At 45.8% G+C, this 72089-nt stretch overlaps 1 long non-coding RNA gene and 1 pseudogene across 1 annotated transcript; both read left to right on the top strand.

Annotated features, from left to right (window-relative positions):
* Positions 1-15307: 15307 nt before the first annotated feature.
* LOC121844407 lies at positions 15308-18033 on the top strand. Its single transcript, XR_006081977.1, has 3 exons — positions 15308-15812; positions 17117-17284; positions 17424-18033. It is a non-coding gene; the product is annotated as an uncharacterized LOC121844407 (long non-coding RNA).
* A 15432-nt stretch (positions 18034-33465) lies between these two features.
* Positions 33466-56149, top strand: LOC121844408 (annotated as a pseudogene).
* Positions 56150-72089: the final 15940 nt, after the last annotated feature.

Below are 72089 nucleotides of genomic sequence, written 5' to 3'. Positions count from 1 at the left end.
CAATGATATATTCTATGATATCCTACAGGAGAAAAAGGTGCTATGCTCAGCCCTGGTCTGTCATCAGAGGTAATGTATCAGCTATATCTGGAGCTAGGACCTTTAGTACCATGCTCAGCCCTGGTCTGTCATCAGAGGTAATGTATCAGCTATATCTGGAGCTAGGACCTTTAGTACCATGCTCAGCCCTGGTCTGTCATCAGAGGTAATGTATCAGCTACATCTGCAGCTAGGACCTTTAGCATCCTGCTCAGCCCTGGTCTGTCATCAGAGGTAATGTATCAGCTATATCTGGAGCTAGGACCTTTAGCACCATGCTCAGCCCTGGTCTGTCATCAGAGGTAATGTATCAGCTACATCTGGAGCTAGGACCTTTAGTACCATGCTCAGCCCTGGTCTGTCATCAGAGGTAATGTATCAGCTATATCTGCTACTAGGTCCTTTAGCATCCTGCTCAGCCCTGGTCTGTCATCAGAGGTAATGTATCAGCTATATCTGGAGCTAGGTCCTTTAGCACCATGCTCAGCCCTGGTCTGTCATCAGAGGTAATGTATCAGCTATATCTGGAGCTAGGTCCTTTAGCACCATGCTCAGCCCTGGTCTGTCATCAGAGGTAATGTATCAGCTATATCTGGAGCTAGGTCCTTTAGCACCATGCTCAGCCCTGGTCTGTCATCAGAGGTAATGTATCAGCTATATCTGGAGCTAGGACCTTTAGCACCATGCTCAGCCCTGGTCTGTCATCAGAGGTAATGTATCAGCTACATCTGCAACTAGAACCTTTAGCACCATGCTCAGCCCTGGTCTGTCATCAGAGGTAATGTATCAGCTACATCTGCAACTAGAACCTTTAGCACCATGCTCAGCCCTGGTCTGTCATCAGAGGTAATGTATCAGCTACATCTGCAGCTAGGACCATGCTCTTGTCTTCTGTCCTCAGCATAGCTTTCAGACTGCTCCAAAACGCATGTCTCTTCCTCTCCAGACCAGCCCCGGGACACTCCAGGTAGCTCTGCTGCCTCAGCATTGTCCGCAGGTTCGGGAACTTCCTAGGCAGAGAGTGTGGAGGGATGGACTCCAAGAGGAGGAAGACCAGGGAGTCCTGCTGTACACTGATTAGAGAGAGAAAGAGACAAATACTTTATGAATCACAAAGGGGAACATTTTGTTCGAGAGAAAACCACTCACTTCCTATCAACCAAACCAAGGTGTTTTACAGATATACGTTTCACAGCGGGTCAAAGTCAATGTCGTTCACTGAAACAAGCAGTCGCTCTCCCAAGCAGAAGGAATTCAAGATGGGTTAGGTTTTCAAAGGTACTTGGCAGTCGATAGATGTCTTGATAAGGTCCAGGATCGGGAGTTGAGGCAACAAGAGATCCATGATGGTTGACAAGCAGTGAGATACATTCAGAACCTTTAGCTTCGTGGTGTGAACAAATGCATCAGGAGATATGAATCTCAGACCCACAGTGAGATGCCTTCAGGAGATATGAATCTCAGACCCACAGTGAGTTTCCTTTAGGAGATATGAACCTCAGACCCACAGTGAGTTGCCTTTAGGAGATATGAATCTCAGACCCACAGTGAGATGCCTTCAGGAGATATGAATCTCAGACCCACAGTGAGATGCCTTCAGGAGATATGAACCTCAGACCCACAGTGAGTTGCCTTTAGGAGATATGAGCCTCAGACCCACAGTGAGATGCCTTCAGGAGATATGAACCTCAGACCCACAGTGAGATGCCTTTAGGAGACAAAGGTGGTTTTAATCCAGTGAGGTCAACATCATCTAGTCTATCGATGGTGTTGTGGGAAAATGTCTAAGTATTGGGGTGTCGTCGGGCAGATTTGGTGGCACGCTGTTGAGATTTCTGATAGGATAAATTCTTTATTCTCTTATCTTGAAGTGACACACACAGGCCCAATCCTCTCTCTCCTCCCTCTGGAAGCACACAGTGAGACTGTCAGGAGGGATGGGATGGCAAAGGGACAAAAGAGTAAAGACATACTGCAAAGAAAGGCCGCTCCGACCTGGTGATGTGGAGAGGATCTGTGTCTGCACCACGCAGTCTCACCGACCTGGTGATGTGGAGAGGATCTGTGTCTGCACCACGCAGTCTCACCGACCTGGTGATGTGGAGAGGATCTGTGTCTGCACCACGCAGTCTCACCGACCTGGTGATGTGGAGAGGATCTGTGTCTGCACCACGCAGTCTCACCGACCTGGTGATGTGGAGAGGATCTGTGTCTGCACCACGTAGTCTCACCGACCTGGATGTGATGTGGAGAGTCTCACCGACCTGGTGATCTGCTGCCACGTAGTCTCACCGACCTGGTGATGTGGAGAGGATCTGTGTCTGCACCACGCAGTCTCACCGACCTGGTGATGTGGAGAGGATCTGTGTCTGCACCACGTAGTCTCACCGACCTGGTGATGTGGAGAGGATCTGTGTCTGCACCACGTAGTCTCACCGACCTGGTGATGTGGAGAGGATCTGTGTCTGCACCACGTAGTCTCACCGACCTGGTGATGTGGAGAGGATCTGTGTCTGCACCACGTAGTCTCACCGACCTGGTGATGTGGAGAGGATCTGTGTCTGCACCACGTAGTCTCACTCCAGGCTCTTGTCATCTCCCGTCTGGACTACTGCAACTCTCCGTTGGCTGGTCTCCCCGCTTGTGCCATCAAACCCCCTGTAACTTATCCAGAACGCTGCAGCCCGCCTGGTTATCAACCCTTCCCAACTTCTCTCATGTCACCCCGCTCCTCCACACACTCCACTGGTTTCCAATCAAAGCTCGCATCCACTACAAGAGACGCAAGAGAGAACCAGATTCATATCTCTGCTACTCACTTCCTATCACCAAAACCAAGGTGCTTTAAAGATATACATTTCTCAGGGTAGCAAAGTCATTGTTGTTCCCCGGAAATGGCATTTACGCTTCCGAGCACAAGGAATTGAAGGTGTGTTAGGTTTTTAATGGGATCTTGGCAATAGATGACTGTCATATATTAGTTGCTTGATAAAGTCCAGGATCTGGAGTTGAGGCAATGACAGATCCAGGATGGTTGACAAGGAGTTGTGAGATACATTTAGGAACTGGAGCCTGACAGTGTGAGCCAACGCATTGGGTCAGTCCAGTAAGGTCCTCATAATCTAATCTATCGATGTTGTTGTGTGAGATGTCTACGTATTGGGTGTCGTCGGGCAGATTTGGTGGAACGCTGCTGAGATTCTGATTCTAAAACATCAGGTTGATTAAGACAGTTAGGTACAGTATAATATAAGGTTGATTAAGACAGTTAGGAACAGTATAATATCAGGTTAATTAAGACAGGTAGGTACAGTATAATATCAGGTTGATTAAGACAGTTAGGTACAGTAAATGAAAGGATTTAAATATATACAGTTATCGATATATATGTATTTATCAAACTATGATTGACATCAATTCATAAGTGGAATGAAAACTAAATAATAAGCATACTGTAGAGATATAAAATTATGGGGAAATAAAATATTTACAGGTTTCTTTATTAAGACAGTTAGGTGCAGTAAATGAAAGGATTTAAATATATACAGTTATCGATATATATGTATTTATCAAACTATGATTGACATCAATTCATAAGTGGAATGAAAACTAAATAATAAGCATACTGTAGAGATATAAAACCAATGGGGCAAATCAATACATTCACCTTTACCTGGCCGTAGTTTCTTTAGGTTCTACATAGACTGGTTCACATTGTGAGTCCTCAGCTCCTATAATCTGTGAGTGGGACATTTCTCCAATAGTCTGTGAGTGGGACATTTCTCCAATAGTCTGTGAGTGGGACATTTCTCCAATAGTCTGTGAGTGGGACATTTCTAAACTATAAGTGTGTATTGTGAGTCTCAGCTCTAATAGTCTGTGAGTTGACATTTCTAAACTATAAGTGTGTATTGTGAGTCCTCAGCTCTGTCTGTGAGTGGGACATTTCTCCAATAGTCTGTGAGTTGGACATTTCTCCAATAGTCTGTGAGTGGGACATTTCTCCAATAGTCTGTGAGTGGGACATTTCTCTAATAGTCTGTGAGTGGGACATTTCTCCAATAGTCTGTGAGTGGGACATTTCTCCAATAGTCTGTGAGTTGGACATTTCTCCAATAGTCTGTGAGTTGGACATTACTAAACTATAAGTGTGTATTGTGAGTCGTCAGCTCTAATAGTCTGTGAGTTAGACATTTCTAAACTATACGTGTGTATTGTGAGTCCTCAGCTCTAATAGTCTGTGAGTGGGACATTTCTCCAATAGTCTGTGAGTTGGACATTACTAAACTATAAGTGTGTATTGTGTTAATGAACTAAAACAAAGAGCCTAGAGACTCAGTTATCTTATCACGTAACACTTCTCCGATCTTGCCAAGACAAGAGGGTACTTCCTGTTGCCAGCTACAACACAAAGTTTGGTGGCCATGACATATTTTCTGCTTTTCTCAAAGATGTAGTAAATTATCTTTGAAAACGTTGGCAGTTTTAAGTTGACACCATTTTATAATGCATGTATTTACAGAATATAATATATATAATAGAGACGCTTTTGCAGTAAAACCCTAATAAATTATTCAAAGTAGAATCAAGGTCATTTTTTAAAAACGTTTTTATTTATTGATAAAATTTGAATATTTTTTATCTTCTGGGGAAATTCCTCTTATATTATTATATTATACATTATATTTTGCCCAAAACAAGATAATATCATCAGGTATCCAGAGATGTTTATCAAATATTCCGACCACTAAGCCCATAACGAAGTAATATCCGAAGAGGAACTGACCCCTAAGGAGATTTATTACAAAATAGCATCACACATTATATTAACAATTCATATTAACATCAACATTTGAGTACATTTGAGTTCACTCGAGTACCAGTAAATCATTGACCGTGAAAATAATTTCATTTTATTTGAAAATTCAAATTAGAAGTTGCATTTCCTGCACATCAGTAAAATACGCAACAACAACAACAACAACAACAGAATCAGTAGAAAAGGTCAAGGTTCATCATCGGGTTGTGTTGGTTTAGGTGTCAACTCCGTCTGCTATCACTCAGGGTCTGGAAGAACTTGCTTTCTGCAAACGACAAGACAAAACACATCGTCTGTTTAAAACATTTTTTTTTAATAAACAACACATTTGTCATAACCTATGAGTGACCCGTCCAAATCGACAACATTATGGAGGACTTGGACCCAGGTTACCTGTCCTCTGTGAGATCCCCTTGAGGTGACACTTGCCAAGGTCCACGTCACAGGTGTAGAGTCCCAGGCATCCTGAACAGTGACCATGAGCACTGCAGCTCCTTGCCTGGATACCACTGCAGCCGTGCTACAGAGACGTTACAAGGTCAATCGGTGACTCACATAAGTAAGATGTGATTCAACGTGTCTGCTGAATGTGGCGTCCTTGGTGGGATCGACGTCACATTATGCAGTGAATTGATGAAGGAAGAAAAATTGGCGCTTCATTTAAAGATCATTTATGACAAGAAATGTTTTTAATGAGTTATAGAATCACAACAACACTCACCGTGTCAGAGTTGAATTGACCGGAGTTGAATTGGCCGAAGCGTGTCTGTTCTCTGTCCCTGCGATTTCTGTTCAACTGTTTTGGCTGAGAAAATGAACCAAATCCCACAAAACCTTGGTTCAGACGGTCCCTATCGATTCGATCGATTACCCCGCCGTGGAACGTAGAATATTCGTCACGGTGTCTCTCTTCGGGGAGAACGGAAGCGTGTTGTCCTCTCGGTGAAACCTCGCCAGTACTCTCCCTGTTACCGATATTACCTGACCAACTCAACTGACCGTCTCTCTTTCCCCGTCTTAGGTTGGACACTCCTGACTCTGCTGAACTCAACACTTGTGTTAAAATCAACAGGAGGAGACACGTCCCAAGAGGAAACATGCTGACAACAACCTAGAAGCTTCGCCTGGGTAAGAAAAGTCTGTATCTATCTCAGGCTTGGGATGCATTTATAAAGGCCATCCTAGACCTAGAACCCCTCCTCTTTAACTCATCTGTGACGTCTCTACATCTCATAGATACCCACTTTAACATTTGAAAAGAAAAAGTAATGCCCCCCCCCCCCTGGGGCTACAAATGTTTAACTAACCGTTTAGTAAAGCTCGATGAGAGCAAATTGTAGTGATGTGATGATTGGTCTACTATTATGAGCTGTCTGCCAATCGCCTACTGCTTTGTCTGGAAGATAATAAGGGGAACTTTTAATGAGTATTTACCTAGTGCTCTGTGTCTCTCTCTCTCTCTCTCTCTCTCTCTCTCTCTCTCTCTCTCTCTCTCTCTCTCTCTCTCTCTCTCTCCCTCTCTCTCTCTGTCTCTCTCTCTGTCTCTCTCGCTCGATTCAATTCAATTCAATTCAATTCAAGGGCTTTATTGGCATGGGAAACATGTGTTAACATTGCCGAAGCAAGTGAGGTAGACAACATACAAAGTGAATATATAAAGTGAAAAACAACAAAAATGAACAGTAAACATTACACATACAGAAGTTTCAAAACAGTAAAGACATTACAAATGTCATATTATATATATATACAGTGTTTTAACAATGTACAAATGGTTAAAGGACACAAGATAAAATAAATAAGCATAAATATGGGTTGTATTTACAATGGTGTTTGTTCTTCACTGGATGCCCTTTTCTCGTGGCAACAGGTCACAAATCTTACTGCTGTGATGGCACACTGTGGAATTTCACCCAGTAGATATGGGAGTTTTTCAAAATTGGATTTGTTTTCGAATTCTTTGTGGATCTGTGTAATCTGAGGGAAATATGTCTCTCTAATATGGTCATACATTGGGCAGGAGGTTAGGAAGTGCAGCTCAGTTTCCACCTCATTTTGTGGGCAGTGAGCACATAGCCTGTCTTCTCTTGAGAGCCATGTCTGCCTACGGCGGCCTTTCTCAATAGCAAGGCTATGCTCACTGAGTCTGTACATAGTCAAAGCTTTCCTTAATTTTGGGTCAGTCACAGTGGTCAGGTATTCTGCCGCTGTGTACTCTCTGTTTAGGGCCAAATAGCAGTCTAGTTTGCTCTGTTTTTTTGTTAATTCTTTCCAATGTGTCAAGTAATTATCTTTTTGTTTTCTCATGATTTGGTTGGGTCTAATTGTGCTGTTGTCCTGGGGCTCTGTAGGGTGTGTTTGTGTTTGTGAACAGAGCCCCAGGACCAGCTTGCTTAGGGGACTCTTCTCCAGGTTCATCTCTCTGTAGGTGATGGCTTTGTTATGGAAGGTTTGTGAATCGCTTCCTTTTAGGTGGTTGTAGAATTTAACGGCTCTTTTCTGGATTTTGATAATTAGTGGGTATCGGCCTAATTCTGCTCTGCATGCATTATTTGGTGTTCTACGTTGTACACGGAGGATATTTTTGCAGAATTCTGCGTGCAGAGTCTCAATTTGGTGTTTGTCCCATTTTGTGAAGTCTTGGTTGGTGAGCGGACCCCAGACCTCACAACCATAAAGGGCAATGGGCTCTATGACTGATTCAAGTATTTTTAGCCAAATCCTAATTGGTATGTTGAAATTTATGTTTCTTTTGATGGCATAGAAGGCCCTTCTTGCCTTGTCTCTCAGATCGTTCACAGCTTTGTGGAAGTTACCTGTGGCGCTGATGTTTAGGCCAAGGTATGTATAGTTTTTTGTGTGCTCTAGGGCAACAGTGTCTAGATGGAATTTGTATTTGTGGTCCTGGTGACTGGACCTTTTTTGGAACACCATTATTTTGGTCTTACTGAGGTTTACTGTCAGGGCACAGGTCTGACAGAATCTGTGCATAAGATCTAGGTGCTGCTGTAGGCCCTCCTTGGTTGGTGACAGAAGAACCAGATCATCAGCAAACAGCAGACATTTGACTTCGGATTCTAGCAGGGGGAGGCCGGGTGCTGCAGACTTTTCTAGTGCCCGCGCCAATCCGTTGATATATATGTTGAAGAGGGTGGGGCTTAAGCTGCATCCCTGTCTAACCTCCTTGTCCCTGTGTGAAGAAATGTGTGTGTTTTTTGCCCATTTTAACCGCACACTTGTTGTTTGTGTACATGGATTTTATAATGTCGTATGTTTTACCCCCAACACCACTTTCCATCAGTTTGTATAGCAGACCCTCATGCCAAATTGAGTCGAAGGCTTTTTTGAAATCAACAAAGCATGAGAAGACTTTGCCTTTGTTTTGGTTTGTTTGGTTGTCAATTAGGGTGTGCAGGGTGAATACATGGTCTGTTGTACGGTAATTTGGTAAAAAGCCAATTTGACATTTGCTCAGTACATTGTTTTCATTGAGGAAATGTACGAGTCTGCTGTTAATAATAATGCAGAGGATTTTCCCAAGGTTACTGTTGACACATATTCCACGGTAGTTATTGGGGTCAAATTTGTCTCCACTTTTGTGGATTGGGGTGATCAGTCCTTGGTTCCAAATATTGGGGAAGATGCCAGAGCTAAGTATGATGTTAAAGAGTTTTAGTATAGCCAATTGGAATTTGTTGTCTGTATATTTGATCATTTCATTGAGGATACCATCAACACCACAGGCCTTTTTGGGTTGGAGGGTTTTTATTTTGTCCTGTAACTCATTCAATGTAATTGGAGAATCCAGTGGGTTCTGGTAGTCTTTAATAGTTGATTCTAAGATCTGTATTTGATCATGTATATGTTTTTGCTCTTTATTCTTTGTTATAGAGCCAAAAAGATTGGAGAAGTGGTTTACCCATACATCTCCATTTTGGATAGATAATTCTTTGTGTTGTTGTTTGTTTAGTGTTTTCCAATTTTCCCAGAAGTGGTTAGAGTCTATGGATTCTTCAATTGCATTGAGCTGATTTCTGACATGCTGTTCCTTCTTTTTACGTAGTGTATTTCTGTATTGTTTTCGTGATCTCTCTGTCTCTCTCTGTCTGTGTCTCTCTCTGTCTGTGTCTCTCTCTGTCTGTGTCTCTCTCTGTCTGTGTCTGTGTCTCTCTCTGTCTGTGTCTGTGTCTCTCTCTGTCTGTGTCTGTGTCTGTGTCTCTCTCTGTCTGTGTCTGTGTCTGTGTCTCTCTCTGTCTGTGTCTGTGTCTGTGTCTGTGTCTCTGTCTGTGTCTGTGTCTGTGTCTGTGTCTGTGTCTGTGTCTGTGTCTGTGTCTGTGTCTGTGTCTGTGTCTGTCTCTCTCTCTCTCTCTCTCTCTCTCTCTCTCTCTCTAGGACCCACCCTATTCCCTATATAGGACACTACATTAGACCAGGACCCACCCTATTCCCTATATAGTACACTACATTAGACCAGGACCCACCCTATTCCCTATATAGTGCACTACATTAGACCAGGACCCACCCTGTTCCCTGTATTGTGCACTACACTCTTAGGGAAAAAAAGGTGCTAAGTAGAACCAAACAGGGTTCTTTGGTTCCCCACAGGGTTCTTAGTCCCCACAGGTTGAACCCTATTTTGGTGTTAGGTAGAACCCTTTGCAGAGGGTTCTGCCAAGCACCCTTTATGTAACCATTTAATAATATAAGCGTTCTTTCTAGAACCCTCTATGAACGGTTCCACCAGCCTTATTAACCTTTTTAAACTGCAATTACGTATGAGAATACATGACATATATCATAAGGTCTTTCTTTGAGGGTCTAATTATACCCTAACACAATGGTGACATATATCATAAGGTCTTTCTTTGAGGGTCTAATTATACCCTAACACAATGGTGTATGGAAACTCCTGGTTTACAGGCCACATCAGGCCTGCAAGTCACATTATTCTGGCTTGCAAAGGGATGCTTAATCACGATTGGAATCTAGTCAGAGTTAGGATATCCAACAAATGGAATTGTTAATCACCCACAACCTGCATTCAGAATAACTGCCAGGGTAGGGGAGATTGAATACTGAGACTACTTCAATCCTTTAAACTGGAACAACTGTCTCAGGAACAGGTGCAACTACTAACAGATTGGATTAGTTAAGAAAAATGTTCTCTATTTATCTTTGTGTGGCATTAAATGAATCAATGAATCAATGTACATTCAAAAACACAGATATTAAATGTTTTTTAAATCATAAAATCACCATGCAACACAGCATGCTGGGAAATATGATATATGGTTCAATGTAGAACCCTTTCCTACATTCCAAAGAACCCTTCTTGCCTTCCAAAGAATCATCAAAGAACCCATTGTCTTCCAAAAGGGGTTCTTCAGATCAAAACGGTTCCTGGTAGAACCCTCATCCCTCCGCAAAGAACCCTTTTGTGGAACCCTTTTTTCTTCTAAGAGTGAGTCCTATTGGGCCCCTGGTCAAAAGTAGTGTACTATATAGGGAATAGGGCTCTGGTCTAAAGTAGTGTACTATATAGGGAATAGGCCCCTGGTCTAAAGTAGTGTTCTATATAGGGAATAGGTCCCTGGTCTAAAATAGTGTTCTATATAGGGAATAGGTCTCTGGTCTAAAATAGTGTTCTATATAGGGAATAGGGCTCTGGTCTAAAATAGTGTACTATATAGGGAATAGGCCCCTGGTCTAAAATAGTGTTCTATATAGGGAATAGGTCTCTGGTCTAAAGTAGTGTACTATATAGGGAATAGGGCTCTGGTCTAAAGTAGTGTACTGTATAGGGAATAGGGCTCTGGTCTAAAGTAGTGTACTATATAGGGAATAGGGCTCTGGTCTAAAGTAGTGTACTATATAGGGAATAGGGCTCTGGTCTAAAGTAGTGTACTATATATAGGAATAGGGCTCTGGTCTAAAGTAGTGTACTATATAGGGAATAGGCCCTGGTCTAAAGTAGTGTACTATATAGGGAATAGGGCTCTGGTCTAATATAGGGGCTCTGGTCTAAAGTAGTGTACTATATAGGGAATAGGGCTCTGGTCTAATGTAGTGTACTCTATAGGGAATAGGGCTCTGGTCGAAAGTAGTGTACTATATAGGGAATAGGGCTCTGGTCTAAAGTAGTGTACTATATAGGGAATAGGGCTCTGGTCAAAAGTAGTGCACTATATAGGGAATAGGGCTCTGGTCAAAAGTAGTGTTCTATATAGGGATTAGGGCTCTGGTCAAAAGTAGTGCACTATATAGGGAATAGGGCTCTGGTCTAAAGTAGTGCACTATATAGGGAATAGGGCTCTGGTCAAAAGTAGTGTTCTATATAGGGAATAGGGCTCTGGTCAAAAGTAGTGTTCTATATAGGGAATAGGGCTCTGGTCAAAAGTAGTGCACTATATAGGGAATAGGGCTCTGGTCTAAAGTAGTGCACTATATAGGGAATAGGGCTCTGGTCAAAAGTAGTGCACTATATAGGGAATAGGGCTCTGGTCAAAAGTAGTGTTCTATATAGGGAATAGGGCTCTGGTCAAAAGTAGTGCACTACAAAAGGTAGTAGGGTGCCATTTATGACTCCAACCTTTTTTTTTATGGGCCTCCAGGCAACTCCTAGCCAAAACACGTCTGCAAAACAGACTCGGTGACGACTGTTGCTGACGTCCAAATTAGTGAGCCGTCACTCAGAGAGTAATGAAGCTTTGCAGTTCTTTTGGAGGGCACTCAGAGTTATTCTGCCACACGGTAAGATGGTATACGGTCACCGTGTCAAAGCAATTCCTTCATAGGATTCTCATTTGACCTTTATTGTACAACTGTATAATGGTATTCTGTCTCAAAGGAAATTCCTCCATAGATGTTTGGGTCAGACACCATTGAATGTCCATTCCAGGTCTAATATTGGAACCACACCTGTGGCACTTACACCTGTGATTATCCAGTTTCCAGGGGTGGCAGTGTGTGTTTGGTCTCCAAGCAATGCTCTGTGGAGTCTAATCTCTCCTCTTAACGGGCCAATTCGGGTGAGGGTGATGACAGGTGAGGGACAGGGAGTGCCACAGGGATCAATGTTGGGGTCAATTCTGTTCTCAGTTCAGTCTTATTTTGACTGAATTATAAAACTGGAGTGATGCAGAATTCTCATTCCTTAATGATGCAGGATTCTCATTCCTTTACGATGCAGGATTCGCATTCCTTTACGATGCAGGATTCTCATTCCTTCATGATGCAGGATTCTCATTCCTTAATGATGCAGAATTCTCATTCCATTACGATGCAGGATTCTCATTCCTTTACGATGCAGGATTCTCATTCCTTTACGATGCAGGATTCTCATTCCTTAATGATGCAGGATTCTCATTCCTTTATGATGCAGGATTCTCATTCCTTTACGATGCAGGATTCTCATTCCTTTACGATGCAGGATTCTCATTCCTTTACGATGCAGGATTCTCATTCCTTTACGATGCAGGATTCTCATTCCTTTACGATGCAGGATTCTCATTCCTTAATGATGCAGGATTCTCATTCCTTTACGATGCAGGATTCTCATTCCTTTACGATGCAGGATTCTCATTCCTTTACGATGCAGGATTCTCATTCCTTTACGATGCAGGATTCTCATTCCTTTACGATGCAGGATCCTCATTCCTTTACGATGCAGTATTCTCATCCTCAGTGACAGCAAGTTGTTGGCTTCTCCAACATGGTCCTGTTGGTGTTTAAAATGGGGCTTGTTTATAGACCTGTTTCTGAAACACGACAGGTGAGAGAGAGTATTTTCCTTCTCTCTCTATCGTTGTCTTTTGTGTTCTCTGTTCTGATCTGCACTGAGACCTCATAATGAAGACAAATCAACCATCCATTTAAACCTAATGAACCACTCCTGTCCCTGGCAGGATAAAGCAGTTTATAAAACATATTTGGGTTGCTGTCTGCTGCACTGCACGGCTGTCTCCACCAACACGCCTCTTCTTCTGTCCTTGTTTGCTGCTCAAAAGCAGAACAACATATTTTATTTATTAATTTATTTCACCTTTATTTAACCAGGTAGGCTTGTTGAGAACACCTTTATTTAACCAGGTAGGCTTGTTGAGAACACCTTTATTTAACCAGGTAGGCTTGTTGAGAACACCTTTATTTAACCAGGTAGGCTAGTTGAGAACACCTTTATTTAACCAGGTAGGCTTGTTGAGAACAAGTTCTCATTTAACCAGGTAGGCTTTCTATTGAGAACAGGATTCTCATTTATTACGATGCAGGATTTTCCAATTCTCATTCAAAGGATTCAGTGCGAGGATTCTCATTCAAACAATTACGATGCAGGAACACAGAGTTACACATGGAATAAACAAACATACAATCAATTCTCACACAGTAGGAAAATAAGAGAGGTAAGGTAATAAATATAGAGAATAGGATTCTCATGCCATTTATGATGCAGGATTCTCATTCCTTTATGATGCAGGATTCTCATTCCATTCCTTTTGCAGGATTCCTTTACGATGCAGGATTCTCATTCCGTTTGCCAGGATTCTCATTCTATTACGATGCAGGATTCTCATTCTATTATTCTCATTCCTGCAGGATTCTCATTCTATTACGATGCAGGATTCTCATTCTATTACGATGCAGGATTCTCATTCCTTTACGATGCAGGATGCTCATTCCTTTACGATGCAGGATTCTCATTCCTTTACAATGCAGGATTCTCATTCTATTACGATGCAGGATTCTCATTCTATTACGATGCAGGATTCTCATTCCTTTACGATGCAGGATTCTCATTCCTTTACGATGCAGGATTCTCATTCCTTTACGATGCAGGATTCTCATTCCTTTACGATGCAGGATTCTCATTCTATTACGATGCAGGATTCTCATTCTATTATGATGCAGGATTCTCATTCTATTATGATGCAGGATTCTCATTCTATTATGATGCAGGATTCTCATTCTATTATGATGCAGGATTCTCATTCTATTATGATGCAGGATTCTCATTCTATTATGATGCAGGATTCTCATTCTATTACGATGCAGGATTCTCATTCTATTACGATGCAGGATTCTCATTCCATTATGATGCAGGATTCTCATTCTATTACGATGCAGGATTCTCATTCTATTATGATGCAGGATTCTCATTCTATTACGATGCAGGATTCTCATTCTATTATGATGCAGGATTCTCATTCTATTATGATGCAGGATTCTCATTCTATTACGATGCAGGATTCTCATTCTATTATGATGCAGGATTCTCATTCTATTACGATGCAGGATTCTCATTCTATTATGATGCAGGATTCTCATTCTATTACGATGCAGGATTCTCATTCTATTATGATGCAGGATTCTCATTCTATTACGATGCAGGATTCTCATTCTATTATGATGCAGGATTCTCAGATACATGATCTACACGTTTCCTTCGTTTCAGACAGCATCAGATACATGGTCTACACGTTTCCTTCGTTTCAGACAGCATCAGATACATGGTCTCCACGTTTCCTTTGTTTCAGACAACATCAGATACATGGGCTACATATTTCCTTTGTTTTAGACAGCATCAGATACATGGGCTACATATTTCCTTCGTTTCAGACAGCATCAGATACATGGGCTACATATTTCCTTTGTTTCAGACAGCATCAGATACATGGGCTACATATTTCCTTCGTTTTAGACAGCATCAGATACATGGGCTACATATTTCCTTCGTTTCAGACAACATCAGATACATGGGCTACATATTTCCCTCCCACGGACGATTTCTCTAGTGAGATTCAGCCATTTGCGAATATTCCGAAAATTATGAAAACACAGAGATGAAAGAGAACATATTTAATATATATATTTTTTTTAATTGGTCAAATATTTGGGGAAGCTTGGCTTCCTTTAGCATCCACTGCTTGCTTTTCCCCATCCGTTTCCATCAATAACACTGTCGTAAGTCTACACAGTTACCTCTGACTGTTTGATGTACGTTGCTTGAATCCCCTAGAGAACAATAAATACAGAAATAGGGCTGAATAGTAACGGATTAAAGGCTTTAGCAGAGTAAAGAGGAACAGAAACGTTGCCTCTTGTGATCTTCACAAGTGTTCCACCACTGCTATAACCCCTCTATATCTCCTCCAGTGAGATCATATCAAGGAGGGTTTGTTTGAAAGCTTCAACATGTTTCCCATTTTGTTAAAAAAATTAGCCTGTTGTTTTTTTTTTTTGTTGGGGGGGTTGGGTGACATCAAAACATTGTGTGTGGTATTGTACACGCTTTCATCACTTCCCTCTCCTCAAACACGAGCTGTGTTCCGTGTTCCAGCCTGGTATCCACGGTGACAGCACATCCTTGTTTACCATGCGTTGCTCATAGAGGAGTTTGCATAAATGTGCTGATGTCATAAAGACATCTGCTACACACACACACACACACACAACACACACACACACACACACACACACAGAACATGGATACACACGGTTTACAGTATAGAATGTCTCTCCAAGGTGACTGAGCCCTCAGGATCAGCGGTCTTGTATGAGGGTGACTAGAGCTGTGTTGACAGACACGTTAATGTACTGAGGTCTGTGGGAATTTCTCCGAGCTGTAAGCCTGACAGAATCATGTTGCCAACACCTTTTATCAAAGGACTGTTAAAGGGGATGTGCGGCTGATTGGGGATTTATAAAGACTTTTCTTCAGCTACTGATCTGTTCGTCTCCGGAGGTCTGCTTATGTCGCTATTCAACAACATCCAATCGACACCTGTCGTCGCTCTGAGGCGTAAGAGTTCAGGGAAGTGTAGATCCTGGAAAATGTCGAGACAATTCCCAGCACCCGCGAGCAGAAAGCATGGCCGTGATCTCCTGCGTCGTCAACCTCCTACCTACCTAACCTCTCACCTGTACCCCGAAGGACAGCTTTTGTCGTGGCAACCAAACGGTAAACAACAGCAAAGTGGGAAACCTGAAGATCACTGCTGTGACAAAGGACGTTCCCCTAACCCATTCTCCCTAACCTATTCTCCCTATCTTATTCCCCCTAACTAATTCTCCTTAACTAGTTCTCCCTAACTTATTCCCCCTAACTAATTCTCCCTAACTTATTCCCCCTAACCTATTCTCCCTAACGTATTCTCCCTAACCTATTCTCCCTAACCTATTCTCCCTAACTAATCCTCCCTAACCTATTCTCCCTAACTAATCCTCCCTAACCTATTCTCCCTAACTTATTCCCCCTAACCTATTCTCCCTAACTTATTCCCCCTAACTTATTCTCCCTAACTTATTCCCCTAACTTATTCCCCCAACCTATTCTCCCTAACTTATTCCCCCTAACTTATTCCCCCTAACTATTCTCCCTAACTAATTCCCCCTAACTTATTCTCCCCCTAACTTATTCCCCTAACTTATTCTCCCTAACTTATTCTCCCTAACTTATTCTCCCTAACTTATTCCCCTAACCTATTCTCCCTAACTTATTCCCCCTAACTTATTCCTCCCAACCTATTCTCCCTAACTTATTCCCCCTCACCTATTCTCCCTAACCTATTCTCCCTAACTAATTCTCCCTAACTTATTCCCCCTAACTTATTCCCCCTCACCTATTCTCCCTCACCTATTCTCCCTAACTAATTTTCCCCAACTTATTCTCCCTAACCTATTCTCCCTAACTAATTCTCCCTAACTTATTCCCCCTAACTTATACCCCTCACCTATTCTCCCTAACCTATTCTCCCTAACTAATTCTCCCCAACTTATTCTCCCTAACTTATTCTCCCTAACCTATTCTCCCTAACTAATTCTCCCTAACTTATTCCCCCTAACTTATACCCCTCACCTATTCTCCCTAACCTATTCTCCCTAACTAATTCTCCCCAACTTATTCTCCCTAATTTATTCTCCCTAACCTATTCTCCCTAACTAATTCTCCCTAACTTATTCCCCCTAACTTATACCCCTCACCTATTCTCCCTAACTTATTCTCCCTAACCTATTCTCCCTAACTAATTCTCCCTAACTTATTCCCCCTAACTTATACCCCTCACCTATTCTCCCTAACTAATTCTCCCCAACTTATTCTCCCTAACTTATTCTCCCTAACTAATTCTCCCTAACTTATTTCCCCTAACTAATTCTCCCTAACCTATTCTCCCTAACTTATTCCCCCTAACTTATTCTTCTGTCATGCTCATACTGTTTCTACCATTGTCTGGGGCCTTTTTTTATTCCAACCGTACTCACCAGAGGAGGCTGCTGAGGGGAGGACGGCTCATAATAACGTCTGGAACGGCGCGCAAGGGATTTGCATCAAACACCTGGAAACCATGGAAACCAATGTGTTTGATGTATCTGATACCATTCCACTGAATTCCGCTCCAGCTCTTACCACGAGCCCATCCTAACCCACCTGAGGTACCTATATCATATACATATATACAATTAAACAGAATGGTGAAGCAGTGACTGTTTCCCTTGTGTCGTCATAACAACTGCATCTGTCAGCCAATCATGATGCTAAGCTCATCCTCTGTTCTCCTGTCTATCTCCATAGCAACCCAACTGGTGTTCTCTGCCTGGCCTGGACCCAGAATACAGTTCTGCCATTCTCCTGACATCCCAGAATACAGTTCTGCCATACTCCTGACATCCCAGAATACAGTTCTGCCATACTCCTGACATCCCAGAATACAGTTCTGCCATACTCCTGACATCCCAGAATACAGTTCTGCCATACTCCTGACATCCCAGAATACAGTTCTGCCATACTCCTGACATCCCAGAATACAGTTCTGCCATACTCCTGACATCCCAGAATACAGTTCTGCCATACTCCTGACATCCCAGAATACAAGACAGACCAAACTGAGGAGAACTTAACCCAGTGTTGCAAAACGGAGAAGACATTCTTTGCTACTGCTGTTTGAGGCCAAAATTAGGTTATAAAAAAGATATTGATCCTCAAACCAGACAGTCACTACGCCTGGGTGGATGGGCAGAAACCTCGACCCAGCAACGTAACAGTATTACTACGGACCGCTCTGTCTCAGGACTAGGCTTATGAACTAACACACACTAACTACCTATTACAGCGGCAGACACACGTCTGAAGTGGATAGTAAGATTACTGTTGATCATGATCATAATAAACAGATTGCAATCAATCCACCATCCTAATTGATCTCTGGTTCACTCCTGATAAACTATTCCATGAGGCTGGCTGTAGGTGTAGAGGAGACAGGGCTGGCTGTATGAGTAGGAGAGACAGGGCTGTCTGTATGAGTAGGAGAGACAGGGCTGTCTGTATGAGTAGGAGAGACAGGGCTGTCTGTATGAGTAGGAGAGACAGGGCTGTCTGTATGAGTAGGAGAGACAGGGCTGGCTGTGTGTGTAGGAGAGACAGGGCTGTCTGTATGAGTAGGAGAGACAGGGCTGTCTGTATGAGTAGGAGAGACAGGGCTGTCTGTATGAGTAGGAGAGACAGGGCTGGCTGTATGAGTAGAGGAGACAGGGCTGGCTGTATGAGTAGGAGAGACAGGGCTGGCTGTATGAGTAGAGGAGACAGGGCTGGCTGTATGTGTAGAGGAGACAGGGCTGGCTGTATGAGTAGAGGAGACAGGGCTGTCTGTATGTATAGAGGAGAGACAGGGCTGTCTGTGTGAGTAGGAGAGACAGGGCTGTCTGTATGAGTAGAGGAGACAGGGCTGGCTGTATGTGTAGGAGAGACTGTATGTGTAGGAGAGACAGGGCTGGCTGTATGAGTAGGAGAGACAGGGCTGGCTGTATGCAGGGCTGTCTGTATGTAGAGGAGACAGGGCTGGCTGTATGAGTAGGAGAGACAGGACTGTCTGTATCAGTAGGAGAGACAGGGCTGGCTGTATGAGTAGAGGAGACAGGGCTGGCTGTATGTGTAGAGGAGACAGGGCTGGCTGTATGTGTAGAGGAGACAGGGCTGGCTGTATGTGTAGAGGAGACAGGGCTGGCTGTATGTGTAGAGGAGACAGGGCTGGCTGTATGTGTAGAGGAGACAGGGCTGGCTGTATGTGTAGAGGAGACAGGGCTGGCTGTATGTGTAGGAGAGACAGGGCTGGCTGTCAATCTGGCAAAGTCATTGCTGCCTGCCTTGAGCTCAGTGTGTGTGTGTGCGTGTGTGTGTGTGTGTTTGCTGGTTGGTGGCTCAGGCTCAGCTTGTAATCATGCTAATCATAGCTAATCAAGAAGCAGTGATAGCCTCTCGCAGGGAGAGCAGCGGCTGTTCTAATTATCTGTGGTACACTAACAAGGTGTCTGTGTCAGAACGAGGCATCGGTAAGTGGCACAGAGAGAGAGAGACATACAGGCACAAGTAGGCATGAGTGGGAAAGGGATGTGGGTGCAGACACACACACGCACGTGCACGCGCACACACACACACACACACACACACACACATTCACCTGTAAAGTCAAAATAAAACACAGAGTTTTAGTGACCTCTAGTGGTGAAATATAAGTTTTACTCCCACCCACACAACAGGTGCAGATTCTCCCTCTCTCTCTCTCTCTCTGTTTCTCACTCTGTTCCTCTCGCTCTCTCTCTCATTCTCTCGCTCTCTCTCGCTCTCTCTCTCTCTCTGTTTCTCACTCTGTTTCTCTCACTCTCTCTCTCTCTCATTCTATCTCTCACTGTTTCTCATCTCTCCCTGTCACTCTCTCTCTCTCTCTCTCTCTGTTTCCTCACTTCCCCCACCCCAACCCTCTTTCCCTAGTCCTCTCTCTTTCAATTAACAGGTTTTTAAGTTCCCTCTCACTGAATATGCATGTTGTTCTGTCCCTCTCACTGAATATGCATGTTGTTCTGTCCCTCTCACTGAATATGCATGTTGTTCTGTCCCTCTCACTGAATATGCATGTTGTTCTGTCCCTCTCACTGAATATGCATGTTGTTCTGTCCCTCTCACTGAATATGCATGTTGTTCTGTCCCTCTCACTGAATATGCATGTTGTTCTGTCCCTCTCACTGAATATGCATGTTGTTCTGTCCCTCTCACTGAATATGCATGTTATTCTGTCCCTCTCACTGAATATGCATGTTGTTCTGTCCCTCTCACTGAATATGCATGTTGTTCTGTCCCTCTCACTGAATATGCATGTTGTTCTGTCCCTCTCACTGTATATGCATGTTGTTCTGTCCCTCTCACTGAATATGCATGTTGTTCTGTCCCTCTCACTGAATTTGCATGTTGTTCTGTCCCTTTCACTGAATATGAATGTTGTTCTGTCCCTCTCACTGAATATGAATGTTGTTCTGTCCCTCTCACTGAATATGAATGTTGTTCTGTCCCTCTCACTGAATATGCATGTTGTTCTGTCCCTCTCACTGAATATGCATGTTGTTCTGTCCCTCTCACTGAATATGAATGTTGTTCTTATATACAGAGCATTCGGGAAAGTATTCAGACCCCTTGACATTTTCCACATTTTGTTACGTTACAGCCTTATTCTAAAATAGACTAAATCATTTTTCCCCTCAGCAATCTACATACATTCTACCATAATGACATCACTCAGCAATCTACACACATTCTACCATAATGACATCACAATACCCCATAATTACAAAGCAAATATTCTGGCAAATTTCTAACAAAGAAAACAGAAATATTAGATTTCCATAAGTATTCAGAGCCTTTACTCAGTACTTTGTTTAAGCACTTTTGGCAGTGATTACAGACTCGAGTCTTCTTGGGTATGACGCTACAAGCTTGGCACACCTGTACTTAGGGAGTTCCTCCCATTGTTCTCTGCAGATCCTCTCAAGCTCTGTCAGGTTGTATGGGGAACGTCGCTGCACAGCTATTTTCAGGTCTCTCCAGAGATGTTCGTCCGGGTTCAAGTCCGGGCTCTGGCTGGGCCACTCGAGGACATTCAGAGACTTGTCCCGAAGCCACTCCTGTGTTGTCTTGGCTGTGTGCTTAGGTTTGTTGTCCTGTTGGAAGGTGAACCTGTGCCCCAGTCTGAGCGTCCTGAGCACTCTGGAGCAGGTTTTCCTCAAGGATCTCTCTGTACTTTGCTCGTTGATCTTTCCCTTGATCCTGACTAGTCTCCCAGTCTTTGTCGCTGAAAAACATCCTCACAGTATAATTCTGCCACCCCCATGCTTCACCGTAGGGATGGTGCCAGGTTTCCCCCAGATGTGACGCTTGGCATTCAGGCCAAAGAGTTTAATTTTGGTTTAATCAGGCCAGAGAATCTTGTTTCTCATGGTCCGAGAGTCCTTTAGGTGCCTTTTGGCAAACTCCAAGAGGGCTGTCATGTGCCTTTCACTGAGGAGTGGCTTTCGTCTGTCGACTCTACCATAGAAGCCTGATTGATGGAGTGCTGCAGAGATGGTTGTCCTTCTAGAAGGTTCTCCCATCTCCACAGAGGAACTCTGGATCTCTGTCAGAGTGACCATCAGGTTCTTGCTCACCTCCCTGACCAAGGCCCTTCTCCCCTGATTGCTCAGTTTGGCTGGGCGGCCAGCTATAGGAAGAGTCTTGGTGGTTCCAAACTTCTTGCACTTAAGAATGATGGGGGCCACTCTGTTTTTGGGGACCTTCAATGCTGCAAACATTTTTTGGGTCCCCTTCCCCAAATCTGTGCCTCGACACAATCCTGTCTCGGAGCTCTACGAACAATTCCTTTAACCTCATTGCTTGGTTTTTGCTCTGACATGCACTGTCAACTATGGGACCTTATATAGACAGGTGTGTGCCTTTCCAAATCATATCCAATCAATTACATTTTTCACAAGTGGAGAAACAGCTCAAGGATCATCAATGGAACTGAACTTAACTGAGTTAAATAAAGGTAAAAAAAAAAAAAAAAAAAAAAAAAAATGGAGTTCAATTTCGAGTCTCATAGCAAAGGTTCTGAATACTTATGTAAATAAGGTAGATATTTTTTTGTATCCTACCCCCTTTTTCTCCCCAATTTTTTCGATCTTGTTTCATCGCTGCAAATCCCCAACGGGCTTGGGAGAGGCGAAGGTCGAGTCACGCGTCCTCGAAACATGACCCGCCAAGCCGCGCTTCTTAACACCCGCCAGTGTCGGAAGTCTGACGACCGAAGTCAGCTTGCAGGCGCCCGGACAAACCCTCCCCTAAACCGGACGACACTGGGCCAATTATGCGCCGCCCTTTGGGACTCCCGGGTTACGGCGGTTTGTTACACAGCCTGGGATCAAACCCCGGGCTGTAGTGCCTTAGACCGCTGTGCCACTCGGGATCAAACCCCAGGCTGTAGTGCCTTAGACCGCTGTGCCATTCGGGATCAAACCCCAGGCTGTAGTGCCTTAGACCGCTGTGCCACTCGGGATCAAACCCCAGGCTGTAGTGCCTTAGACCGCTGTGCCACTCGGGATCAAACCCCAGGCTGTAGTGCCTTAGACCGCTGTGCCACTCGGGATCAAACCCCAGGCTGTAGTGCCTTATCCGCTGTAGTGCCTTAGACACCACTCGGGATCAAACCCCAGGCTGTAGTGCCTTAGGCTGTGCCACTCAAACCCCAGGGATCAAACCCCAGGCTGTAGTGCCTTAGACCGCTGTGCCACTCGGGATCAAACCCCAGGCTGTAGTGCCTTAGACCGCTGTGCCACTCGGGATCAAACCCCAGGCTGTAGTGCCTTAGACCGCTGTGCCACTCGGGATCAAACCCCAGGCTGTAGTGCCTTAGACCGCTGTGCCACTCGGGATCAAACCCCAGGCTGTAGTGCCTTAGACCGCTGTGCCACTCGGGATCAAACCCCAGGCTGTAGTGCCTTAGACCGCTGTGCCACTCGGGATCAAACCCCAGGCTGTAGTGCCTTAGACCGCTGTGCCACTTGGGATCAAACCCCAGGCTGTAGTGCCTTAGACCGCTGTGCCACTCGGGATCAAACCCCAGGCTGTAGTGCCTTAGACCGCTGTGCCATTCGGGATCAAACCCCAGGCTGTAGTGCCTTAGACCGCTGTGCCACTCGGGATCAAACCCCCTGTAGTGCCTTAGACCGCTGTGCCAGGCTGTAGTGCCTTAGACCGCTGTGCCACTCGGGATCAAACCCCAGGCTGTAGTGCCTTAGACCGCTGTGCCATTCGGGATCAAACCCCAGGCTGTAGTGCTTAGACCGCTGTGCCATTCGGGATCAAACCCCAGGCTGTAGTGCCTTAGACCGCTGTGCCATTTGGGATCAAACCCCAGGCTGTAGTGCCTTAGACCGCTGTGCCATTTGGGATCAAACCCCAGGCTGTAGTGCCTTAGACCGCTGTGCCATTTGGGATCAAACCCCAGTGCCTGTAGGCCCCCAGGCTGTAGTGCCTTAGACCGCTGTGCCACTCGGGATCAAACCCCAGGCTGTAGTGCCTTAGACCGCTGTGCCACTCGGGATCAAACCCCAGGCTGTAGTGCCTTAGACCGCTGTGCCATTCGGGATCAAAACCCAGGCTGTAGTGCCTTAGACCGCTGTGCCATTCAGGAGGACCACTGTTTGTATTTTTCATTCATTTGCAAAAAAATGTCTAAAAAACATTATGGGGTATTGTGATGTCATTATGGGGTATTGTGATGTCATTATGGGATATTGTAGATTGATGAGGAACCTGTTTGATTTAATCCATTTTAGAATAAGGCTGGAATTGAACAAAATGTGGAAGAAGGGAAGGGGTCTGAATACTTTCCGAATGCACTGTACATATATATTTATATTCAGGACTCTTGACAGCTCATTAACTTTTGGATGGATGTGTGTATTGTTATCGTGTTGCTAGATATTACTGCACTGCTGCATTTCACCTGCGATAACATCTGCAAATCAGCGTACGAGACCTATAAACTTTGATTTGATTTACTACATGAAGTTCACAGGGGTTGAAGTATTGATGTAGCAGAGGATTGGAAAGGGATGGAAATGGAATGATCTGCCCCCCCCCCCACCCCAGCAGTGACACACACAGACCTGTGAAAATCAATAACTCCTTTGGGAGTAAGTCAATAGGATTTCCTGTTTAGGATGTCTAGACCGACCCAGGGGGAATACACTCTACACATTGTAACACCAGGTAAAAATGTGAGTTAGCAAATAAAAAAGGTGTTTTGGTAAAAAATTTCGATACAGGAGTCTGTCATCATGACATGTGACACTTTGGGGTGGAAACCCTCCCGTCTCAACCAATGAGAAGACTTGAAATAGACAAGATGACCAACACATTGTTCCATTACTTCATGGAGCAAAACAAACGTACCCCCTGCAACTGGACGTGAACATTTTATGAGACTGTTGTTTCCACAAATCAAAGACGAAGACGGTATCGCTGAGGTTGGTTGGCAATTCTCTGTGCTACACCAAACAGTACCTAACCTATAACTCCCAGTATAACCAGGTAGCCTAGTGGCAGGTAGCCTAGTGGTTAGTGCGCAGGGGTGGCAGGTAGCCTAGTGGTTAGAGCGTTGGGCCAGTAACTGAAAGGTTGCTAGATCGAATCCCTGAGCTGACAAGGTAAAACTCTGTTGTTCTGCCCCTGAACAAGGCAGTTAACCCCACTGTTCCTAGGCAGTTAACCCCACTGTTCCTAGGCAGTTAACCCCACTGTTCCTAGGCAGTTAACCCACTGTTCCTGTGAACAAGGCAGTTAACCCCACTGTTCCTAGGCAGTTAACCCCACTGTTCCTAGGCAGTTAACCCACTGTTCCTAGGCAGTTAACCCACTGTTCCTAGGCAGTTAACCCCACTGTTCCTAGGCAGTTAACCCCACTGTTCCTAGGCAGTTAACCCACTGTTCCTAGGCAGTTAACCCCACTGTTCCTAGGCCAGTTAACCCCACTGTTCCTAGGCCAGTTAACCCCACTGTTCCTAGGCAGTTAACCCCACTGTTCCTAGACCAGTTAACCCCACTGTTCCTAGGCAGTTAACCCCACTGTTCCTAGGCAGTTAACCCACTGTTCCTAGACCAGTTAACCCACTGTTCCTAGGCCAGTTAACCCCACTGTTCCTAGGCAGTTAACCCCACTGTTCCTAGACCAGTTAACCCCACTGTTCCTAGGCAGTTAACCCCACTGTTCCTAGGCAGTTAACCCACTCTTCCTAGGCAGTTAACCCACTGTTCCTAGGCAGTTAACCCACTCTTCCTAGGCAGTTAACCCACTGTTCCGAGGCAGTTAACCCACTGTTCCTAGGCAGTTAACCCACTGTTCCTAGGCAGTTAACCCACTGTTCCTAGGCAGTTAACCCACTGTTCCTAGGCAGTTAACCCACTGTTCCTAGGCAGTTAACCCACTGTTCCTAGACCAGTTAACCCACTGTTCCTAGGCAGTTAACCCCACTGTTCCTAGGCAGTTAACCCACTGTTCCTATACCAGTTAACCCCACTGTTCCTAGGCAGTTAACCCACTGTTCCTAGGCAGTTAACCCCACTGTTCCTAGGCAGTTAACCCACTGTTCCTAGGCAGTTAACCCCACTGTTCCTAGGCAGTTAACCCCACTGTTCCTAGGCAGTTAACCCACTGTTCCTATACCAGTTAACCCCACTGTTCCTAGGCAGTTAACCCACTGTTCCTAGGCAGTTAACCCCACTGTTCCTAGACCAGTTAACCCCACTGTTCCTAGGCAGTTAACCCCACTGTTCCTAGGCAGTTAACCCACTCTTCCTAGGCAGTTAACCCACTGTTCCTAGGCAGTTAACCCACTGTTCCTAGGCAGTTAACCCACTCTTCCTAGGCAGTTAACCCACTCTTCCTAGGCAGTTAACCCACTGTTCCTAGGCAGTTAACCCACTGTTCCTAGGCAGTTAACCCACTGTTCCTAGGCAGTTAACCCACTGTTCCTAGGCAGTTAACCCACTGTTCCTAGGCAGTTAACCCACTGTTCCTAGGCAGTTAACCCACTGTTCCTAGGCAGTTAACCCACTGTTCCTAGGCAGTTAACCCACTGTTCCTAGACCAGTTAACCCACTGTTCCTAGGCAGTTAACCCCACTGTTCCTAGGCAGTTAACCCACTGTTCCTATAGGCAGTTAACCCCACTGTTCCTAGGCAGTTAACCCACTGTTCCTAGGCAGTTAACCCCACTGTTCCTAGGCAGTTAACCCACTGTTCCTAGGCAGTTAACCCCACTGTTCCTAGGCAGTTAACCCCACTGTTCCTAGGCAGTTAACCCCACTGTTCCTAGGCAGTTAACCCCACTGTTCCTAGGCAGTTAACCCCACTGTTCCTAGGCCGTCATTGTGAATAAGTATTTGTTCTTAACTGCCTTGCCTAGTTAAACAAAGGTAAATAATAATGGATACCAAAGAAATGTGTTTAACTCACATTATCTGGTGTTAGAATCTGTAGTTAAGAGAATCTATGCATTTGTTCCTGATCTTTCATTCAGAGTAGTTGAGTTGAGCTCCACTTTGTTCTCTGAACACAAATCAAATCAAATCAAATTTTATTTGTCACATACACATGGTTAGCAGATGTTAATGCGAGTGTAGCGAAATGCTTGTGCTTCTAGTTCCGACAATGCAGTAATAACGAACAAGTAATCTAACTAACAATTCCAAAAAAACTACTGTCTTATACACAGTGTAAGGGGATAAAGAATATGTACATAAGGATATATGAATGAGTGATGGTACAGAGCAGCATAGGCAAGATACAGTAGATGATATCGAGTACAGTATATACATATGAGATAAGTAGATAGTGATAACCACAGTAGAGACCAGTTAACCCACTGTTCCTAGACCAGTTAACCCACTGTTCCTAGACCAGTTGGCAGTTAACCCACTGTTCCTAGGCTTAACCCACTGTTCAGGCAGTTAACCCACTGTTCCTAGACCAGTTAACCCACTGTTCCTAGACCAGTTAACCCACTGTTCCTGGACCAGTTAACCCACTGTTCCTAGGCTTAACCCACTGTTCCTAGACCAGTTAACCCCACTGTTCCTAGACCAGTTAACCCCACTGTTCCTAGACCAGTTAACCCACTGTTCCTAACCAGTTAACCCACTGTTCCTAGGCAGTTAACCCACTGTAGGCAGTTAACCCACTGTTCCTAGGCAGTTAACCCACTGTTCCTAGGCAGTTTCCTAGGCAGTTAACCCACTGTTCCTAGACCAGTTAACCCACTGTTCCTAGACCAGTTAACCCACTGTTCCTAGACCAGTTAACCCACTGTTCCTAGACCAGTTAACCCACTGTTCCTAGACCAGTTAACCCACTGTTCCTAGGCAGTTAACCCACTGTTCCTAGGCAGTTAACCCACTGTTCCTAGACCAGTTAACCCACTGTTCCTAGACCAGTTAACCCACTGTTCCTGGACCAGTTAACCCACTGTTCCTAGGCAGTTAACCCACTGTTCCTAGACAGTTAACCCACTGTTCCTAGACCAGTTAACCCCACTGTTCCTAGACCAGTTAACCCACTGTTCCTAGACCAGTTAACCCACTGTTCCTAGGCAGTTAACCCACTGTTCCTAGGCAGTTAACCCACTGTTCCTAGGCAGTTAACCCACTGTTCCTAGGCCAGTTAACCCACTGTTCCTAGGCAGTTAACCCACTGTTCCTAGGCAGTTAACCCACTGTTCCTAGACCAGTTAACCCACTGTTCCTAGACCAGTTAACCCACTGTTCCTAGACCAGTTAACCCCACTGTTCCTAGGCAGTTACCCCACTGTTCCTAGGCCAGTTACTGTTCCTAGGCCAGTTAACCCACTGTTCCTAGGAGTTAACCCACTGTTCCTAGGCTGTTAACCCACTGTTCCTAGACAGTTAACCCCACTGTTCCTAGACCAGTTAACCCACTGTTCCTAGACCAGTTAACCCCACTGTTCCTAGACCAGTTAACCCACTGTTCCTAGACCAGTTAACCCACTGTTCCTAGACCAGTTAACCCACTGTTCCTAGACCAGTTAACCCACTGTTCCTAGGCAGTTAACCCACTGTTCCTAGGCAGTTAACCCCACTGTTCCTAGACCAGTTAACCCACTGTTCCTAGACCAGTTAACCCACTGTTCCTAGACCAGTTAACCCACTGTTCCTAGGCAGTTAACCCACTGTTCCTAGGCAGTTAACCCACTGTTCCTAGACCAGTTAACCCACTGTTCCTGGACCAGTTAACCCACTGTTCCTAGACCAGTTAACCCACTGTTCCTAGGCAGTTAAACTGTTCCTAGGCAGTTAACCCACTGTTCCTAGACCAGTTAACCCACTGTTCCTAGACCAGTTAACCCACTGTTCCTGGACCAGTTAACCCACTGTTCCTAGGCTGTTAACCCACTGTTCCTAGACCAGTTAACCCCACTGTTCCTAGACCAAACCCCACTGTTCCTGACCAGTTAACCCACTGTTCCTAGACCAGTTAACCCACTGTTCCTAGGCAGTTAACCCACTGTTCCTAGGCAGTTAACCCCACTGTTCCTAGACCAGTTAACCCACTGTTCCTAGACCAGTTAACCCACTGTTCCTAGACCAGTTAACCCACTGTTCCTAGGCAGTTAACCCACTGTTCCTAGGCTGTTAACCCACTGTTCCTAGACCAGTTAACCCACTGTTCCTAGACCAGTTAACCCACTGTTCCTAGACCAGTTAACCCACTGTTCCTAGGCAGTTAACCCACTGTTCCTAGGCAGTTAACCCACTGTTCCTAGACCAGTTAACCCACTGTTCCTAGACCAGTTAACCCACTGTTCCTGGACCAGTTAACCCACTGTTCCTAGGCAGTTAACCCACTGTTCCTAGACCAGTTAACCCCACTGTTCCTAGACCAGTTAACCCCACTGTTCCTAGACCAGTTAACCCACTGTTCCTAGACCAGTTAACCCACTGTTCCTAGACCAGTTAGGCAGTTAACCCACTGTTCCTAGGCAGTTAACCCACTGTTCCTAGGCAGTTAACCCACTGTTCCTAGGCAGTTAACCCACTGTTCCTAGGCAGTTAACCCACTGTTCCTAGGCAGTTAACCCACTGTTCCTAGGCAGTTAACCCACTGTTCCTAGACCAGTTAACCCACTGTTCCTAGACCAGTTAACCCACTGTTCCTAGACCAGTTAACCCCACTGTTCCTAGGCAGTTACCCCACTGTTCCTAGGCCAGTTAACCCACTGTTCCTAGACCAGTTAACCCACTGTTCCTAGGCAGTTAACCCACTGTTCCTAGGCCAGTTAACCCACTGTTCCTAGGCCAGTTACCCCACTGTTCCTAGGCCAGTTAACCCACTGTTCCTAGGCAGTTAACCCACTGTTCCTAGGCAGTTAACCCCACTGTTCCTAGACCAGTTAACCCACTGTTCCTAGACCAGTTAACCCCACTGTTCCTAGACCAGTTAACCCACTGTTCCCTAGGCAGTTAACCCACTGTTCCTAGACCAGTTAACCCACTGTTCCTAGACCAGTTAACCCACTGTTCCTAGACCAGTTAACCCACTGTTCCTAGACCAGTTAACCCACTGTTCCTAGGCAGTTAACCCACTGTTCCTAGGCAGTTAACCCACTGTTCCTAGGCAGTTAACCCACTGTTCCTAGAGTTAACCCACTGTTCCTAGACCAGTTAACCCACTGTTCCTAGACCAGTTAACCCCACTGTTCCTAGGCAGTTACCCCACTGTTCCTAGGCCAGTTACCCCACTGTTCCTAGGCCAGTTACCCCACTGTTCCTAGGCCAGTTAACCCACTGTTCCTAGGCAGTTAACCCACTGTTCCTAGGCAGTTAACCCCACTGTTCCTAGACCAGTTAACCCACTGTTCCTAGACCAGTTAACCCCACTGTTCCTAGACAGTTAACCCACTGTTCCTAGACCAGTTAACCCACTGTTCCTAGACCAGTTAACCCACTGTTCCTAGACCAGTTAACCCACTGTTCGGAGACCAGTTAACCCACTGTTCCTAGGCAGTTAACCCACTGTTCCTAGGCAGTTAACCCACTGTTCCTAGACCAGTTAACCCACTGTTCCTGGACCAGTTAACCCACTGTTCCTAGGCAGTTAACCCACTGTTCCTAGACCAGTTAACCCCACTGTTCCTAGACCAGTTAACCCCACTGTTCCTAGACCAGAACCCACTGTTCCTAGACCAGTTAACCCACTGTTCCTAGGCAGTTAACCCACTGTTCCTAGACCAGTTAACCCACTGTTCCTAGACCAGTTAACCCACTGTTCCTAGACCAGTTAACCCACTGTTCCTATGAGTTAACCCACTGTTCCTAGACCCACTGTTCCTAGACCAGTTAACCCCACTGTTCCTAGACCAGTTAACCCCACTGTTCCTAGACCAGTTAACCCACTGTTCCTAGACCAGTTAACCCACTGTTCCTAGACCAGTTAACCCACTGTTCCTAGACCAGTTAACCCACTGTTCCTAGGCAGTTAACCCACTGTTCCTAGGCAGTTAACCCACTGTTCCTAGACCAGTTAACCCCACTGTTCCTAGACCAGTTAACCCCACTGTTCCTAGGCCAGTTAACCCACTGTTCCTAGGCAGTTAACCCACTGTTCCTAGGCAGTTAACCCACTGTTCCTAGACCAGTTAACCCCACTGTTCCTAGACCAGTTAACCCCACTGTTCCTAGACCAGTTAACCCACTGTTCCTAGACCAGTTAACCCACTGTTCCTAGGCAGTTAACCCACTGTTCCTAGGCAGTTAACCCACTGTTCCTAGGCAGTTAACCCACTGTTCCTAGACCAGTTAACCCCACTGTTCCTAGACCAGTTAACCCACTGTTCCTAGGCCAGTTAACCCACTGTTCCTAGGCAGTTAACCCACTGTTCCTAGGCAGTTAACCCCACTGTTCCTAGACCAGTTAACCCACTGTTCCTAGGCCAGTTAACCCACTGTTCCTAGGCCAGTTAACCCACTGTTCCTAGGCAGTTAACCCACTGTTCCTAGGCAGTTAACCCACTGTTCCTAGACCAGTTAACCCACTGTTCCTAGACCAGTTAACCCACTGTTCCTAGACAGTTAACCCCACTGTTCCTAGGCAGTTAACCCACTGTTCCTAGACCAGTTAACCCACTGTTCCTAGACCAGTTAACCCACTGTTCCTAGACCAGTTAACCCACTGTTCCTAGGCAGTTAACCCACTGTTCCTAGGCAGTTAACCCACTGTTCCTAGACCAGTTAACCCACTGTTCCTGGACCAGTTAACCCACTGTTCCTAGGCAGTTAACCCACTGTTCCTAGACCAGTTAACCCCACTGTTCCTAGACCAGTTAACCCCACTGTTCCTAGACCAGTTAACCCACTGTTCCTAGACCAGTTAACCCACTGTTCCTAGGCAGTTAACCCACTGTTCCTAGGCCAGTTAACCCACTGTTCCTAGACCAGTTAACCCACTGTTCCTAGACCAGTTAACCCACTGTTCCTAGGCAGTTAACCCCACTGTTCCTAGACCAGTTAACCCCACTGTTCCTAGACCAGTTAACCCCACTGTTCCTAGACCAGTTAACCCACTGTTCCTAGACCAGTTAACCCACTGTTCCTAGACCAGTTAACCCCACTGTTCCTAGACCAGTTAACCCACTGTTCCTAGGCAGTTAACCCACTGTTCCTAGGCAGTTAACCCACTGTTCCTAGGCAGTTAACCCACTGTTCCTAGGCAGTTAACCCACTGTTCCTAGACCAGTTAACCCACTGTTCCTAGACCAGTTAACCCACTGTTCCTAGACCAGTTAACCCCACTGTTCCTAGGCAGTTAACCCACTGTTCCTAGGCCAGTTACCCCACTGTTCCTAGGCCAGTTACCCCACTGTTCCTAGGCCAGTTAACCCACTGTTCCTAGGCAGTTAACCCACTGTTCCTAGGCAGTTAACCCCACTGTTCCTAGACCAGTTAACCCACTGTTCCTAGACCAGTTAACCCCACTGTTCCTAGACCAGTTAACCCACTGTTCCCTAGGCAGTTAACCCACTGTTCCTAGACCAGTTAACCCACTGTTCCTAGGCAGTTAACCCACTGTTCCTAGGCAGTTAACCCACTGTTCCTAGACCAGTTAACCCACTGTTCCTGGACCAGTTAACCCACTGTTCCTAGGCAGTTAACCCACTGTTCCTAGACCAGTTAACCCCACTGTTCCTAGACCAGTTAACCCACTGTTCCTAGACTAGTTAACCCCACTGTTCCTAGACCAGTTAACCCACTGTTCCTAGGCAGTTAACCCACTGTTCCTAGGCAGTTAACCCACTGTTCCTACTGTTCCTAGACCAGTTAACCCACTGTTCCTAGACCAGTTAACCCACTGTTCCTGGACCCCCACTGTTCCTAGGCAGTTAACCCACTGTTCCTAGACAGTTAACCCACTGTTCCTAGACCAGTTAACCCACTGTTCCTAGACCCACTGTTCCTAGGCAGTTAACCCACTGTTCCTAGACCAGTTAACCCACTGTTCCCCTGATCAGGCAGTTAACCCACTGTTCCTAGACCAGTTAACCCACTGTTCCTAGACCAGTTAACCCACTGTTCCTAGACCAGTTAACCCATTGTTCCTAGACCAGTTAACCCACTGTTCCTAGGCTGTCATTGTAAATAAGAATTTGTTCTTAACTGCCTTGCCTCGTTAAATAAAGGTAAAATAATAATGGATTCTAAAGAAATGTGTTTAACTCACATTATCTGGTGTTAGAATCTGTAGCTAAGGTAATCTATGCATTTGTTCCTGTTCTTTCATTCAGAGTAGTTGAGTTGAGCTCGATGTTGTTCTCTGAACACATAGATAGTGTTACAACTACATCATAATGAATTGTCTACTTCTTAAATGACTTTGTGTAAATTCTGATATGAAAGGGTGATTTACGCAATCGATGTAAAAATGTATTTTTTGATTTTTTGTTTAACTAGACAAGTCGTTTAAGAACAAATTCTTATTTACAATGACAGCCTACCCCGGCCAAACCCTCCACTTACCCGGACGACGCTAGGCCAATTGGCGTCACCCTATGGGACGATCACAGCCGGTTGTAATACAGCCCGGGATCGAACCAAGGTCTGTAGTGACGCCTCTAGCACTGGCGATGCAGTGCCTTAGACCGCTGCACACCTCAGGATGTGATGTTGCATTTGCATAACAGCATATCTGTTCTGTCAGTTTATTATGACCTCATAATGTGAATCAAAGATTTTTTACAACTGACCCAAGATATGCCAGCCTGTCATTTCCGATGGGAACAAATTAGTCATAGTGGGCGGAAGAAGCAAGTAGGGACCAGATCCTAGCTAGCTAGATCCCATTGGTGCATTCTAACATTATTTGCATATTTCCGTTAGGGGACGCCTACGCTCCTAAACAACAACATTTTTTACAAATTTGGCAAAGGGTAAAATCAACAAAAATTTGTCCACTCTGTAACAAATTCTAGTTTGGGGAACAGAACACTGACTGTATTGAGATCAAATTATTCATAGATGAGAATTTGCATAATCTCGGCCAAAATGAATTGCCCTCGATTTTCTCCATTGCCGTCCATTGGGCTTCTTCTCATCCCCATATTTGACCCAACCGGATGCTTCACATTTATACATCCGGTAAAATATCTGTCTCATTGTTCTATCTGTTATTTGATTGATTTGCCTGAAATATCCTGCTGCTCTGGCGTGCCCTCTTGCGGTAGGTCGGTGCATGGGCTTCATTACAGGTCACATGCAGAGAAACAGCAGCAGCGTCGATTTTCCGAAGATTCCCGATTCAGAGCTCGACTTTCCGGAAGATCCGGGTACTCGGCTTCATTACATTACAGGTCACATGAAGATAAACAGCAGCAGCGTCGATTTTCCGAAGATTCCCGATTCGGAGATCGACTTTCCGGGAAGATCCGGGTACTGGGCTTCAACCTCAACATAACAGCAATGGCGGAGGCAGCAGCTACAGCGGCTCCAGCAATACCAGGAGCCTGGACCAAACACGTCACCTGCAGGTAACGACAAGACCCGGGGATCATTTTAGCACCACTATGTTGATGTTGTCCATGGTTTGTAACCAAAACGCCGGGGTTTTGGCCGTGTTTTGTGCTCCGGTAGCAAGCCCAGCTGTGTTTTGTTGTGATACAGGCAGCCGATGGTAAAACTGGTTCGTCCTGCAGTTGAGACATTTATTAACTAGAGAGATATTCCCCCATACGATTCAAAGTGATACACAGTAACATCCGCAATGGCAACACAAAAGGAAAACGCACGGAGACCCAGCGGCGAACAGACACTGAATTCAATATAATTAAAATCATAAAATGGTTTAATATGGTAATATTTATCAGCCAAACACTGAAATGATTCCGGGGGGTGTAAATATGGTTGGATATTTCGCACAGAGGTCTTTCCTCGACCAAAGCTGAAATGCGGTAGAGACAACCAGCTAAAAGGCTAGAATTATATAAGCAAGTGATTTACTTCTGTTATCTAATGTTAATTACACTCTGAACGTGGTCATCAACGTCCATGCCAGTTCTGTAATAGTGCTACTGTGTTTACCAGTGTAATCCACTGGTCTTTGAATTCCGCTGGATATTAGTTGTAGTTACACCAATGGAGTATTGAGTCAAAGCTCCTGAAATAATGGTGTCATTTTAGGCCTTTATTTTGTCGCAAGTGATAAAAAAATAAATAATAATATTGATAACAGGAAGAATTGTTTCTAGTCTTCATGTTCCCACAGTAACGTTTTACAACGAGCATCATCGTTTGGTTCAAAAGCTACATTCAGGCTGTTTGTTTGAACACCTCTGTTGTAATCGATGTGAAGTAACTTTAGCCGACATTTTTCAATTTTGTCTTTTCATTCCGCAGGTATTTCAACAGAGCAGATTTAAAATCATTTGTGTGACTTTTTTGTCTTTGGTTTATTCGCAGGTATTTCATGCATGGGCTTTGCAAAGAAGGCATCAACTGTCGATATTCCCATGATCTCAACACCAGTCAACCAGCTGCAGCTATGATTTGCAAGTTCTTTCAGAAAGGAAACTGTGTGTTCGGTGACCGGTGCAGGTAAACCTTATTTCAAGTTTAATATGTTCCTTGTGGGTGGTGGGCCGTAGCAAGCTGCCTTGTGGGTGGTGGGCCGTAGCATGCTGCCTTGTGGGTGGTGGGCCGTAGCATGCTGCCTTGTGGGTGGTGGGCCGTAGCATGCTGCCTTGTAGGTGGTGGGCCGTAGCATGCTGCCTTGTAGTAGGTGGTGGGCCGTAGCATGCTGCCTTGTAGTAGGTGGTGGGCCGTAGCATGCTGCCTTGTAGTAGGTGGTGGGCCGTAGCATGCTGCCTTGTAGTAGGTGGTGGGCCGTAGCATGCTGCCTTGTAGGTGGTGGGCCGTAGCATGCTGCCTTGTAGTAGGTGGTGGGCTGCATGCTGCCTTGTAGTAGGTGGTGGGCCGTAGCATGCTGCCTTGTAGTAGGTGGTGGGCCGTAGCATGCTGCCTTGTAGCCTTGTAGTAGGTGGTGGGCCGTAGCATGCTGCCTTGTAGTGGTGGGCCGTAGGTGGTGGGCCGTAGCATGCTGCCTTGTAGTGGTGGGCCGTAGCATGCTGCCTTGTAGTGTGGTGGGCCGTAGCAAGCTGCCTTGTAGGTGGTGGGCCGTGCAAGCTGCCTTGTAGGTGGTGGGCCGTAGCAAGCTGCCTTGTAGGGTGGTGGGCCGTAGCATGCTGCCTTGTGGGTGGTGGGCCGTAGCATGCTGCCTTGTGGGTGGTGGGCCGTAGCATGCTGCCTTGTAGGTGGTGGGCCGTAGGTGGTGGGCCGTAGCATGCTGCCTTGTAGTAGGTGGTGGGCCGTAGCATGCTGCCTTGTAGTAGGTGGTGGGCCGTAGCAAGCTGCCTTGTAGTAGGTGGTGGGCCGTAGCAAGCTGCCTTGTAGTAGGTGGTGGGCCGTAGCAAGCTATCTGCTTTAGTTTTTGAGATTATAGAACTCTGAGAGATTTGGTGCTGAGAATCGTGCTGAGAGATTTGGTGCTTTTTGAGGTCGGTTCAGATATTTACATGAAATTGCGTTACAATTATTTTTGAGCTTTTTAATGGAAATTCCAAAGCCCAAAAGAGTGAACATTCAATTGCCAAATCAAATATTCCATTGTCTCTAAGTTCCACATTGGGTAGACATCAATGAAATTATGAATATTTCAGTTTTGTAAATTACTTAGTTTTCTTTAATGACTTCTTTTTCATTCCTTAAAGTAGCCTGATCACCTCATCTCTGTTCAGGCAGTAGTCCTGCCCACACTGTACTGTCTGTAGTCTGTACTCATTCTACTTAGCTAGCCTGCCCACACTGCATGTCTGTAGTCTGTACTCATTCTACTTAGCTAGCCTGTCCACACTGTACTGTCTGTAGTCTGTACTCATTCTACTTAGCTAGCCTGCCCACACTGTACTGTCTGTAGTCTGTACTCATTCTACTTAGCTAGCCTGCCCATACTGTACTGTCTGTACTCATTCTACTTAGCTAGCCTGTCCACACTGTACTGTCTGTACTCATTCTACTTAGCTAGCCTGCCCAAGTATGGCTGCAGAGCTGTCTGAAAATCATTTTACTAGTTCTTCATAGTAGATCAGTTATACTTTCACGAACTGTCTCTGTCGTTGTTGTGTGAGTTTCTCTCTCATGTGCTCTGAGTGTATCTACCCAACGTAGCAGGTGTAGAAAGTGTATCCCGTCCAAAGATCTGTAAATAATGATGAGATGCTCATGTCCCCTGGCCCTAACAATGGCAGGCATTGTCCCAAAGGCAGGAAGGCAAGCTGACAAGCTTAGATCCAAAATAAGCCCATAGAAAGTCATTATTTTGCTAAGAGTAAAACCTCTCGCTTCGCCTCTTTCTCTCTGATCACTCTCTTGAGTCGGGAAAAAAAAAATGGGGCAATGAATTATGGTCATTGTAGTTAATTACCACATTTCTGCGCTGAACTAGGTTGAATATTTGCTTCATGAAAACTACCACTTCCTACATTGTTCCTAACTTCCCAGATTTCTCTCAAATTATTTGATTTCTCTCTAGAGAAACTGCGTGTTGGGCTCACAAACACCAGAACGAAATGGAATTCAAGTAATTGAATCAATGTCGGTCAATTTGTTTAAAAAAAAATATATATATATATATATATATATATATATGAAAAAACATCATGTTGGTTAACCACTCAGCACTGTGGAGGGAGGAGCTTGTTTTTACACTTTGTATTTATTTATTCTGAACACATTTCTGATTGGCAAAGTCAATTTTTGCAAATTATTTCAAAGTACTTAAGTTCGCTAGCTGGACAGGCAAATCAGAACTTGTGTACTATCCATGGTACTACGTCTGCCAATCACGGAAGGTGGTATCGAGGTCCTGGTATAGAGGTCCTGGATGGCAGGGAGCTCTGCCCCAGTGATGTACTGGGCCGTGTGCAATACCCTCTGACACCGCCTGGTATAGAGGTCCTGGATGGCAAGGTGCTCTGCCCCAGTGATGTACTGGGCCGTGTGCACTACCCTCTGACACCGCCTGGTATAGAGGTCCTGGATGGCAGGGTGCTCTGCCCCAGTGATGTACTGGGCCTGGATGGCAGGGTGCTCTGCCCCAGTGATGTACTGGGCCGTGTGCCCTCTCTGACACCGCCTGGTATAGAGGTCCTGGATGGCAAGGTGCTCTGCCCCAGTGATGTACTGGGCCGTGTGCACTACCCTCTGACACCGCCTGGTATAGAGGTCCTGGATGGCAGGGTGCTCTGCCCCAGTGATGTACTGGGCCGTGTGCACTACCCTCTGACACCGCCTGGTATAGAGGTCCTGGATGGCAGGGTGCTCTGCCCCAGTGATGTACTGGGCCGTGTGCACTACCCTCTGACACCGCCTGGTATAGAGGTCCTGGATGGCAGGGTGCTCTGCCCCAGTGATGTACTGGGCTGTACGCACTACCCTCTGTAGCGCCTTGCGGTCGGATGCCAAGAATGATATAGACCGTTCGTATTGCATTCTGCATACTTCAAGTGCACTCAAACAGATATCTTATTTCAGTCTTTGGGAGCTTCAGTTAACACACTGACAGCCGATCAAAGGCTGTGTTTACATCTTAGATGCAGGCCGCAGGATACAGTATGTTTAGTATTGACTGAGACTGCAGGAGGATACAGTATGTTTAGTATTGACGGAGACGGCAGTAGGATACAGTATGTTTAGTATTGACTGAGACTGCAGGAGGAGACAGTATGTTTAGTATTGACTGAGACTGCAGGAGGAGACAGTATGTTTAGTATTGACTGAGACTGCAGGAGGATACAGTATGTTTAGTATTGACGGAGACGGCAGTAGGATACAGTATGTTTTGTATTGACTGAGACTGCAGGAGGATACAGTATGTTTAGTATTGACTGAGACTGCAGGAGGATACAGTATGTTTTAGTATTGACTGAGACGGCAGTAGGATACAGTATGTTTAGTATTGACTGAGACTGCAGGAGGATACAGTATGTTTAGTATTGACTGAGACTGCAGGAGGATACAGTATGTTTAGTATTGACTGAGACTGCAGGAGGATACAGTATGTTTAGTATTGACTGAGACTGCAGGAGGATACAGTATGTTTAGTATTGACTGAGACTGCAGGAGGATACAGTATGTTTAGTATTGACTGAGACTGCAGGAGGATACAGTATGTTTAGTATTGACTGAGACGGCAGTAGGATACAGTATGTTTAGTATTGACGGCAGTAGGATACAGTATGTTTTAGTATTGACGGAGATGGCTGCAGGTTACAGTATGTTTTAGTATTGACTGAGACTGCAGTAGGATACAGTATGTTTAGTATTGACGGCAGTAGGATACAGTATGTTTTAGTTTTGACTGAGACGGCAGTAGGATACAGTATGTTTAGTATTGACTGAGACGGCAGTAGGATACAGTATGTTTAGTATTGACTGAGACGGCAGTAGGATACAGTATGTTTAGTATTGACTGAGACTGCAGTAGGATACAGTGTGTTTAGTATTGGCGACTGCAGGTTACAGTATGTTTTAGTATTGACGGAGACGGCAGTAGGATACAGTGTGTTTAGTATTGACTGAGACGGCAGTAGGATACGGTACGTTTTAGTATTGACTGAGACCGGTCAGTCAGCTTTTCTTCTGAGAACAGTTAGCAGGCTATATAGTGGAATTCTCTTCCTGGGGAATCATCTGACACCTAAGAACGCAACGCCACGAAACGCCACGAACGCAACGCCACGAAACGCCACAGCGGTTTCCTCATGTCAACATGTTGTTCACGTTGCACACACACACCCATACCGGGGATCAGGCTAGAGATCATTAAGGGCCCTAGTAATGGGACAACATCTGCCGTCATATCAGCCTATATTGCCCTGATGGAGACATGGATTACCCAGAGCACACTGCGCCTCCAGCTGCTGTTTCTTCATCTGACTATGTTTTCTCTCATCGTCTGAGAGCATCTGGGTCATGGCGGTTTTGGCACAGGGCTACTCGTTTCTCCTAAGTGGAGATTCTCTCACCTGTCCATCTCCTCCTCAGTTGCTCTTGCTGCGGGCGATTCCCTGATCCACCTCTACGCAGACGACACCATTCTATATACTTTCGGCCAGTCATTGGACACTGTGCTATCTAACCTCCAAACAAGCTTCAATGCCATACAACACTCCTTCCGTGGCCTCCAACTGCTCTTAAACGCTGGTAAAACCAAATGCATGCTTTTCAACCGATCGCTGCCTGCACCCGCATGCCCGACTAGCATCACCACCCTGGATGGTTCCGACCTTGAATATGTGGACATCTATAAGTACCTAGGTGTCTGGCTAGACTGCAAACTCTCCTTCCAGACTCATATCAAACATCTCCAATCGAAAATCAAATCAAGAGTCGGCTTTCTATTCCGCAACAAAGCCTCCTTCACTCACGCCGCCAAGCTTACCCTGGTAAAACTGACTATCCTACCGATCCTCGACTTCGGCGATGTCATCTACAAAATGGCTTCCAACACTCTACTCAGCAAACTGGATGCAGTTTATCACAGTGCCATCCGTTTTGTCACTAAAGCACCTTATACCACCCACCACTGCGACTTGTATGCTCTAGTCGGCTGGCCCTCGCTACATATTCGTCGCCAGACCCATTGGCTCCAGGTCATCTACAAGTCTATGCTAGGTAAAGCTCCGCCTTATCTCAATTCACTGGTCACGATGGCAACACCCACCCGTAGCACGCGCTCCAGCAGGTGTATCTCACTGATCATCCCTAAAGCCAACACCTCATTTGGCCGCCTTTCGTTCCAGTACTCTGCTGCCTGTGACTGGAACGAATTGCAAAAATCGCTGAAGTTGGAGACTTTTATCTCCCTCACCAACTTCAAACATCAGCTATCTGAGCAGCTAACCGATCGCTGCAGCTGTACATAGTCTATTGGTAAATAGCCCACCCATTTTCACCTACCTCATCCCCATACTGTTTTTATTTATTTACTTTTCTGCTCTTTTGCACACCAATATCTCTACCTGTACATGACCATCTGATCATTTATCACTCCAGTGTTAATCTGCAAAATTGTAATTATTCGCCTACCTCCTCATGCCTTTTGCACACATTGTATATAGACTCCCCCTTTGTTTTCTACTGTGTTATTGACTTGTTAATTGTTTACTCCATGTGTAACTCTGTGTTGTCTGCTCACACTGCTATGCTTTATCTTGGCCAGGTCGCAGTTGCAAATGAGAACTTGTTCTCAACTAGCCTACCTGGTTAAATAAAGGTGAAATAAATAAAATAAAATAAAAATTTAAATGCCACACAGTCACTGTCACTTGTCCTCTGAAGCTTGACATTATCTATCGCCCCCTGAGGGGTATCCCAGGAAGCCATATAGAGCTACTTAGAAAACCTTCCCAGCTTCAGTGACCTTCACATTCCAGGTCAGGCTCCATCCGTACTACGACAGTGACCTTCACGTTCCAGGTCAGGCTTCATCCGTACTACGATGGTGGATATTGCTCGTTCCGCCTGCCGCTAACTCTCCCAGCAGGCTTGTAACTGCACGTCCATGTGGCACGTGGCGAGTCGAACGCCAAACAGCGAACCATGGGTGGGTGCCGCGTTTTTCATTTGTGCCGAAAGTTAAAAAAAATTTAAAAAAAGTTATTGTTAATTCAGCAGGCTGTGGTGTGAAGCAGGCAGGCGATGGTGTGAAGCAGGTGTGAAGCAGGCAGGCGATGGTGTGAAGCAGGCAGGCGATGGTGTGAAGCAGGCAGGCGATGGTGTGAAGCAGGCAGGCGATGGTGTGAAGCAGGCAGGCGATGGTGTGAAGCAGGCAGGCGATGGTGTGAAGCAGGCTTTTAGACGTGGCGTCTTTATTACCGGTACTGCTATCTTTGGTGTGCTTATCCATGCACAAGCGCTTCTTTTCCTACACCTTTCCGATATTAAGTCATGCAAAAGTGGTACATTGTTTTAAAATGTGTTCACATTACTAAATGTGTAATGTTATATATTATTCATGACTTTAACGCCAAAAAAAATCACTCATAAAAAAAATATTTAATCAGTCATCTGGTATGCAATCTTGCAATCGTTGCAAGCGGGAGGTAATCAGATTTGAATTGGTCCTCAACTCGCGGGTCAGTCACTTTATTCAGGGTAAGTGGAGTTAGCCATGAGTTAACCTGCCCCAGAGCAGATTAGATCTGAAGAGCTCTTTGCCATAGAAACGTACTAGGCTAAAAGTTAAGACACTTTCGTATGACCGGTTATCCCGAGTTGAACTCAGAGTTGCCTCGCTAACTCCTCAAACCTGCTTCATAGGATACCCCTCTGGTGCTCTTGCCGAGTTCCTCAATGAGCTTGATGAGCTCATTTCCTGACGATGGCTCACCACTGGCGGCAGGGTAGCCTAGTGGTTAGAGCGTTGGACTAGTAACCGGAAGGTTGCAAGTTCAAACCCCCGAGCTGACAAGGTACAAATCTGTCGTTCTGCCCCTGAACAGGCAGTTAACCCACTGTTCCTAGGCCGTTAGTGAAAATAAGAATTTGTTCTTAACTTACCTTCCTAGTTTAATAAAGGTTAAATAAAAATAAAACTCATCGTACTTGGTAACTTCAACCCTTCCGACGGCTGACTTCAATTCATTTCCTTCCCCCGCTTTCTTTCCAGTCACCTCCCACTCACAAGGCCGGCAATATGCTTGACCTCATCTTCACTAGAGGATGATCGCCTGCTAATCTCACTGCAACCCCCCCCGATATGTCTGATCACTACTTTGTCTCCTCTCCATCTCTCCCCAGCCACTACCCATTCAGACCCATATGGTCGTGCAATGCCGCATTCTTCGCCCTCTCTCTCCCACTACTGTCTCCTCTTCTCTCCTATCCTCTTCCTTCTGCTAAATGCTTCTCCCTCTTGTCTCGTGACTCTGCCTCTTCGGCCCTACTCTCTTCTTTGTTAGACTCTCTGTCCCCTTTCTTCCTGGCCCGACCTCCGGCTGAGTGACTCACTGCGCGCAGCTGAGCGGAAATGGAGGAAAATTGAACTTCTGGGGGCCTATCATCCTTCCACTCTACTTTCTCCTCCTCTGTTTACGCTGCTAAAGCTGCTTTTTATCACTCTACATTTCAAGCTTCTTCCTTCAACCCTGAAACTCTTCTCCACTTTCTCCTCCCTCTCTGTGGAGGACTTTGTCAACCACTTTGGAAAAAAATGGTTGACGACATCCGCTCCTCATTCACTCAGCCTACTGAGTCCAGTGGTCCCACTCACATAGATCTCCGCTCCTCATTCACTCAGCCTACTGAGTCCAGTGGTCCCACTCACATAGATCTCCGCTCCTCATTCACTCAGCCTACTGAGTCCAGTGGTCCCACTCACATAGATCTCCGCTCCTCATTCACTCAGCCTACTGAGTCCAGTGGTCCCACTCACATAGATCTCCGCTCCTCATTCACTCAGCCTACTGAGTCCAGTGGTCCCACTCACATAGATCTCCCCTCCTCATTCACTCAGCCTACTGAGTCCAGTGGTCCCACTCACATAGATCTCCCCTCCTCATTCACTCAGCCTACTGAGTCCAGTGGTCCCACTCACATAGATCTCCGCTCCTCATTCACTCAGCCTACTGAGTCCAGTGGTCCCACTCACATAGATCTCCGCTCCTCATTCACTCAGCCTACTGAGTCCAGTGGTCCCACTCACATAGATCTCCGCTCCTCATTCACTCAGCCTACTGAGTCCAGTGGTCCCACTCACATAGATCTCCGCTCCTCATTCACTCAGCCTACTGAGTCCAGTGGTCCCACTCACATAGATCTCCCCTCCTCATTCACTCAGCCTACTGAGTCCAGTGGTCCCACTCACATAGATCTCCGCTCCTCATTCACTCAGCCTACTGAGTCCAGTGGTCCCACTCACATAGATCTCCGCTCCTCATTCACTCAGCCTACTGAGTCCAGTGGTCCCACTCACATAGATCTCCGCTCCTCATTCACTCAGCCTACTGAGTCCAGTGGTCCCACTCACATAGATCTCCGCTCCTCATTCACTCAGCCTACTGAGTCCAGTGGTCCCACTCACATAGATCTCCGCTCCTCATTCACTCAGCCTACTGAGTCCAGTGGTCCCACTCACATAGATCTCCGCTCCTCATTCACTCAGCCTACTGAGTCCAGTGGTCCCACTCACATAGATCTCCCCTCCTCATTCACTCAGCCTACTGAGTCCAGTGGTCCCACTCACATAGATCTCCGCTCCTCATTCACTCAGCCTACTGAGTCCAGTGGTCCCACTCACATAGATCTCCGCTCCTCATTCAACCAGCCTACTGAGTCCAGTGGTCCCACTACAGACCGTTATTCTTTTCTTTCCAAAACACTTGAAGGGGTCCTTCTCTGACCAACTCTCTCCTTATCTCTCTCAGAACGATCTGGTCCCACCCTAACCAGTCTCTTCTCTGTCCTGAGTCCAATGGTGGAACAAGCCCCCCTCCTCAAGTCAGGACTGAGTCCAGTGGATAAATGGGACGTGTTGTTGTCCCACCTAGCTATCTGGAGATGAATGTCCCACTGACTAGATCTGACTGGTCCACACTAGCTATTTGAAGGTGAATGTACTGACTATGACTGGTCCACCTAGCTATCTGGAGATGAATGTACTGACTATGACTGGTCCACCTAGCTATCTGAAGGTGAATGTACTGACTATGACTGGTCCACCTAGCTATCTGGAGATGAATGTACTGACTATGACTGGTCCACCTAGCTATCTGGAGATGAATGTACTGACTATGACTGAGATATGTGGTTGTCCCACCTAGCTATCTGAAGGTGAATGTACTGACTATGACTGGTCCACCTAGCTATCTGAAGGTGAATGTACTGACTATGACTGGTCCACCTAGCTATCTGAAGGTGAATGTACTGACTATGACTGGTCCACCTAGCTATCTGAAGGTGAATGTACTGACTATGACTGGTCCACCTAGCTATCTGAAGGTGAATGTACTGACTATGACTGGTCCACCTAGCTATCTGAAGGTGAATGTACTGACTATGACTGGTCCACCTAGCTATCTGAAGGTGAATGTACTGACTATGATGGAGATATGTGGTTGTCCCACCTAGCTATCTGAAGGTGAATGTACTGACTATGATGGAGATATGTGGTTATCCCACCTAGCTATCTGTAGATGAACAATAACTGTAAGTCTCTCTAGATAAGAGCGTCTGCTAAATGACTGAAATGTAAAACATTAGCCTGGTCCCAGATGTTTGAGGTCTTGCCAACTCGTTTGTCGTTACAATGACCGTTGGAGTGGGCAGGATTGTCCAAACCGACCAGGCTAGCTAGGTCAACATGACAATTACCCAACAACTCAAAACACTCCATCAAATCAAACACCCATATTTACATTGTGTTCTGAGAAAGTCAGACTGCCCTACAATGTCTCTTACTGTGTAAATAATCTTGAGTTGTAATTCTATGCGGTGTTGTTGTGTTACTCCTAGGAATGTTTGCCCAAGCAAGGCCTTTCATGGTGTTATCTGTTTTAAAAACAAAATGGCAGGCTGGGAAATGGGATTGAGACTGAAATGGCGCCGAGTAAACATTTCTAATTGTGCCGAGTTGAGATACTCCTTTGAGTAATCGTATGTATTATGTAAAGTGAGAGTTTAGTAATGGGCTAGCAGGTACTGTAAACATTTTTAAATGGACTATTTGCATTTTTGTTTTTAAACAATAGGCTAAATCAATGATATAGAAATTCCCACCACAGTTGTTTGTAGACTTGTCATTGAGTCTTTAAACCAGAACACGAGTTCAACCAGTTAATTCAGACAGCGTCTCTCTCCTATTGGTCTGCTTTTAGCAGCATCCCCATAGTTACCATCCCATAGTTACCACTGCTAACATTCTCCCAGGTCAACTGTCTGTTTAGGGAATTGACTGTGTCCCCAAAAAGGCTCCCTTTCCCCTATTTAGTACACTACTTTTGACCCAGGGCCCTTATCAAATGTAGTGCAATATATCGGGATTAAGGGTGCTATTTGGGATGCACGCAATTTGCTTTTGTTAGCCGTCTAGCCTAGATGGTAATAACACGGATTTACATAGTCCATACATAGGCTGCTGACTCTGTGCGCATTTACCTTCTAGCCTTCCCACTGAGACGGCTTAGACCAGAACCGGTGTGGCATTGACCTGTTATGTAACTAGACCCACTGAGACGGCTTAGACCAGAACCGGTGTGGCATTGACCTGTTATGTAACTAGACCCACTGAGACGGCTTAGACCAGAACCGGTGTGGCATTGACCTGTTGTTATGTAACTAGACCCACTGAGAGGACTTAGACCAGAACCGGTGTGGCATTGACCTGTTATGTAACTAGACCCAATGAGACTGGCTTAGACCAGAACCGGTGTGGCATTGACCTGTTATGTAACTAGACCCACTGAGACGGCTTAGACCAGAACCGGTGTGGCATTGACCTGTTATGTAACTAGACCCACTGAGACGGCTTAGACCAGAACCGGTGTGGCATTGACCTGTTGTTATGTAACTAGACCCACTGAGAGGACTTAGACCAGAACCGGTGTGGCATTGACCTGTTATGTAACTAGACCCAATGAGACGGCTTAGACCAGAACCGGTGTGGCATTGACCTGTTATGTAACTAGACCCACTGAGACGGCTTAGACCAGAACCGGTGTGGCATTGACCTGTTGTTATGTAACTAGACCCACTGAGAGGACTTAGACCAGAACCGGTGTGGCATTGACCTGTTATGTAACTAGACCCAATGAGACGGCTTAGACCAGAACCGGTGTGGCATTGACCTGTTATGTAACTAGACCCACTGAGAGGACTTAGACCAGAACCGGTGTGGCATTGACCTGTTATGTAACTAGACCCACTGAGACGGCTTAGACCAGAACCGGTGTGGCATTGACCTGTTATGTAACTAGACCCACTGAGACGGCTTAGACCAGAACCGGTGTGGCATTGACCTGTTGTTATGTAACTAGACCCACTGAGAGGACTTAGACCAGAACCGGTGTGGCATTGACCTGTTATGTAACTAGACCCAATGAGACGGCTTAGACCAGAACCGGTGTGGCATTGACCTGTTATGTAACTAGACCCACTGAGAGGACTTAGACCAGAACCGGTGTGGCATTGACCTGTTATGTAACTAGACCCACTGAGACGGCTTAGACCAGAACCGGTGTGGCATTGACCTGTTATGTAACTAGACCCACTGAGAGGACTTAGACCAGAACCGGTGTGGCATTGACCTGTTATGTAACTAGACCCACTGAGAGGACTTAGACCAGAACCGGTGTGGCATTGACCTGTTATGTAACTAGACCCACTGAGAGGACTTAGACCAGAACCGGTGTGGCATTGACCTGTTATGTAACTAGACCCACTGAGAGGACTTAGACCAGAACCGGTGTGGCATTGACCTGTTATGTAACTAGACCCACTGAGACGGCTTAGACCAGAACCGGTGTGGCATTGACCTGTTGTTATGTAACTAGACCCACTGAGAGGACTTAGACCAGAACCGGTGTTGCATTGACCTGTTATGTAACTAGACCCAATGAGACGGCTTAGACCAGAACCGGTGTGGCATTGACCTGTTATGTAACTAGACCCACTGAGAGGACTTAGACCAGAACCGGTGTGGCATTGACCTGTTATGTAACTAGACCCACTGAGAGGACTTAGACCAGAACCGGTGTGGCATTGACCTGTTATGTAACTAGACCCACTGAGAGGACTTAGACCAGAACCGGTGTGGCATTGACCTGTTGTTATGTAACTAGACCCACTGAGAGGACTTAGACCAGAACCGGTGTGGCATTGACCTGTTATGTAACTAGACCCACTGAGAGGACTTAGACCAGAACCGGTGTGGCATTGACCTGTTATGTAACTAGACCCACTGAGACGGCTTAGACCAGAACCGGTGTGGCATTGACCTGTTGTTATGTAACTAGACCCACTGAGAGGACTTAGACCAGAACCGGTGTTGCATTGACCTGTTATGTAACTAGACCCACTGAGACGGCTTAGACCAGAACCGGTGTGGCATTGACCTGTTATGTAACTAGACCCACTGAGAGGACTTAGACCAGAACCGGTGTGGCATTGACCTGTTATGTAACTAGACCCACTGAGAGGACTTAGACCAGAACCGGTGTGGCATTGACCTGTTATGTAACTAGACCCACTGAGAGGACTTAGACCAGAACCGGTGTGGCATTGACCTGTTATGTAACTAGACCCACTGAGAGGACTTAGACCAGAACCGGTGTGGCATTGACCTGTTATGTAACTAGACCCACTGAGAGGACTTAGACCAGAACCGGTGTGGCATTGACCTGTTATGTAACTAGACCCACTGAGAGGACTTAGACCAGAACCGGTGTGGCATTGACCTGTTATGTAACTAGACCCACTGAGACGGCTTAGACCAGAACCGGTGTGGCATTGACCTGTTGTTATGTAACTAGACCCACTGAGAGGACTTAGACCAGAACCGGTGTGGCATTGACCTGTTGTTATGTAACTAGACCCACTGAGAGGACTTAGACCAGAACCGGTGTGGCATTGACCTGTTATGTAACTAGACCCACTGAGAGGACTTAGACCAGAACCGGTGTGTCATTGACCTGTTGTTATGTAACTAGACCTAAAGGAGGACTTGAACATGTGTAGCATTGTGTTGCTGCTGTTGGTATGTAAAGGACCAGTCCTCAGTCAGTCGGTCCATATGATGGGGATGTATCAGCCCTCATTATTCCATAGGGGGCTAGAGGAGGGAGGAAGAGGAGGGGGAGGACGAGGGGGCTAGAGGAGGGAGGAAGCGGAGGTCCATATGATGGGGATGTTGGGGATGTATCAGCCCTCATTATTCCATAGGGGGGCTAGTGGAGGGAGGAAGGAGAGGGGTAGTGGAGGGAGGAAGGAGAGGGGTAGTGGAGGGAGGGAGAAGTTATGTAAACGTTAGTTGTAGTCTACACAGATGTGTATATAGGATCTACAATACAACATACCATTACATCCAATAATATATATCATTCTAACGACATCAACAACAGTCGTTTTAAGTATGAGGAACCACAGCACAGGTTTGGATTGATTTTGAGCCATGTTTTCAATAGAACAACAAACAAATATACAATGTATCTTCTCAAGTCCATGGGCATCGCATTTCAGTATATTGTAGCTCTAACAGAGAATACCCATGTTTACCGTGTGGAAAAGGGACAAGGCGATCCCCTCTAGTTACTGCCCTTATAATCCTGGTGGGTCTTTCCTTCAGCGTGATATGCTGGCATAGAGGTGGAGGGGCAACACCATGCAGGATCTAAAAGACAAGGGCTTTCCTTCAGCGTGCAGGATCTAAAAGACAAGGGCTTTCCTTCAGAGTGATATACCGGCATAGAGGTAGAGGGGCAAAACCATGCAGAATCTAAAAGAGGCTTTCATCTAATCAACATACTGCTTATTAAAGCTATCCAGACGTAAATCAATTATGTTTGTAAATGTTATGACAATAGTGGTAACTGTTTTTGGTTTGTGATCAAAAATCTGAAGTGTTTTGTTTCTGTAGAGTGATTCAATTGGTTGTCACATGCTGATCACAAGCAGAAACATCACAGCAGGCCCCCAGAGGAAGGAAAGGCCTTTTTATGAAAACCTAAAGTTGTATAATCCAAACGTAACCGTGTTGACGACCACCTTCTTCACATGTTTCTTACATGTCAAGTCGGAGTCCAAAATGACGGCGAGAGAAGTTAGACTTTCAGGTTCTTCCCCCATTTTCAACCAGAACGTCTGGATTTCTTAGAGAAATTGTCGATTTTATTCAAATGGCGGTTAAGAATTAGTCATCCATTTTTTATAAACATGTACCATAGCTTTAGTTATGTTTAGTTATCCAATTTACAGTAGAGGGATTACATTATCATACTGGACCCCCCATGGGAATCGAACCCACAACCCTGGTGTTGCAAGCGCTATGCTCTACCAACTGAGCTACACGGGACCACCTCCTCTTTTGGGATTCTATATAGCTGTGTGTAGACTAGTACTCTGTTGGGATTCTATATAGCCGTGTGTAGACTAGTACTCTGTTGGGATTCTATATAGCCGTGTGTAGACTAGTACTCTGTTGGGATTCTATATAGCCGTGTGTAGACTAGTACTCTGTTGGGATTCTATATAGCTGTGTGTAGACTAGTACTCTGTTGGGATTCTACATAGCTGTGTGTAGACGAGTACTCTGTTGCGATTCTACACACAGGTGTATAGACTACTTCTGAGCAGTAGTAGCAGTCTACACAGGTATATAGAATCCCAACGTAGTAATAGTTATAACATTGGGGTCCCACAAGGGTCAATATTAGGCCCCCTTCTGTTTACCATCTAAATAAAATGATCTCCAACAAGTTAACTAGTTAAAATTTAAATAAATACAAAATATTAAAATATATGTCAATAGTGAAAGGTTCTGAGGGAGCTACGGTGAAGCTTTGTCTTCAATTAAAAGTTGTTTGTAAAGATGAGTTCAGTTCCCTGCAAGAGAACCTTAACATTGAATCATTTAAATTATTATTTTCTCTGACCTGTCTCATCTCTCCCTCTCTCTCCCTCTTTCCCACTTCTCCCTCTTTCCCACTTCTCCCTCTCTCCCTCTCTCTCTCTCTCTCTCCCTCCCTCCCTCCCCCTTCTCCCTCCCTTCTCCCTCTCTCTCTCTCTCCAGGTTTGAACACTCTAAAGAAGACGTGCCTGGGCCCAAGCCGTCGCTGCCACCCCTGCCTCCGCCTGCGCCCTTCTCACTCCTCGTCCCTCGCCGCCAGCGCTCCAGCCCCCGTTCCCAGTGGATCGGCGGGCGGTCAGTCGGCAGACGGCCCGGAGAACCCTCATGGATCAGGCGCAGGGGACTGGGTTATGGCGGCAGAGTTTGTACCAGGCCAGCCGTACTATTGTGGAAGGGGTGAGTGTGTCTAGGAAGCATGTGATAGAGCCTACTTGTACATAATTACACAATGATTATTGTGATTTAAGTTAAAGTGCCTTTAAAAACATGTAACACGTACCGATAGGTGCAGCCTGTCTGGTCCAGTCATTCAACGCGGTGATCTTTACCACTTCGTGATTGTTGTCACACTGGCTGGTCCTCATTCAGGACCCAGGTGACTACATCTTCTCTTAACCCCAGAGCCATGTTGTCTCCCTGTGATCTCCGGGAAGTCTGAGGTTTGCGAGCACCAGCCTTTCAGTTGAAATTCCTCATCAATAAAGTGTACTGTCAAACTAATGTAGGGCTCAGTTCAGCTAGTGCAGGGGTAGACAACCCTGTTCCTGGAGGGCCCCAGGTACCAACTAGGCACCACACCAGGGGTAGACAACCCTGTTCCTGGAGGGCTCCAGGTACAACTAGGCACCACACCAGGGGTAGACAACCCTGTTCCTGGAGGGCTCCAGGTACAACTAGGCACCACACCAGGGGTAGACAACCCTGTTCCTGGAGGGCTCCAGGTACAACTAGGCACCACACCAGGGGTAGACAACCCTGTTCCTGGAGGGCTCCAGGTACAACTAGGCACCACACCAGGGGTAGACAACCCTGTTCCTGGAGGGCTCCAGGTACCAACTAGGCACCACACCAGGGGTAGACAACCCTGTTCCTGGAGGGCCCCAGGTACAACTAGGCACCACACCAGGGGTAGACAATGTATTGCAATTTCCATCTGAATTCCATTTATCGTGCAGCCCTATTGGCTTCTACAAGGTGTCGAAAGCGTTCCACAGGGATGCTGGTCCATGTTGACTCCAATGCTTCCACAGGGATGCTGGTCCCATGTTGACTCCAATGCTTCCAACAGTTGTGTCAAGTTGGCTGGATGTCCTTTGGGTGGTGGATCATTCTTGATAAACACAGGAAAATGTTGAGCTTGGAAAAATCCAGCAGCGTTGCAGTTCCTGACACAAACCGGTGCACCTGGCGCCTACTACCATACCCTGTTCAAAGGCACTTAAATCATTTGTCTTGCCCATTCCCCTTTCTGAATGGCACACTTACACAATTCATGTCTCAATTGTCTCAAGGCTTAAAAATCCTTATTTAACCTGTCTCCTCCCCTTAATCTACATCGATTTGAAGTGGATTTAACAAGTGACATCAATAAGGGATCATATCTTTCACCTGGATTCACCTGGTCAGTCTATGTCATGGAAAGAGCAGGTGTTCCTAATGTTTTGTCCACAGTGTGTATAGGGAATAGGATGCTGTTTGGGACTGGTATGCTTAGCTAGCTCAACTGTGGAAGTGGAGGGGGAGATTACTATGGTCAAAATGACACCATAGTTACTATGGTCTTAATCCGTGCGCTCTGTACAGAATAGAGTTCCATTTGAGAGGCAGATGGTATGCTTAGCTAGCTCAACTGTGGAAGTGGAGGGGAGAGCAAAGCTACGGTCAAAATGACACCCTGTTACTACGGTCAAAATGACACCCTGTTACTACGGTCAAAATGACACCCTGTTACTACGGTCAAAATGACACCCTAGTTACTACGGTCAAAAGGACACCCTAGTTACTACGGTCAAAAGGACACCCTAGTTACTACGGTCAAAAGGACACCCTAGTTACTACGGTCAAAATGACACCATAGTTACTACGGTCAAAATGACACCATAGTTACTACGGTCAAAATGACACCATAGTTACTACGGTCAAAATGACACCATAGTTACTACGGTCAAAATGACACCATAGTTACTACGGTCAAAATGACACCATAGTTACTACGGTCAAAATGACACCATAGTTACTACGGTCAAAATGACACCATAGTTACTACGGTCAAAATGACACCATAGTTACTACGGTCAAAATGACACCATAGTTACTACGGTCAAAATGACACCATAGTTACTACGGTCAAAATGACACCATAGTTACTACGGTCAAAATGACACCATAGTTACTACTTAGTAGTAACGGTGTGAAATGAAAATCCTTTATGGATGATTTGAATGTAGCGATCTTTCAGTTTGTCCCTCCTGTCTCCCTGTAGGATGGACATGATGTACTGTCAGTGACCTACTAAGTCAATAAGACACTTTCAGTTTGTCCCTCCTGTCTCCCTGTAGGATGGACATGATGTACTGTCAGTCAGCTACTAAGTCAATAAGACACTTTCAGTCTGTCCCTCCTGTCTCCCTGTAGGATGGACATGATGTACTGTCAGTCAGCTACTAAGTCAATAAGACACTTTCAGTCTGTCCCTCCCCATTCCCTGTAGGATGGACATGATGTACTGTCAGTCAGCTACTAAGTCAATAAGACACTTTCAGTCTGTCCCTCCCCTCTCCCTGTAGGATGGACATGATGTACTGTCAGTCAGCTACTAAGTCAGTACTTTTGGCACCTGTGGGCACTGGTCAGAAGTATGGCTCTATATAGGAAATGGGGGCCATCTTGGAATACACAGCATCCCCTTTCTGTTTGGTCTGCTGCCAAATGCTCCCCAATCCAGTCTCCCACTGAACAGGTGTATTTTTCTGTGAGAGAGAGGCAGGGCGGAGAGGGAGGGGGAGAGAGGGAGAGAGGAGAGAGAGAGAGAGAGAGAGAGAGAGAGGGAGAGAGAGGGAAGAGAGAGGGGAGAGAGGGGGGAGAGAGAGGGGGAGAGAGAGGGGAGGGAGAGAGGGAGAGAGGGAGAGTCTCTCTTTTCTGGTTGATTTTGTTTCCTTTTGGGGGCATTTTAGCATATTTTATTTACAAGTTGGTTTATAGACCACCAGACTCATGAGGTAAATAAATGACACCATTTTGTTGGCGCCAAGTCCATGACTGTTTCCATGTGTCTTAATAAGGGTGTGTGTCTGGCTCGCTCACCTCTCTCTCCTTTTCGCTCACCTCTCTCCTCTCTCTCCTCTTCCCCCTCCCTCCTCAGACCCGGTGAAGTCTGAAGGGTCGGGGATGAGTCCTCTGATGGAGCGAGAGAAAGACCCGGCGGGAGACGATAAGGAGTTGAGGAAGACTCTGTGTCCCTACGCCGCCATGGGGGAGTGTCGCTACGGACTTAACTGTGCCTATCTCCACGGCGACGTGTGTGACATGTGCGGTCTGCAGGTGCTCCACCCTCCAACGACGCACAGCGATCAGAACACACCAAGGTAACGGTCCTGTCAACACACGCCCCTCCATCAGAACACACCTGCCCCTCCATCAGAACACACCTGTACCTGTCGACACATCAGCCCCTCCATCAGAACACACCTGTACCTGTCGAACACACACGCCCCTCCATCAGAACACACCTGTACCTGTCGACACACGCCCCTCCATCAGAACACACCTGTACCTGTCGAACACACGCCCCTCCATCAGAACACACCTGTACCTGTCGACACACGCCCCTCCATCAGAACACACCTGTACCTGTCGACACACGCCCCTCCATCAGAACACACCTGTACCTGTCGACACACGCCCCTCCATCAGAACACACCTGTACCTGTCGACACACCTGCCCCCCCTCCATCAGAACACACCTGTACCCCCTGAACACACCTGTACCTGTCGACACACGCCCCTCCATCAGAACACACCTGTACCTGCTGTCGACACACGCCCCTCCATCAGAACACACCTGTACCTGTCGACACACGCCCCCATCAGAACATCAGAACACACCTGTACCTGTCGACACACGCCCCTCCATCAGAACACACCTGTACCTGTCGACACACGCCCCTCCATCAGAACACACCTGTACCTGTCGACACACGCCCATCAGAACACACCTCCATCAGAACACACCTGTACCTGTCGACACACGCCCCTCCATCAGAACACACCAAGGTCAAATCAAGATACATTAATCCTAACGCCTCACAAATGCAACTCAGCTGTGTGGTACTTAGTCTCCTTGTTTTATATACTACGGTCTCCGTGTTTTATACACTACGGTCTCCGTGTTTTATACACTACGGTCTCCGTGTTTTACTGTCAGATACTGTATTTATATACTACGGTCTCCTTGTTTTATATACTACGGTCTCCGTGTTTTACTACGGTCTCCGTGTTTTACTGTCAGATACTGTATTTATATACTACAAAGTATCTGTGTTCCAGAATTGAGACACTTAACCATTTCCAATGGCTTCATCATTGTTTTGTTATCTGCCCCGTGATGGTTTCTGGTGGTTAACTTGTTTTGGTTTCCCCTCAGGCTTCATAATGCATTATAGTGGTTAGCTATACCTTTAGTACCCCCCCAGGCTTCATAATGCATTATAGTGGTTAGCTATACCTTTAGTACCCCCCCCAGGCTTCATAATGCATTATAGTGGTTAGCTATACCTTTAGTACCCCCCAGGCTTCATAATGCATTATAGTGGTTAGCTATACCTTTAGTACCCCCAGGCTTCATAATGCATTATAGTGGTTAGCTATACCTTTAGTACCCCCAGGCTTCATAATGCATTATAGTGGTTAGCTATACCTTTAGTACCCCCCCAGGCTTCATAATGCATTATAGTGGTTAGCTATACCTTTAGTACCCCCAGGCTTCATAATGCATTATAGTGGTTAGCTATACCTTTAGTACCCCCAGGCTTCATAATGCATTATAGTGGTTAGCTATACCTTTAGTACCCCCCCCAGGCTTCATAATGCATTATAGTGGTTAGCTATACCTTTTAGGCATACCCCCCGGCTTCATAATGCATTATAGTGGTTAGCTATACCTTTAGGCATACCCCCCGGCTTAATAATGCATTATAGTGGTTAGCTATACCTTTTGTTATTCCTCTTCAGGCTTGCATCGAGGCCCATGAGAAGGACATGGAGCTGTCGTTTGCCATCCAGCGCAGTAAGGACATGCAGTGTGGCGTGTGTATGGAGGTGGTGTTTGACAAGGCCAACCCCAGTGAGAGACGCTTATTATCCTGTCCAACTGCTGCCACTGCTACTGCCTCAAGTGCATCCGCAAGTGGAGGAGCGCCAAGACGTTCGAGAGCAAGATCATCAAGTAAGGAAGTAGTGTTTATTATCCCTCGGGGGAAGTAGTGTTTATTATCAAGATCATCAAGTAAGGAAGTAGTGTTTATTGTCCCTCGGGACAAGACCATCAAGTAAGGAAGTAGTGTTTATTGTCCCTCGGGACAAGACCATCAAGTAAGGAAGTAGTGTTTATTATCCCTCGGGACAAGACCATCAAGTAAGGAAGTAGTGTTTATTATCCCGAGGGACAAGACCATCAAGTAAGGAAGTAGTGTTTATTATCCCGAGGACAAGACCATCAAGTAAGGAAGTAGTTTTATTATCCCGAGGACAAGACCATCAAGTAAGGAAGTAGTTTTTATTATCCCGAGGACAATTAATTTTGCAGCACATAGTAAAAAATACAATGAACACATGACAATAAATATTGACCTAAAACCAAAAGGAAGCAGTGTATGCTGCAGTATGTAGACAATACTACTACAGCTTATTGAGGTAGATGAGACGACCACTACAGCTTATTGAGGTAGATGAGACGACCACTACAGCTTATTGAGGTAGATGAGACGACCACTACAGCTTATTGAGGTAGATGAGACGACCACTACAGCTTATTGAGGTAGATGAGACGACCACTACAGCTTATTGAGGTAGATGAGACGACATCTGTTTAGAGTGTTGGGTCACGTTCACTACAAACCTCTCTCTCTTTTCCAGGTCCTGTCCAGAGTGTCGGATAACGTCCAACTTCGTCATCCCCAGCGAGTACTGGGTGGAGGACAAGGAAGACAAGCAGAAACTGATACAGAAATACAAGGATGGCATGGGGTAAGATATGTACTGATGATAGGAGGAGGGGGTAAGATATGTACTGATGATAGGAGGGGGGTAGATATGTACTGATGATAGGAGGGAGGTAGTAAGATATGTACTGATGATAGGAGGAGGGGGTAAGATATGTACTGATGATAGGAGGAGGGAGGTAAGATATGTACTGACCATAGGAGGGATTGAGTAAGATATGTACTGATGATAGGAGGTAGGGGGACCACTAGATTATTGATGATAGATGAGGGCAAGATACTACAGCTTATTGAGGTAGATGAGACGACCTGTACTGATGATATTGAGGGTAGATATGTACTGATGATACAGGGGGTTGAAGATATGACTGATGATAGGAGGTAAGATATGTACTGATGATAGAGAGATGATAGACCATGTACTGATGATAGGAGGAGGGGGTAAGATATGTACTGATGATAGGAGGGGGGTAAGATATGTACTGATGATAGGAGGAGGGGGGGGGTAGATATGTACTGACGATAGGAGGGGGATGATAGGAGGGGTAGATATGTACTGATGATAGGAGGGTGGGGGGGGTAAGATATGTACTGATGATAGGAGGGGGGGGGTAAGATATGTACTGATGATAGGAGGAGGGGGGTAAGATATGTACTGATAGATAGGAGGGGGGGTAAGATATGTACTGATGATAGGAGGGGGGGTAAGATATGTACTGATGATAGGAGGGAGGGGGGGTAAGATATGTACTGATGATAGGAGGGAGGGGGGTAAGATATGTACTGATGATAGGAGGGGTAGGGATGGTAAGATATGTACTGATGATAGGAGGGGGTAAGATATGTACTGATGATAGGAGGGGGGGTAAGATATGTACTGATGATAGGAGGGAGGGGGTAAGATATGTACTGATGAGGGAGGGGGGAAGATATGTACTGATGATAGGAGGGAGGGGGGTAAGATATGTACTGATGATAGGAGGGGGGGATATAAGATATGTACTGATGATAGGAAGGAGGGGGTAAGATATGTACTGATGATAGGAGGGAGGGGGTAAGATATGTACTGATGATAGGAGGGGGGGGGGTAAGATATGTACTGATGATAGGAGGAGGGGGGTAGATATGTACTGATGATAGGAGGGAGGGGGGTAAGATATGTACTGATGATAGGAGGGAGGGGGTAAGATATGTACTGATGATAGGAGGAGGGGGTAAGATATGTACTGATGATAGGAGGGGAGGGGGTAAGATATGTACTGATGATAGGAGGAGGGGGTAAGATATGTACTGATGATAGGAGGAGGGGGTAAGATATGTACTGATGATAGGAGGATGATGGGGGGTAAGATATGTACTGATGATAGGAGGAGGGGGTAAGATATGTACTGATGATAGGAGGAGGGGGGTAAGATATGTACTGATGATAGGAGGAGGGGGTAAGATATGTACTGATGATAGGAGGGGGGTAAGATATGTACTGATGATAGGAGGAGGGGGGTAAGATATGTACTGATGATAGGAGGGGGGGTAAGATATGTACTGATGATAGGAGGGGGTAAGATATGTACTGATGATAGGAGGGGGGTAAGATATGTACTGATGATAGGAGGGGGGGGTAAGATATGTACTGATGATAGGAGGGGGGTAAGATATGTACTGATGATAGGAGGAGGGGGTAAGATATGTACTGATGATAGGAGGAGGGGGTAAGATATGTACTGATGATAGGAGGAGGGGTAAGATATGTACTGATGATAGGAGGGTAAGATATGTACTGATGATAGGAGGGGGTAAGATATGTACTGATGATAGGAGGGTAAGATATGTACTGATGATAGGAGGGGGGTAAGATATGTACTGATGATAGGAGGGGGGTAAGATATGTACTGATGATAGGAGGGGGGAGGGGGTAAGATATGAACTGATGATAGGAGGAGGGGGTAAGATATGTACTGATGATAGGAGGGGGGGGCAAGATATGTACTGATGATAGGAGGGGGGGTAAGATATGTACTGATGATAGGAGGGGGTAAGATATGTACTGATGATAGGAGGGGGAGGGTAAGATATGTACTGATGATAGGAGGGGGGCAAGATATGTACTGATGATAGGAGGGGGTAAGATATGTACTGATGATAGGAGGGGGTAAGATATGTACTGATGATAGGAGGGGGTAAGATATGTACTGATGATAGGAGGGGTAAGATATGTACTGATGATAGGAGGGGTAAGATATGTACTGATGATAGGAGGGGGTTAAGATATGCACCGATGATAGGAGGGTAAGATATGTACTGATGATAGGAGGGGTAAGATATGTACTGATGATAGGAGGGGGCAAGATATGTACTGATGATAGGAGGGAGGTAAGATATGAACGATGATAGGAGGAGGGGGTAAGATATGTACTGATGATAGGAGGGGGACGTAAAGATATGTACTGATGATAGGAGGGGGAAGATATGTACTGATGATAGGAGGGGGGAGGGGGGTAAGATATGTACTGATGATAGGAGGGAGGTAAGATATGTACTGATGATAGGAGGGGTAAGATATGTACTGATGATAGGAGGGTCAAAGATAGATACTGGTCCTGATAGGAGGAGGGTAAGATATGTACTGATGATAGGAGGGGTAAGATATGTACTGATGATAGGAGGGGGGTAAGATATGTACTGATGATAGGAGGGGGTAAGATATGTACTGATGATAGGAGGGGTAAGATATGTACTGATGATAGGAGGGGTGGTAAGATATGTACTGATGATAGGAGGGAGGGGGTAAGATATGTACTGATGATAGGAGGGGGTAAGATATGTACTGATGATAGGAGGGAGGGGTAAGATATGTACTGATGATAGGAGGGAGGGGTAAGATATGTACTGATGATAGGAGGGGGCAAGATATGTACTGATGATAGGAGGGGGTAAGATATGTACTGATGATAGGAGGGAGGGGGTAAGATATGTACTGATGATAGGAGGGGGCAAAGATATGTACTGAGATGATAGGAGGGGGGCAAGATATGTACTGATGATAGGAGGGGGGTAAGATATGTACTGATGATAGGAGAGGGGGCAAGATATGTACTGATGATAGGAGAGGGGTAAGATATGTACTGATGATAGGAGGGGGGCAAGATATGTACTGATGATAGGAGGGGTAAAGATATGTACTGATGATAGGAGGGGGCAAGATATGTACTGACGATAGGAGGGGGTAAAAGATATGTACTGATGATAGGAGGAGGTGTAAGATATGTACTGATGATAGGAGGGGGTAAAGATATGTACTGATGATAGGAGGGGGTAAGATATGTACTGATGATAGGAGGGGGTAAGATATGTACTGATGATAGGAGGGGTAAGATATGTACTGATGATAGGAGGGGGGCAAGATATGTACTGATGATAGGAGGGGTAAGATATGTACTGATGATAGGAGGGGGCAAGATATGTACTGATGATAGGAGGGTAAGATATGCACTGATGATAGGAGGGGGGCAAGATATGTACTGATGATAGGAGAAATTAAGATATGTACTGATGATAGGAGGGGGTAAGATATGTACTGATGATAGGAGGGTAAGATATGTACTGACGATAGGAGATAAGATATGTACTGACGATAGGAGGGGGTAAAGATATGTACTGACGATAGGAGATGGTAAAGATATGTACTGACGATAGGAGGGTAAAATATACGCACTGATGATAGGAGGGGGGGGCAAGATATGCACTGATGATGATAGGAGGGGGGAATATGTACTGATGATAGGAGGGGGCAAGATATGTACTGATGATAGGAGGGGGGCAAGATATGTACTGATGATAGGAGGGGGGTAAGATATGCACTGATGATAGGAGGGGGGTAAAGATATGTACTGACGATAGGAGGGGGGGTAAGATATGTACTGATGATAGGAGGGGGTAAGATATGTACTGATGATAGGAGGAGGGGTAAGATATGTACTGATATAGGAGGGAGGGCAAGATATGTACTGACGATAGGAGGGGAGGGGGTAAGATATGTACTGATGATAGGAGGGGGTAAGATATGTACTGACGATAGGAGGGGGTAAGATATGTACTGATGATAGGAGGGTAAGATATGTACTGATGATAGGAGGGGGGTAAGACATGTACTGATGATAGGAGGGGGGTAAGATATGTACTGATGATAGATAGGAGGGGGTAAGATATGTACTGATGATAGGAGGGGGGTAAGATATGTACTGATGATAGGAGGGGGTAAGATATGCACTGATGATAGGAGGGGGTAAGATATGTACTGATGATAGGAGGGTAAGAATATGTACTGATGATAGGGAGGGTAAGATATGTACTGATGATAGGAGGGGGGCAAGATATGTACTGATGATAGGAGGGGGGTAAGATATGTACTGATGATAGGAAGGAGGGGGGTAAGATATGTACTGATGATAGGAGGAGGGAAGATATGTACTGACGATAGGAGGAGGGGAAGATATGTACTGATGATAGGAGGAGGGGGAAGATATGTACTGATGATAGGAGGGAGTAAGATATGTACTGATGATAGGAGGGAGGGGGTAAGATATGTACTGATGATAGGAGGGAGGGGAAGATATGTACTGATGATAGGAGGGGGTAAGATATGTACTGATGATAGGAGGGGGGGTAAGATATGTACTGATGATAGAGGAGAGGGTAAGACATGTACTGATGATAGGAGGAGGGGGTAAGATATGTACTGATGATAGGAGGAGGGGTAAGATATGTACTGATGATAGAGGGGGGGGTAGATATGTACTGATGATGAGGGGTAAGATATGTACTGATGATGATGGGGGTAAGATATGTACTGATGATCGGAGGAGGGAGAGGGGGCAAGATATGTACTGATGATAGGAGGAGGGGGTAAGATATGTACTGATGATAGGAGGGGGGCAAGATATGTACTGATGATAGGAGGAGGGTAAGATATGTACTGATGATAGGAGGGAGGGGGTAAGATATACTGATGATAGGAGGGGGGGTAAGATATGTACTGATGATAGGAGGGAGGGGTAAGATATGTACTGATGATAGGAGGGAGGGGGTAAGATATGTACTGATGATAGGAGGGGGGTAAGATATGTACTGATGATAGGAGGGGGGGGTAAGATATGTACTGATGCTAGGAGGAGGGGGTAAGATATGTACTGATGATAGGAGGGAGGGGGTAAGATATGTACTGATGATAGGAGGGAGGGGGGGCAAGATATGTACTGATGATAGGAGGGAGGGGGGGTAAGATATGTACTGATGATAGAAGGGAGGGGGAAGATATGTACTGATGATAGAAGGAGGGGGGAAGATATGTACTGATGATAGGAGGGTAAGATATGTACTGATGATAGGAGGGGGTAAGATATGTACTGATGATAGGAGGGGTAAGATATGTACTGATGATAGGAGGGGTAAGATATGTACTGATGATAGGAGGGGTAAGATATGTACTGATGATAGGAGGGGGGCAAGATATGTACTGATGATAGGAGGGGGGCAAGATATGTACTGATGATAGGAGGGTAAGATATGTACTGATGATAGGAGGGGGTAAGATATGTACTGATGATAGGAGGGGGGCAAGATATGTACTGACGATAGGAGGGGGGCAAGATATGTACCGATGATAGGGGGAGGCAAGATATGTACTGATGATAGGAGGGGGGCAAGATATGTACTGATGATAGGAGAGGGAGGCAAGATATGTACTGATGATAGGAGGGAGGGTAAGATATGTACTGATGATAGGAGGGAGGGGGGAAGATATGTACTGATGATAGGAGGATAGGAAGGGGAAGATATGTACTGATGATAGGAGGGGGAGGGGAAGATATGTACTGATGATAGGAGGAGGGGGAAGATATGTACTGATGATAGGAGGGAGGGTAAGATATGTACTGATGATAGGAGGAGGGGGTAAGATATGTACTGATGATAGGAGGGGGGGTAAGATATGTACTGATGATAGGAGGAGGGTAAGATATGTACTGATGATAGGAGGAGGGTAAAGATATGTACTGATGATAGGAGGAGGGGTAAGATATGTACTGATGATAGGAGGAGGGGGTAAGATATGTACTGATGATAGGAGGAGGGTAAGATATGTACTGATGATGATGAGGAGGGCAAGATATGTACTGATGATGGAGGGGGTAAGATATGTACTGATGATCGGAGGGGGAGGTAAGATATGTACTGATGATAGGAGGAGGGGGGTAAGATATGTACTGATGATAGGAGGGGGGGGTAAGATATGTACTGATGATAGGAGGGAGGTAAGATATGTACTGATGATAGGAGGAGGGGTAAGATATGTACTGATGATAGGAGGAGGGGGTAAGATATGTACTGATGATAGGAGGGAGGGTAAGATATGTACTGATGATAGGAGGGGAGGGGGTAAGATATGTACTGATGATAGGAGAGGAGGGTAAGATATGTACTGATGATAGGAGGGGGGGGTAAGATATGTACTGATGATAGGAGGGAGGGGTAAGATATGTACTGATGATAGGAGGGGGGGTAAGATATGTACTGATGATAGGAGGGAGGGGGGGCAAGATATGTACTGATGATAGGAGGGGGGGCAAGATATGTACTGATGATAGGAGGGAGGGTAAGATATGTACTGATGATAGAAGGGGGGGCAAGATATGTACTGATGATAGGAGGGGGGCAAGATATGTACTGATGATAGGAGGGAGGGGGGCAAGATATGTACTGATGATAGGAGGGGGGGTAAGATATGTACTGATGATAGGAGGGAGGGGGTAAGATATGTACTGATGATAGGAGGGGGTAAGATATGTACTGATGATAGGAGGGGGGGGAAGATATGTACTGACGATAGGAGGAGGAAGATATGTACTGATGATAGGAGGGAGGGAAGATATGTACTGATGATAGGAGGGAGGGGGTAAGATATGTACTGATGATAGGAGGGAGGGGTAAGATATGTACTGACGATAGGAGGGGGGGCAAGATATGTACTGATGATAGGAGGGAGGGGGCAAGATATGTACTGATGATAGGAGGGAGGGGGTAAGATATGTACTGACGATAGGAGGGAGGGGTAAGATATGTACTGATGATAGGAGGGAGGGTAAGATATGTACTGATGATAGGAGGGAGGGGGTAAGATATGTACTGATGATAGGAGGGAGGAAGATATGTACTGATGATAGGAGGAGGGGGTAAGATATGTACTGATGATAGGAGGGAGGGTAAGATATGTACTGATGATAGGAGGGGGGTAAGATATGTACTGATGATAGGAGGGGGGTAAGATATGTACTGATGATAGGAGGGGGGTAAGATATGTACTGATGATAGGAGGGGTAAGATATGTACTGATGATAGGAGGGGGGGGTAAGATATGTACTGATGATAGGAGGGGGGTAAGATATGTACTGATGATAGGAGGGGGGGTAAGATATGTACTGATGATAGGAGGGGTAAGATATGTACTGATGATAGGAGGGGGGGCAAGATATGTACTGATGATAGGAGGGGGGTAAGATATGTACTGATGATAGGAGGGGGGTAAGATATGTACTGATGATAGGAGGGGGTAAGATATGTACTGATGATAGGAGGGGGGGCAAGATATGTACTGATGATAGGAGGGGGTAAGATATGTACTGATGATAGGAGGGGGTAAGATATGTACTGATGATAGGAGGGGGGTAAGATATGTACTGACGATAGGAGGGAGGGTAGATATGTACTGATGATAGGATACAGGGGATAAGAAGATATGTACTGATGATAGGAGGGGGCAAGATATGTACTGATGATAGGAGGGGGTAAGATATGTACTGACGATAGAGGGGGTAAGATATGTACTGATGATAGGAGGGAGGGTAAGATATGTACTGATGATAGGAGGGGGGGCAAGATATGTACTGACGATAGGAGGGGTAAGATATGTACTGATGATAGATAGGAGATAAGATATGTACTGATGATAGGAGGGGGGGTAAGATATGTACTGATGATAGGAGGGTAAGATATGTACTGACGATAGGAGGGGGGGGAAAGATATGTACTGATGATAGGAGGGGGCAAGATATGTACTGATGATAGGAGGGGGGTAAGATATGTACTGATGATAGGAGGGGGGGGGTAAGATATGTACTGATGATAGGAGGGTAAGATATGTACTGATGATAGGAGGGGGGTAAGATATGTACTGATGATAGGAGGGGTAAGATATGTACTGATGATAGGAGGGGGTAAGATATGTACTGATGATAGGAGGGGGGTAAGATATGTACTGATGATAGGAGGAGGGTAAGATATGTACTGATGATAGGAGGAGGCAAGATATGTACTGATGATAGGAGGGGGTAAGATATGTACTGATGATAGGAGGGGGTAAGATATGTACTGATGATAGGAGGGAGGGTAAGATATGTACTGATGATAGGAGGGAGGGGGTAAGATATGTACTGATGATAGGAGGGGGTAAGATATGTACTGATGATAGGAGGGGTTAAGATATGTACTGATGATAGGAGGGGGCAAGATATGTACTGATGATAGGAGGGGAGTAAGATATGTACTGATGATAGGAGGGGGTAAGATATGTACTGATGATAGGAGGGTAAGATATGTACTGATGATAGGAGGGAGGGGGCAAGATATGTACTGATGATAGGAGGGGGTAAGATATGTACTGATGATAGGAGGGTAAGATATGTACTGACGATAGGAGGGGGGCAAGATATGTACTGATGATAGGAGGAGGGTAAGATATGTACTGATGATAGGAGGGGTAAGATATGTACTGATGATAGGAGGGGGTAAGATATGTACTGATGATAGGAGGGTAAGATATGTACTGATGATAGGAGGGAGGGGGCAAGATATGTACTGATGATAGGAGGAGGGGGGCAAGATATGTACTGATGATAGGAGGGGGTAAGATATGTACTGATGATAGGAGGGGGGTAAGATATGTACTGATGATAGGAGGGGGGTAAGATATGTACTGATGATAGGAGGGGGCAAGATATGCACTGATGATAGGAGGGGTAAGATATGTACTGATGATAGGAGGGTAAGATATGTACTGATGATAGGAGGGGGCAAGATATGTACTGATGATAGGAGGGTAAGATATGTACTGATGACGAGGAGGGTAAGATATGTACTGATGATAGGAGGGGAGGAAGATATGTACTGACGATAGGAGGGGTAAGATATGTACTGATGATAGGAGGGGGGGCAAGATATGTACCGACGATAGGAGGAGGTAAATATACTGATGATAGGAGGAGGGGGCAAGATATGTACTGATGATAGGAGGGTAAGATATGTACTGATGATAGGAGGGGGGTAAGATATGTACTGATGATAGGAGGGGGTAAGATATGTACTGATGATAGGAGGGGGTAAGATATGTACTGATGATAGGAGGATGGAAGATATGTACTGACGATAGGAGGAAGGGTAAGATATGTACTGATGATAGGAGGGGGCAAGATATGTACTGATGATAGGAGGGGGGTAAGATATGTACTGATGATAGGAGGGTAAGATATGTACTGATGATAGGAGAGGGCAAGATATGTACTGATGATAGGAGGGGTAAGATATGTACTGATGATAGGAGGGGTAAGATATGTACTGACGATAGGAGGGGGTAAGATATGTACTGATGATAGGAGGGGGGCAAGATATGTACTGATGATAGGAGGGTAAGATATGTACTGATGATAGGAGGGGTAAGATATGTACTGACGATAGGAGGGGGGGTAAGATATGTACTGACGATAGGAGGGGGTAAGATATGTACTGATGATAGGAGGGGGTAAGATATGTACTGATGATAGGAGGGGGGGGTAAGATATGTACTGATGATAGGAGGGGGTAAGATATGTACTGATGATAGGAGGGGGTAAGATATGTACTGATGATAGGAGGGGGTAAGATATGTACTGACGATAGGAGGAGGATTAAGATATGACTGATGATAGGAGGGGGGAAGATATGTACTGATGATAGGAGGGGGGTAAAGATATGTACTGATGATAGAGGGGGTAAGATATGTACTGATGATAGGAGGGGGGTAAGATATGTACTGATGATAGGAGGGAGGCAAGATATGTACTGATGATAGGAGGGGGGTAAGATATGTACTGACGATAGGAGGGGGGGTAAGATATGTACTGATGATAGGAGGAGGGGTAAGATATGTACTGATGATAGGAGGGGGGGTAAGATATGTACTGATGATAGGAGGGGTAAGATATGTACTGATGATAGGAGGGGGGGTAAGATATGTACTGATGATAGGAGGGGGTAAGATATGTACTGATGATAGGAGGGGGTAAGATATGTACTGATGATAGGAGGGGTAAGATATGTACTGATGATAGGAGGGGTAAGATATGTACTGATGATAGGAGGGGGAGGGTAAAGATATGTACTGATGATAGGAGGGATATGTACTAATAGGAAGGCAAGATACTGATGATAGGAGGGGGTAAGATATGTACTGATGATAGGAGGCAAGATATGTACTGACGATAGGAGGGGGGGGAAAGATATGTACTGATGATAGGAGGGGGTAAGATATGTACTGACGATAGGAGGAGGGGCAAGATATGTACTGATGATAGGAGGGGGTAAGATATGTACTGATGATAGGAGGGGGGGGGCAAGATATGTACTGATGATAGGAGGGGGGGAAGATATGTACTGATGATAGGAGGGGGGGCAAGATATGTACTGACGATAGGAGGAGGGGAGTAAGATATGTACTGATGATAGGAGGGAGGGGGGAAGATATGTACTGACGATAGGAGGGAGGGGGTAAGATATGTACTGATGATAGGAGGGAGGGTAAGATATGTACTGACGATAGGAGGGGGTAAGATATGTACTGATGATAGGAGGGGGGGGGCAAGATATGTACTGATGATAGGGGGGGGGCCAAGATATGTACTGATGATAGGAGGAGGGGGCAAGATATGTACTGATGATAGGAGGGGGTAAGATATGTACTGACGATAGGAGGAGGGGGCAAGATATGTACTGATGATAGGGAGGGGTAAGATATGTACTGACGATAGGAGGGAGGGGGCAAGATATGTACTGACGATAGGAGGGGGGATAAGATATGTACTGATGATAGGAGGGAGGGGGTAAGATATGTACTGACGATAGGAGGGGGGGTAAATATGTACTGATGATAGGAGGGAGGGGGTAAGATATGCACTGACGATAGGAGGGAGGGGGGTAAGATATGTACTGATGATAGGAGGGGGTAAGATATGTACTGATGATAGGAGGAGGGGGTAAGATATGTACTGATGATAGGAGGGGGTAAGATATGTACTGATGATAGGAGGGGGTAAGATATGTACTGATGATAGGAGGGAGGGTAAGATATGTACTGATGATAGGAGGGGGGTAAGATATGTACTGATGATAGGAGGGGGTAAGATATGTACTGATGATAGACAGGGAGGGGTAAGATATGTACTGATGATAGGAGGGAGGGGGTAAGATATGTACTGACGATAGGAGGGAGGGGGTAAGATATGTACCGATGATAGGAGGGGGAAGATATGTACTGATGATAGGAGGAGGGTAAGATATGTACTGATGATAGGAGGGGGGGTAAGATATGTACTGATGATAGGAGGGTAAGATATGTACTGATGATAGGAGGGGGGCAAGATATGTACTGATGATAGGAGGAGGGGTAAGATATGTACTGATGATAGGAGGGGAAGATATGTACTGATGATAGGAGGGGGCAAGATATGTACTGACGATAGGAGGGGGCAAGATATGCACTGACGATAGGAGGGGGTAAGATATGTACTGATGATAGGAGGGGGTAAGATATGTACTGACGATAGGAGGGGGGTAAGATATGTACTGATGATAGGAGAGGGTAAGATATGTACTGACGATAGGAGGGAGGCAAGATATGTACTGACGATAGGAGGGAGGGGCAAGATATGCACTGACGATAGGAGAAAGATATGTACTGACGATAGGAGGGATAAGATATGTACTGACGATAGGAGGGGGCAAGATATGCACCGACGATAGGAGGGGGTAAGATATGCACTGACGATAGGAGGGGGTAAGATATGTACTGACGATAGGAGGGGGTAAGATATGCACTGACGATAGGAGGGGGGGCAAGATATGCACTGACGATAGGGGGCAAGATATGTACTGACGATAGGAGGGGTAAAGATATGTACTGACGATAGGAGGAGGGGGTAAGATATGCACTGACGATAGGAGGAGGGTAAGATATGTACTGATGATAGGAGGTAAGATATGTACTGATGATAGGAGGAGGGGGTAAGATATGTACTGATGATAGGAGGGGGGTAAGATATGTACTGACATATGATGATAGGAAGAGGGTAAGATATGTACGATGATAGGAGGGAGGGGGCAGATATGTACTGATGATAGGAGGGGGGTAAGATATGTACTGACGATAGGAGGGGGTAAGATATGTACTGATGATAGGAGGGAGGGCAAGATATGTACTGATGATAGGAGGGGGTAAGATATGTACTGATGATAGGAGGGAGGGGGTAAGATATGTACTGATGATAGGAGGGGGGCAAGATATGTACTGACGATAGGAGGGGAGTAAGATATGTACTGATGATAGGAGGGGGGTAAGATATGCACTGATGATAGGAGGGAGGGGGGTAAGATATGTACTGACGATAGGAGGGAGGGTAAGATATGTACTGATGATAGGAGGGAGGGGGGACGTAAGATATGTACTGATGATAGGAGGGAGGGGGGAAAGATATGTACTGATGATAGGAGGAGGGGGTAAGATATGTACTGACGATAGGAGGGGGTAAGATATGTACTGATGATAGGAGGAGGGGGTAAGATATGTACTGATGATAGGAGGGAGGGGGGTAAGATATGTACTGATGATAGGAGGAGGGGAAGATATGTACTGATGATAGAAGGGGAGGGGGGCAAGATATGCACTGACGATAGGAGGGAGGGGAAGATATGTACTGACGATAGGAGGGAGGGGGCAAGATATGTACTGATGATAGGAGGGGGGCAAGATATGTACTGATGATAGGAGAGGGGGTAAGATATGTACTGATGATAGAGGGGGGGGGTAAGATATGCACTGACGATAGGAGGGGTAAGATATACTGACGATAGGAGGGGGTAAGATATGTACTGATGATAGGAGGGGGTAAGATATGCACTGACGATAGGGAGGGGGGGAAGATATGTACTGACGATAGGAGGGGGGGCAAGATATGTACTGATGATAGGAGGGGGAAGATATGCACCGACGATAGGAGGGAGGGGGAAGATATGTACTGACGATAGGAGGGGGCAAGATATGTACTGACGATAGAGGGGTAAGATATGTACTGACGATAGGAGGAGAGGCAAGATATGTACTGACGATAGGAGGAAAAAGATATGTACTGACGATAGGAGGGGGGGCAAGATATGTACTGACGATAGAGGGGGGTTAAGATATGTACTGACGATAGGAGGGGGTAAGATATGTACTGACGATAGGAGGGGGCAAGATATGTACTGACGATAGGAGGGAGGGCAAGATATGTACTGATGATAGGAGGGGGGTAAGATATGTACTGATGATAGGAGGGGCAAGATATGTACTGATGATAGGAGGAGGGGGTAAGATATGCACTGACGATAGGAGGGGGGCAAGATATGCACTGACGATAGGATAGGGGTAAGATATGCACTGACGATAGGAGGGGGGATAAGATATGACTGGGGAAGATAGACGAGGATAGGCAAGATATGTACTGATGATAGGAGGGGGTAAAGATATGCACTGACGATAGGAGGGGGGGTAAGATATGTACTGATGATAGGAGGGGGGGCAAGATATGTACTGACGATAGGAGGGGGCAAGATATGTACTGATGATAGGAGGGGGTAAGATATGTACTGATGATAGGAGGGGGTAAGATATGTACTGATGATAGGAGGGGGTAAGATATGTACTGATGATAGGAGGGGGGGAGATATGTACTGATGATAGGAGGGGGCAAGATATGTACTGATGATAGGAGGAGGGGGTAAGATATGTACTGACGATAGGAGGGAGGGGGTAAGATATGTACTGATGATAGGAGGGGGGTAAGATATGTACTGACGATAGGAGGGGGGTAAGATATGTACTGATGATAGAGGGGGGCAAGATATGCACTGACGATAGGAGGGAAGATATGCACCGACGATAAGATATGTACTGACGATAGGAGGGGGGGCAAGATATGCACTGATGATAGGAGGGGGTAAGATATGTACTGATGATAGAGGAGGGGCAAGATATGTACTGATGATGATAGGGAGGGGGTAAGATATGTACCGACGATAGGAGGGGATAAGATATGTACTGACGATAGGAGATACGCACCGACGATAGAGATAAGATATGTACTGACGATAGGAGGAGGGGTAAGATATGTACTGATGATAGGAGGGGGGGTAAGATATGTACTGATGATAGGAGGGGGCAAGATATGTACTGATGATAGGAGGAGGGGGCAAGATATGTACTGACGATAGAGGAGGGGAAGATATGTACTGATGATAGGAGAGGGGGGAAGATATGTACTGACGATAGGAGGGGGTAAGATATGTACTGATGATAGAGATGGGGGTAAGATATGCACTGACGATAGGAGGGAGTAAGATATGTACTGACGATAGGAGGGGGGGGCAAGATATGTACTGATGATAGGAGGGGGTAAGATATGTACTGATGATAGGAGGATAAGATATGTACTGATGATAGGAGGAGGTAAGATATGTACTGACGATAGATAGGGTAAGATATGTACTGATGATAGGAGGGGTAAGATATGTACTGACGATAGGAGGGAGGGGTAAGATATGTACTGATGATAGGAGGGGGGTAAGATATGTACTGATGATAGGGGGGGTAAGATATGTACTGATGATAGGAGGGGGGTAAGATATGTACTGACGATAGGAGGGGAGGGGGCAAGATACGCACCGACGATAGATGAGGGCAAGATATGCACTGACGATAGGGGGGTAAGATATGTACTGACGATAGGAGGAGGGTAAGATATGTACTGACGATAGGAGGGGTAAGATACGCACCGACGATAGAGGGGAAGAAGATATGTACTGACGATAGGAGAGGGACGATAGATAAGATATGTACTGATGATAGGAGGGAGGGGGCAAGATATGTACTGATGATAGGAGAGGTAAGATATGTACTGACGATAGGAGGGAGGGGCAAGATATGTACTGACGATAGGAGGGAAAGATATGGACGATAGATGTAAGATATGTACTGACGATAGGAGGGAGGGGCAAGATATGTACTGATGATAGGAGGGGGGGGGCAAGATATGTACTGATGATAGGAGGGAGGGGGTAGATATGTACTGACGATAGAGGGAGGGGGTAAGATATGTACTGACGATAGGAGGGAGGGGGAAAGATATGTACTGACGATAGAGGGGGGGCAAGATATGTACCGACGATAGAGGAGGGTAAGATATGTACTGATGGAGGAGGGGGTAAGATATGTACTGACGATAGGAGGGAGGAAGATATGTACTGATGATAGCACCGACGAGGGATAAAAAGATATGCACTGACGATAGAGGGAAAGATATGTACTGACGATAGGAGGGAGGGGGGTAAGATATGTACTGACGATAGGAGGTAAGATATGTACTGATGATAGGAGGGGCAAGATATGTACTGACGATAGGAGGGAGGGGTAAGATATGTACTGACGATAGGAGGGATAAGATATGTACTGACGATAGGAGGGGGCAAGATATGTACTGATGATAGGAGGGAGTAAAGATATGTACTGACGATAGGAGGGGGTAAGATATGTACTGACGATAGGAGGGGGAGTAAAGATATGTACTGATGATGAGGGGGGGAAGATTAT

Source organism: Oncorhynchus tshawytscha, unplaced genomic scaffold (assembly GCF_018296145.1).
Source record: "Oncorhynchus tshawytscha isolate Ot180627B unplaced genomic scaffold, Otsh_v2.0 Un_scaffold_9189_pilon_pilon, whole genome shotgun sequence".
Lineage (NCBI taxonomy): Eukaryota > Metazoa > Chordata > Actinopteri > Salmoniformes > Salmonidae > Oncorhynchus > Oncorhynchus tshawytscha.
Note: the sequence above shows the minus strand (reverse complement) of the source record. Positions and strands in the feature narration are given on the sequence as shown.